Below are 72,089 nucleotides of genomic sequence, written 5' to 3'. Positions count from 1 at the left end.
CATTCCCCATATTCTATGTCAGAAATATTGTTGCAGGATTCACTTTAGAAACTGTTAGAGTTTGTGCGGTAAAAAGTCTGTTAACAAAGAACATTCCTTGGTGGATTTTAAGAGGGAGGGAGAGACTCTGCGTGTGGGAGGGGGTCTGGTGGATGTTTATACATTGCAAACCTGATCTGCTCATTTGGATCACACCAGGACAGTCAAGACAACCATCAAGCCATAAGACTTTTAAACAAGATTGCAAAATGGCTACATTGACATCCTGCATTGACACCTTTTTGCACTAACTCTCTTGCACTTCCACACACTCACACATACTTACACTAACACTCCAACACACACACACTATACACGCCCATACACACACATACAGTTGAAGTCGGACGTTTACATACACTAAGTTTGGAGTCATTAAAACTTGTTTTTCAACCACTCCACAAATGTCTTGTTAACAAACTATTGTTTTGGCAAGGCGGTTAGGACATCTACTTTGTGCATGACACAAGTCATTTTTCTAACAATTGTTTACAGACAAATTATTTAACTTATAATTCACTGTATCACAATTCCAGTGGGTCAGAAGTTAACATACACTAGGTTGACTGCGCCTTTAAACAGCTTGGAAAATTCCAGAAAATGATGTCATGGCTTTAGAAGCTTCTGATAGGCTAATTGACATCATGAGAGTCAATTGGAGGTGTACCTGTGGATGTATTTCAAGGCCAACCTTCAAACTCAGTGCCTCTTTGCTTGACATCGTGGGAAAATCCAAATAAACTCGCCAAGACCATTGAAAAAAATATTGTAGACGTCCACAAGTCTGGTTATCATTGGGAGTCATTTCCAAATGCCTGAAGGTACCACGTTCATCTGTATAAACAATAGTACGCAAGTATAAACACTGTGCGACCACACAGCTGTCATACCACTCAGGAAGGAGACGCGTTCTGTCTCCTAGAGATTAACGTACTTTGGTGCGAAAAGTGCAAATAAATCCCAGAACACTAAAGTTATTGTGAAGATGCTGGAGGAAACACATATAAAAGTATCTATATCTACAGTAAAACAAGTCCTATATCGACAACCTGAAAGGCCGCTTAGCACGGAAGAAGCCACTGCTCCAAAACCACCATAAAAAAGCACGACTATGGTTTGCAACTGCACATGGGGACAAAGATCATACTTTTTGGAGAAATGTCCTCTGGTCTGATGAAACAAATATAACTGTTTGGTCATAATGACCATCGTTATGTTTGGAGGAAAAAGGGGGAGGCTAGCAAGCCCGAAGAACACCATCCCAACTGTGAAGCTCGTAGGTGGCAGCATCATGTTGTGGGGGTGCTTGCTGCAGGAGGGACTGGTGCACTTCACAAAATAGATGGCATCGTGAGGCAAGACAATTGTGGATATATTGCAGAAACATCTCAAGACAACAGTCAGGAAGTTAAAGCTTGGTCGCAAATGGGTCTTCCAAATGGAAAATGACCCCAATCATACTTCCAAAGTTGTGGCAAAATGGCTTAAGGACAGCAAAGGCAAGGTACTGGAGTGGCCATCACAAAGCCCTGACCTCAAACCTATAGACAATTTGTGGGCAGGACTGAAAAAGCGTGTGCATGCAAGGAGGCCTACAAACCTTACTCAGTTACACCAGTTCTGGTAGAACAGGCGGAATGGGCCAAAATTCACCAAACTTATTGTGGGAACCTTGTGGAAGGCTACTCGAAACGTTTGACCCGAGTTAAACTATTTAAAGGCAATGCTACCAAATACTAATTGAGTGTATGTAAACTTCTGACCCACTGGGAATGTGATGAAAGAAATAAAAGCTCAAATAAATCAATCTCTACTCTTATTGTGACATTTCACATTCTTGGGGGAAATTTCACATTGGGGGGAAAAACAGGGGAAATGCAGCGCGTCAAATAAAAAAATCACATTTAATCACACATGTAAGATACTCAATTAAAGCTTGTTGTGAATCCAGCAAACATGTCAGATTTTAAAAAGGCTTTTTGGCGAAAGCATAAGAAGCTATTATCTGATGATAGCACAATAGTAAACAAAGAGGGTAGCATATTTCAACCCTGCAGGCGCTACACAAAACGCAGAAATAAAATATAAAACATGCATTACCTTTGACGAGCTTCTTTTGTTGGCACTCCAATATGTCCCATAAACATCACAATTGGTCCTTTTGTTCGATTAATTCCGTCCATATATATCCAAATGTCAATTTATAAAGTGCGTTTGATCCAGAAAAAAACAGCTTCCAAAAAACGCAACGTCACTACAAAATATTTCAAAAGTTGCCTATAAACTTTGCCAAAATATTTCAAACTACTTTTGTAATACAACTTTAGGTATTTTTAAACGTTAATAATCGATCAAATTGTAGGCGGGTCTATCTGTGTTCAATAAAGGAAGACAACAAACCATGCTACCTTTCATGTCTTGTGCACTCTCAACGGTGTTACCCAGTTCCTAGATGGCCTACTTCTTCATTGCACAAATGAATAATCTCAACCAAATTCCAAAGACTCATGACATCCAGTTGAAGCGGTAGTTGCAGTTTGCCAAAAGGCACCTAAAGGACTCTCAGACCATGAGAAGCAAGATTCTCTGTTCTGATGAAACCAAGATTGAACTCTGCAGGTGTCACGTCTGGAGGAAACAAGGCACCGCTCATCACCTGGCCAATACCATCCCTACGGTGAAGCATGGTGGTGGCAGCATCATGATGTGAGGTTGTTTTTCAGTGGCAGGGACTGGGAGACTAGTCCGGATCGAGGGAAAGATGGACGAAGGAAAGTACAGAGAGATCCTTGATGAAAACCTGCTCAAGTGCACTCACGACCTCAGACTGGGGCGAAGGTTCACTTTTCAACAGGACAATGACCCTAAGCACATAGCAAAGACAATGTAGGAGTGGCTTTGGGACAAGTCTCTGAATGTCCTTTAGTGGCCCAGCCAGAGCCTGGACTTGAACATCTCTGGAGAGACCTGAAAATACCTTTGCAGCAACGCTCTCCATCCAACCTGACAGTGCTTGAGAGGATCTGCAGAGAAGAATGGGAGAAACTCCCCAAATACAGGTGTGCCACGTTTGTAGCATCATACCCAATAAGACTTGAGGCTGTGTTCTCTGCTAAAGGTGCTTCAACAAAGTACTGAGCAAAGGGTCCGAATACTTATGTAAATGTGATATTTCCCGTTTTTTATATATACATTAACAAAAAAACAAAAAAAACTGTTTTTGCTTTGTGATTTTGGGGTATTGTGTATAGATGGATGAGAAAAACAACAACAATTTAATACATTTTAGAATAAATCTAACGTAACAAAATGTGGAAAAAGGGAAGGGGTCTGAATGTTATTTTCTACTCCCTATACTGTATGTAGCCATGTTATTTTTACTTGGTATCCTTATTCATTATTCACTCTGTATGTATTCCTTGTGTCACTATTTCTAAGTAAGCATTTCACTGTTAGTCTGCACCTGTTGTCTGCAACGTGTTTGACAAATAATATTTGATTGAAACAAAGCAGAATCATTTTTAGGCGGCTGAGGTGTGATCGGAGGAGTGCAGTAATACGGTACAGTAGGGGTCGGCAACATTTTTTAAACATTTTTTTTTAACGGATATTTATTATTGGTCTAAAAAGACTGTAAAATCACCAGGAATTCTGCTAAAAAAAGGAAATCTGTTCCCAAATATTCCCATGAATAAAAAAAAGAAAAAAGAGACGTGATGGTGTCTCAATGTAATCAAGGTATGAAATGACTGTCTTTTTCAAATAAGATCTCTTTTTGTGGTCAATTTGTAGTGTACAAATTATAATTATGTTCCACCCCCCCGACCATCCACTTTGACAGAAATCGTCACTCACCTGAATATGGTGGTTGCCTCCCCCTGCTTTACACAATGCCAGTACCTTCTCAAGTAGATACACATGGATTTGGATTATAATTTGCATCTTTTTTCCCCCCCATCTGTATTGACTCGTCGTTCAGTCATGAAGGAATGGTATTGTAGTTCAATGAATCAGATAATCACTCCAGTTATCTATCAATGAGGCAAACGAATACAACTCATCCAATTTGTCGCTACTCAAACACAGGTTCAATCCCCTTAACTGTCATGTGGAGTTCACCATGTGCGTTTCAAATCAAATAGAATCCAATTTCTTTTCCAGAGCTTTGGTTTCATGAAATAATACGACACTCAACTTGAAGGACTAATGACTGTACAACAGTGATGTGGGCCTATGCTGACCCTGTTCATCAACAGTGACTGGAGTCAGGAACAGTTGTCCGCGTCATTGATTTGAGTGGATTTGAATGGATGGATGGGTAGTAAGGCATGCATACCCTGGCACCTTTCCTGAGGTTTTGATGCAGTTTTTGCAAATGAAGAGATTTTTTTGCCTAAAAACCACTAGAATCATTGATAAAAACACAATATAACAAAAACAATAATATTTTTTTAATATAATTGTACTTTTTATTTAGCTTTCACAACAGTTTTTTAATTAAAAAAACGTTTTAATCACAGGTTAAGCACTGCCTACCCTACCTACTCTGACTGCATGTCACTGCTGTACAGGGAACGCAATTTCCTTGACCATCTTTGAGTGTGTTGTCCGTTTTATTTTTGATGAAGGGAAGAACATGTGGGTACACTTGCATAGGGGACTTTAGGAAACAAACATTTCATTTCAGCCAATGACAAGATGGTCCTCAGGCCTTTCAGAGCAGTAACTGAAAGATACTAAAGATCATCCATTCCCTACATATTCAGCGATCAATTGATTTAACTTGGACATGGAAGTTGGCTTGTTGATAAGTTTACTCGAGATAATTTCACTTAACATGGAACTGGTATTCAGAGTTTGATTGTTTTCTCCCATGTTAATAACTTACTTGAACTTCAACAAAAGATAGAAGGATCTTTTATTTTCTGATGAAAATACACTTTACTTTCACAAAGATGTAATTGTATTTTTATTTGCATCAAACCTTGGTCATTTATGTTGCTAGGAAGATGGCTTATTACTGTATGTTTCATAGTGTATCTATAGATTCTGTACTTAATTCCCTCTCTATGAGCATGCATTTGAAACCACACATTAAAAACCCTAGGGAGAATAATAATGACACATTTCCTTTCACTAATTAATGCTATATGTCAAAAAACTGAAATAGCTATCATCATACAGAATATGTAGCCTATGTAGACAGATGGAGACTCTTATTGCATTATGAATTTAAAAACAACACTTTGCTTCCATTTGAGCTTCACTTGATGAAAAAAAAGAAGCAGCATTTACATGATATTCTCTATTAAAGACACACCTCTTGTGAAACACTTCACATCGAGAGTGGTCCTGATGCAATATTTATTTGGGGACTTTGTTTGGCATTCATTTTGATCTTGAAAGACAAATAATAAATAAATATATGTTCCGGAACAGTGCATAATGCATGACAACAAGAGCAGATCAGAGATGGTGGAGGGGCTCAGGCAGTTGCAACTGAAGTGCAATAAAAATACTATATCTCAGCTAAGGCTGCATGGCCTAGTGGGATTCACACAGTGTCTTTAATGCTGCAATGCTTGTACTGGTCTAGTCTTTTGATATAAAGATCAGGTTCTGGCCAATGGATATTACAAAATTGATTATTAAACAAGTCTGCTTTGTGGTCAAGGATGAAAGATTTGGCCTGCACCTGTATTGATATGTATTACCAGTGACATATCAATTGCTATATTCGAGAGTGAAACCCTGATTTTAAATTACATAACTGTAACTCCATTCTGTCGGGTGGTGTCAGCCGTTTGAATTTGTGTTTGTGTCGTGTGTGTGTGTGTGTGTGCCTGTGCCAACGTGAGTATGTGTGTGTCAATACTAGTCAATTTCAGGTATACAAAAAAGTGCAGAGATTGTGACGTTTATGGTGATACTTTACCAAAGATGGTTTCAAATGAAGATTTCGCATGGAAGCCATATTTCATAAAATAAAATGGTTAGAGTTCCGGTCTGTATAAAGGGTAGTTACTAAGCCCCCTCCCCCCATCCCTCCTGACTAGCAACCAGGCAGAAGTGTCCTACGCTAGCACAGAACTTACACAAAATATTTTTCTCCTAATCTCCTCAAATGTCAATTTGGGCTCAAAATTCTCAGAACACTTTGGGTTTGCCATAAAATCACCAAAAAAAGTACTCCAGTTACTGTGTGGGGGGAAATCTGTAATAGTCGGTCAAATCCTATGGCTCTCCCATACGCACCAATGCAATAACACCTGGATCTGGTCACCTTAATTCCCTCCTCCCTCTTGCCCTGACCTGAAATCCCCACCTTGCCCGCCCGCCACCAACCAGAATAAACAAGCCTATGAGATGTTTCGCTTTCTATAAGTGTCTGACTTTACCAGGCCCCCAGTGTCCGGTCGAGAGCATGAAGTCACAAGCTCTGCTGGTCGGCTACTGCGAAGCAACCTAGCGTTGCCAAATCAAATCAAATTTATTTATATAGCCCTTCTTACATCAGCTGATAAGCCCTGGTCTGCACTAGAAAGCCTATGTAAATTACGATCGCCACAACGGCCGAACAAAATAAAATGTGACTGCTGTTAATTAGTCACTGACAGAAGCAATATTGCTTGATCAGTTGAATGGTAGATTGATTTGGTGAATGAAGATTGTGTGCGCAGGCTAGTGTGAGGTAGAATCCAGGTACTCTGTAGCTATATTGTAGAATATACCGATTATAGTTCATTGACAGCGAAGTATATACATTTTTTCGTTTGTTTGTTTTTGTATCCCATTTGCTTCCCAATTTCGTGTATCCAGTTGGTAGTTACAGTCTTGTTCCATCGCTGCATTTCCCGTACGGACTCGGGAGAGGCGAAGGTTGAGAGCCGTGCGTCCTCCGAAACACAACCCAGCCAAGCCGCACTGATTCCTGACACAATGCCTGCTTAACCCAGAAGCCAGCCGCACCAATGTGTCAGAGGAAACACCGTACACCTGGCGACCGTGTCAGCGTGCATTGCGCAAGGCCCGCCACAGAAGTCGCTAGTGCATGATGGGACAAGAACATCCCTGCCGGCCAAACCCTCCCCTAACCCGGACAATGCTAGGCCAATTGTGCACCGCACCATAGGTCTCCCGGTCGCGGTCTCGAACCAGGGTCTGTAGTGGCACAGCTAGCACTGCCTTAGACCACAAAGCCAATCGGAAGGCAGGATCTTTACTTATTAACCAACATTGTAACGTAGACGCAGGGAGTCAGAAAGCAGGTGCAGTTGGTGAGTTTAATAATAATGAACATGGAGAGTTACAAAAACAAGAGAAGCGTTTGGACATGAAAACTGAACCAATACTGCCTGAAGTGTGATGCTAGATAAAGGGGGAGTAATCAGGGTAGCGATGGAGTCTACGTGTGCCTCATGAAGGGTAATGTGTGCATAATGAGGGTTGCCAGGACCGGTGGTTAGTAGACTGGCGACGTCGAGTGCCGGAGAGGGGGAGCGGGAGTAGACAGTACATCCCAAATCGGGCCAGGAGGGTGAGGAAAGGGTCGTCCGGATGGTGAAGGTGGAATTCTCAGATGATGTTGGGATCTAGAATGTCGTCCACCAGAACCCAGCACCGCTCCTCTGGACCGTGCCCCTCCCAGTCCACCTGGTACTGGTGCCGACCCCCCCCATGTCGTGGGGGATGGCATCAGCCAGGGGACCAGGAACCACCAGCCTGAGGGAAAGATAAAAAGATGTTGTAGTCTGTAAATTACCTCGTTGACCCTCCGGGGGACCTTGAATGCCTCCACAAACCTGGGACTCAGCTTCTTACAGGGCAGGGAGAGCGGGAGGTTCCTGGTAGAGAGCCAGACGCGGTCACCAGATTGGAAAACGGGAGCCTCACTGGGGTGGAGATCTTTGACGGCGTACAGTGCGCTGGAGTCTCACGTGGGCATCGTTCCATACCTCTTCTGCATGCCTAAACCACTTGTCCACTGCAGGAGCTGCGGTCTGGCTTGGAGTCCATGGCGCAACGGCCAGGTGATAACCCAAAACACACTGGAAGGGAGTCAGCCCGGTGGAGGGGTGTTGCAATGAATTCTGGGCGTATTCAGTCCAAGGAAGGAGTCAGGCTCACTCCGCCTGCCAGTTCTGGCAGTGACTCCTCAGAAACCCCCCCAACTCCTGTTTCATCCCCTCCACCTGCCCGTTAGATCGAGGTCGGTACCCGGAAGTGAGGCTGACCGTGACCCCGAGCTTCTCCATGATAGCCTTCCATACATGTGATGTGAATTGGGGGCCACGATCAGAGACGATATCCTCCAGAAGGCCATAGTGCTGGAAGACCTGCTGGAACAGTGCCTCAGCGACCTGGAGAGCAGTAGGGAGACCAGAGAAAGGGATGAAACAGCATTATTTTTAGAATCCGTCCACAACCACTAAAATGGCGGTGAAACCATCAGAGGAGGGGAGATAAGTGACAAAATCAAAGGACAGGTGAGAGAACCAGCGACGCTGAGGCATGGAAAGGGGAAAGAGTTTAACTGCTGGAGCGTGCCAGGGAGATTTCAATTGAGTGCATACTGAACATGAGTTGACATAGTGTGCTACATCCTGCGCCAAAGTGAACCACCAGTATTTCTCAGAAAGGGATTGAGTGGTGCGGGTGATACCTGGTTATCCAGCCACGAGGGATGTGTGCCCCCAGGTCAGCAATTGATCTCTGATCACCTTGGGGATGCAGATGCGCTCCGGAGGGCAGATGGCAGGAGCGTTTCTATCTCCATAGCCTGGCGGATGTCCACATCTACGTCCCAAATCACGGGGCAAATGATTCGGGAGGCCCAATTGATGGGCTTGCGGACACTCACAAGACCCTCCACCAACGTGGAACCACAGGGTGCAGGACATCAAATCAAATTGTATTTGTCACATGCGCAGAATACAACAGGTTTAGACCTTACAGTAAAATGCTTACTTACAAGCCCTTAACCAACAATGCTTTAAGGAATTAAGAAAAAAATAAAATCAGTGTTAAATAAAAAATAAATCAAATAAAAGTAACAAATAATTAAACGGCAGCAGTAAAATAACAAGCAAGGCTATATACAGGGGTACCGGTACAGAGTCAATGTGGAGGCTATATACAGGGGGTACCGGTACAGAGTCAATGTGGAGGCTATATACAGGGGGTACCGGCAGAGTCAATGTGGAGGCTATATACAGGGGGTACCGGCAGAGTCAATGTGGAGGCTATATACAGGAATTAAGAAAAAAATAAAATCAGTGTTAAATAAAAAATAAATCAAATAAAAGTAACAAATAATTAAACGGCAGCAGTAAAATAACAAGCAAGGCTATTTACAGGGGGTACCGGTACAGAGTCAATGTGGAGGCTATATACAGGGGGTACCGGTACAGAGTCAATGTGGAGGCTATATACAGGGGTACCGGTACAGAGTCAATGTGGAGGCTATATACAGGGGGTACCGGTACAGAGTCAATGTGGAGGCTATATACAGGGGGTACCGGCACAGAGACAATGTGGAGGCTATATACAGGGGGTACCGGTACAGAGTCAATGTGGAGGCTATATACAGGGGGTACCGGTACAGAGTCAATGTGGAGGCTATATACAGGGGGTACCGGTACAGAGTCAATGTGCGGGGGCACCGGTTAGTCGACGTAATTGAGGTAATATGTACATGGAGTTAGAGTTAAAGTGACTATGCATAGATTAAAAACAGAGCGTAGCAGCAGCGTAAAAGAGGGGTCTAGGTACCCATTTGATAAGCTGTTCAGCAGTTTTAGCAGCACTCTGGTACAGCTTGCCGTGCGGTAGCAGAGTAACCAGTCTATGACTAGATTGGCTGGAGTCTTTGATTATTTTTATGGCCTTCCTCTGACATCCCCTGATAAAGGTCCTGGATGGCAGGAAGCTTGGCCCCAGTGATGTACTGGGCCGTACGCACGACCCTCTGTAGTGCCTTGTAGTTGGAGACCGAGCAGTTGCCATACCAGGCAGTGATGCAACCAGTCAGGATGCTCTCGATGGTGCTGCTGAAGAACCTTTTGAGGATCTGATGACCCATGCCAAATCTTTTCAGTTTCTTGAGGGGGAATAGGCTTTGTCGACACCAAGGAACATGAAGCTCAACCTGTTCAGCTATAGCCCCGTCGATGAGAATGGGGGCGTGCTCGGTCCTCCTTTTCCTGTAGTCCATAATCATCTCCTTTGTCTTGATCATGTTGAGGGAGAAGTTGTTGTCCTGGCACCACATGACCAGGTCTCTGACCTCCTCCCTATAGGCTGTCTCATTGTTGTCTGTGATCAGGCCTACCACTGTTGTGTCATCGGCAAACTTGATGATGATGTTGGAGTCGTACCTGGCCGTGCAGTCATGAGTGAACAGGGAGTGCAGGAGGGGACTGCGCACGCAACCCCTGAGGGGCCAGCCTTTCAAAGCACTTCGTGGCTATAGATGTGAGTGCAGTGGGTTGATAGTCATTTAGGCAGGTTACCTTAGGTTACCTTACTGTTCTTGGGCACAGGGACTATGATGGTCTGCTTGAAAAATGTTGGTATTAGTCAGGGACAGGTTGAAAATGTCAGTGAAGACACTTGCCAGTTGGTCAGCGCATGCTCGGAGTACACGTCCTGGTAATCTGTCTGGCCCTGCGGCCTTGTGAATGTTGACCTGTTTAAAGGTCTTACTCACATCGGCTACGGAGAGCGTGATCACACAGTCGTGTGGAACAGCTGGTGCTCTCATGCATGTTTCATTGTTACTTGCCTCGAAAGGAGCATAGAAGTAATTTAGCTCGTCTGGTAGGTTCGTGTCACTGGGTAGCTCATGGTGGTGCTTCCCTTTGTAGTCTGTAATAGTTTGTGAGCCCTGCCACATCCGACGAGCATCAGAGCCGGTGTAGTACGATTCAATCTTAGTCCAGTATTGACGCTTTGCCTGTTTGATGGTTCGTCGGAGGGCATAGCGTGATTTCTTATAAGCTTCCGGGTTAGAGTCCCACACCTTGAAAGCGGCTACTCTACCCTTTAGTTCAGTGAGGAAGTTGCCTGTAATCCATGGCTTCTGGTTAGGGTATGTACTGTACTTAAGGTCACTACGGGGACGACGTCATCGATGCACTTATTGATGAAGCCAGTGACTGATGTGGTGTAGTCCTCAATGCCATCGGATGAATCCCGTAACATATTCCAGTCTGTGCTAGAAAAACATTCCTGTAGCTTAGCATTTTCTTCATCTGACCACTTTCTTTTTGACTGAGTCACTGGTGTTTCCTGATTTCGTTTTTGCTTGTAAGCAGGAATCAGTGAGATAGAATTATGGTCAGATTTGCCAAATGGAGGGCGAGGGAGAGCTTTGTACGCGTCTCTGTGTGTGGAGTAAAGGTGGTCTAGAGTTGTTTTCCCTCTGGTTGCACATTTAACATGCTGATAGAAATTAGGTAAAACTGATTTCAGTTTTCCTGCATTAAAGTACCCGGCCTCTAGGAGCGCCGCCTCTGGATGAGCGGTTTCCTGTTTGTTTATGGCCTGGTCCCCAGACAGTAATCCTCCTCTTTGACCAGGAGATGGTGGGATTATGGAGTTGTAGCCACGAAGGCCGAGGATGACTTTGTGTATGGATGCGGTGATGAAGAAGGGAAGGCTTTCCTGGTGCTTAGGTACCACGGTGAGGGTAAGTGGAGCTGTGACGTGAGTAATTGTCGCAACGGTCGCATATCCAGAGCTTGGACAGGAAAATGAGAGGAGAGCGGGTATGAAGTTATGTTTAGGGAGGAGGAGAGGGCCTGGTCCATGAAGTTCCCAGTGGCACTGGAGTCCACTAGAGCTGTAGAGACAACAGAGGATGGACAGCCAGGACAGCCAGCCTACCCTGGGAGACGGAAGGTCACGGGCCGCCCCTTGGCTCTAGTGGACCCCCGAAGAGGTGCGTGGCCCCCACCTCCATGGGTTCAGGCTCTGCCTCAGGACAGCCAAAGGAGGGAGGCGAGTGGTGAGGTGGAGACCGACGATCCCGAAGTGCAGAACTCTCCCATTTCAGATGAATATATATATATATTTTTCCCACTGATGTGGACTTTCAAGTCTGTTTCCTATGCTTATCTACACATTTCCTTTCAGACCAGAGCCAAGTTTTTCAAATCCACACTTTAGTCCCGCATCTGCATATTATTGTGTTACCTTGCCAGGCATTTTGCTTTTAGACGTGCCGGAATTGAATTTAAACGTAAAGCAAAGCCTTAATCTGCAATGTTTGAAGCTGTGACAAATGGTTGGGCTTTACGAGTGTCTCACCAGGGGTAATTATCAGCCACAGCATAACAATCAGATAGGAGCCGGGGAGCGAATCTGGAGCCAGGAATTAGATATCTGTAAACATATGAGGAATACAAGTAGAGCTTTCACAGACATTATTTGTAATAACCTGTAATTCCTATGATCAATCACAGCCTTCACTGTCATAATGATGACATCACCAAAGTCATAAACAGTTATACTCGCTCATTGCTGACTACCTGATCGCTGACTCTTAAGGTGCAAATACATTTTTTATTCAGTGTCCATATGAGCGCAGTCACTTCAGTTACTATGCATGTCACTTTGAAAGAGAAGATCTTACTGTACAACAGCATCATTATGGTCTGTATGTCACGGATCCCCCCGGTACTGCTGCTCATTCGGTTCACCAGCTCCGGAAGTCTGGATCCCCCCAGTACTGCTGCTCATTCGGTTCACCAGCTCCGGAAGTCTGGATCCCCCCAGTACTGCTGCTCAATTCGGTTCACTAGCTCCGGAAGTCTGGATCCCCCCAGTACTGCTGCTCATTCGGTTCACCAGCTCCGGAAGTCTGGATCCCCCCAGTACTGCTGCTCATTCGGTTCACCAGCTCCGGAAGTCTGGATCCCCCCAGTACTGCTGCTCATCCGGTTCACCAGCTCCGGAAGTCTGGATCCCCCCAGTACTGCTGCTCATCTGGTTCTCCAGCTCCGGAAGTCTGGATCCCCCCAGTACTGCTGCTCATCCAGTTCACCAGCTCCGGAAGTCTATGTCACCGGCCTTCTAGGAGTCAGTGACCTGGATTCATTACCACCAACCCCGGACTGTCTTGTCTCATTAAGCACACCTGGTTCCTATTCCCCCTAATTACTATGTGTATATATGTGCCCTCTGTTCCCCTTTGTCCTTGTCAGTTATTGTTCCATGTCAGGTGGTCTTGTACCTGTGCTCTATTCTATTTGCTTTCATGTTACTGTGTATAGGTCCTGTCCCGTGTAATTATTAGAGGTTTATGCCCCGCTCTTTCTTTGGGTTGCATCCCGTTGTTATATACTGTATTATGTGTTTGTTTTGGGCTTTGTCCCTGTCATGTTCAATTAAAAAACTATTTCGTATTCGTGCGCCTGTCTCCTATCCTTATACAACGTGACACTGTATGTATGGCGATACAGCATCATGAGGTCTATTCAGTTTTGTAAGCTGGTGGATAGTGTGACAATATTACCTCTAATCAGTTTCCCCATCACTACAGAGAACACTGTTTGCAAAACACTGGACTTCAAAATACAAGTCACTCGGCCTCAAAATAGCAGCTCTGTCCTTGCGGTAAGCTGGGTTAATCACACAGGTGAAATGGCCATTCTTGTTCATATAAAGAGTCACAATGTCATGGCCTCTACATAGCCGCCCCCTCAGTCACAAAGCAAGCAATACTAAGTTAGCTTAATTTAAGCTAATTATGTTGATTTAAGAGGAGACATTTGATTTAATTATGTCTTATCAGGCATTCTATTTTCCAAAAAGTCTATTTAATTCAGTTTTAATCACACGGCCCGCGCCTAGGGTTTTCATCACTGCATTTATCTGTGTGCAAATCTATTTTTCTCCTCTAGCCACAACATGGTGGGCTAATCCCTATTGTAAATCAGGTAATTACCATTAATTAGCCATTTATGCAATCATTTCCATTTTGACATTAATTACTGCATCACTCAAGCCACAAGTGAGTAAAACAACGCATAAAGGCATCCCTTAACTTTATGGCGCCCATTTACTCATCACATCATGCTTTAATGATACCAGGGGCTGCTCTTTCATATAATTTACAACTGGACCTCTTCAGGGATAATAAAAAACAACCAATGATCCTCTTGCACTCTGTTGTGTTGTGAATGATGTGCATGCATTGTGTTTTACAGGTTCTGTTACCATTGGGATGATGGTAGTGTAGTTAGGCCTACTCTCCTGTACTAACACTAACGGTTAGCATAGAAAAAAGCACATTGAACAATGCAGAGAAAGAAAGATCATCAGGGGCTCTCTAATCATGTCTGAAATGTTGAACTACAGAGTGGAACACCGTCTTTAATTGTATTCTATAGACATACCCTAATGTATTTGCCAGAGGTAGCATTAGCCTTTCAGTTCTCTCTTAGCATTTGGAAATGTTCTCCCTCTATCCAGGTGATGGAACCATGCCGTATACAGGATACCAGTGAACTCTCCCTCTATATACTCATACTAATTTTACAGGGCCCCCTAATGAGGATTTATATCCAAATAAAAATATTTATTCTTGGCGTTGCTCTTGACACAACCTCCTAGGTAATGATATATAGGGAAAAACAGATTATATCTTTCCTTATTGTTGTCTCTTAGGAAAAATATATATATATATTCAATTGAGACTACCTAGCAACCCAAATGGTTCTTCGTATGTTCCCAGAACATTTGTTAGGTCGCAGTGCATGTTCCCATAATCAAAAACTGTCCCATCGTGGTGATGGTTATAGAATGTTTGTGTAAAACATTTGCCCGATGTTGCAAGGACATTCCTAGAACACATGAAATCTATTCTTTAAAGGTTACCAGAATGTTTCATTAGGTTGTGGGAACAGTCTGGTGAGAACATTGTGGGGACAATTACAAAAGATATGTTACCAAAAGACAAAAGATGTCCAGTTGTGTGGATGATTCTACGTTTCTTTTAGGGTGCAGAGAATATTCACCTGATGTTGCATGAACGTTCCTAGAACACATTTAATCTGTTCTTTAAAGGTTTACAGAATCCTTCATTAGGTATTTTAAGCCTGCTCTTTTATCCTCTGCTCTTTTATCCTCTGCGTCACCATGGAAGATCTCTTAAATCGTATTTTTTCAGTATATAGCCATGGCAGTATGGTCAATCAGGAATTCCATGCTTTCTTTTTAGCCTTCTTAGACATAACCAACCCAGGGAAATACTGGTAACTGAGTTATTCACCGTCACCTCACCCATCCTCTTTATATGCTGCTTACTTCTGGGTCCATATTTACAAAGTATCCAAGACTATGAGCGCTGATCTATGATCATGAAAAATAAGACAGGCGGGACCATTTGAAGCATCTCAAAGAGGGAATAATATTGGGTGCGTTTTTTATATTTGAGGTTACAATACCTGGCTTGGGAACCAAACATTGCTGGTTCAAATCCCACATATTCAGGTTGTCAACATATGAAGTGTAAAAAATACGATTTGTTTTTGTATGCTCAAATGCTGCATGTTCAAACGTCCTATTAAAGAAATTGAAATGCCATGTGTATCATTGTTATTTGATTTAACTAGGCAAGTCGGTTAAGATCAAACTCTTATTTACAAAGACGGCCTACACCAGCCAAACCCGGACAACGCTGGGCCAATTGTGCGCCGCCCTATGGGACTCCCAATCACAGCCGGTTGTGATACAGCCTGGATTCGAACTAAGATGTCTGTAGTGACGCCTCTAGCACTGAGACGCAGTGGCGCAGCAGTCTATATCACCTTGTAGTGGGCCTACAATACAGTCCTTAAATGCCAATTGCCATCCCCATAATACCCCGTAATGGGGATGTATTCCAAAAAGATTTCTTACGATTTAAGGAGCACCTTAAATGCAACTTGCCATTACATAACGAGGATGTATCCCAATAGGCTTTCTTATGATTTAAGGAGCTACAAATGTTGTGGTAATATTAGGTCAAAGTTAAAATGTTCTTAATGTTCTGAGGACCTCCAAGACAAGGTATAATTTATATTGCATGAACATCAATGGAAAATGATGTTAAATCTAAAACAAATGTGCTATGAACGTCATAACTGACTTATTTGGAAACTGGAACATTTTGCAATATTGTAGGAATGGTCTGTGCAACATATGTGAATATCACAATACTATTCTTACAACACCCCAGACAACTTCCATAATTGAATGAAATGCTCTGGGAAGCTTTAACACTAGAACAGCCAAGACAGTCAACCTGACCATTTTGTCATTTCAATAACTGTATTTAAATAAGAACCTTGAACCCATCTGCCCTGACTTTTCCTATATATGCTTATTTTACACTAGCAGTACTTTCAGATATACTGTATTTCATAAAATACAAAAAAGCTATGACAAATTAAAATACCCAAACCGCAAGACACGTGGTCAATGATGTAAATATCAGAAGCCTAAACATCAGCATAAGCACCACATGTGCTTGTTAATAGTGAAAATCAGCACAAAAGCAATAATGGCATTATAATGAACATACGTGTCGATATGACAGTAGTCAAAAATAGTATATTACTGTCAGTTATTGGACACATTATTTGTGACCTCGCTTGTGCTTACAGTAAGTTGTGCATCTATACGCAACAGTTGGATCTCATTTAGCTGTTATCCCTTGTCCTAACAGTCACCACTGTCCCTTTCACTTGTTTGCAACACTTCATACAAACAAGTGGCTTGCACCTGAAACGGATGGCATGGATTCTGTTCCGAATGCATCTGCTCACCTTGCAGTTTCTCCTCCCTGGGATCTATGCTCAATTTGGCTCGCACAATCGGAATCTTTGCAGCAACCTTGGCCCTCATACAGTATGTCTCTCATGTAGCCTGTGCCAGACTCATGGTGAAGTCTCTCCTGCTTATGATGTTGTTCGTGCAACAACACGTGTGCATTGATAGAAGCCAAGTCAAGCATGTTGTAGAACACAGCAACAGGCCATCTGCGAGCTCCTCGTTCCACCTAATACAGCCATTCCATCTGATCCGAAAACACTATCAGACACTCATCAGACACTCGGTCAATTGCTGCCCGATATGGATCCTTTCCCAGACATGGAAAGCTGTTCAGCATAAATCAGAACAATAATCATCAGCGATGTCATGATCCATTTCTTCCCTGCTATCTGAGTCATTTTTATTCCGATCTTGTAGCCTGATCCATTTGTCTGAGTCTTGCCATTGTACATTACGCACACTCTCACTGTGTATCCTACTCCAAGTAGTCCTAGAGTAGACTAATAATGCTGCTTGGATTCGGTGGACTGATATAGGGTACACCGTTTTGAGATCATAATTAGAATAGATAAATAGAATAGAATGGCCCGTGCTGTTCTTCATTCACAATTGGGGATCACATAATTATGCATCTTTCTTTTCCCCTCGCTCATCAATTCACCCATTCTTCCCCTTTCCTCCCTATCATACTATACTTCATTTATTTCATCTGTTATATGTGTGAAATTAGTTTCAGTATAGTTTAGGTTTAGTTTCGAGGCAATTATCGGGGTGATTATCAACTGGGCACGGCACATTTAGCTATCAGGAGTAGGAGTTCGGGAGAAGGAGTGGAGTAGGCCGGGGAAAAGCATTAAAGAAATGACATGCCCTCTGTCGTGACTTACATTAATCTGATGACTGTTATTTATTTAATCCACTAACTATGTTTAATTGTTACCTGATTCAATTAACCAGGTAACAATTAACTCATTAGGAATTTGGGGCACCACGGTAGAAGTTGTTTAACGAGTTACCATCTCCCGAATTAAACTCTAGAATATATATGTTATATATCGATAACAGTCACTTGTTAATCATGACCTCATATCAGTCTCATTCTGAACAGTCGTAACCTTCTGGATCTGCAAGAACCCCAGCGTTGCTGATTATTCAGTACTACACAAATGTATTTAATTATTTATTTATTTACTAACTAACTAAATAATAAAACAGAATACACATACACACTTACATGAGACGAAAGTCCCTAGTGGACTGACAAGATATGATGGCTTATTACACAGAGATGGAGAAGGGGGTGGGGAAATAGAGAGAGAGAGAGAAAAAGGGACATTTATTGTGAATACATTCTAGGACTGTCTTCACATTAATCATATACCGTGCACACGAACCACCGCCAGGTTTTGGAATAAGAATTAATGACTGTATTTATGTGTTGAATGCCTTCATTCGTCATCTATCTCTGTTGAAACCAAACCTTCTTGAAAGAGGGTTTTGTTGGCATTTCCGTGGCCCACTTTTACATGGTCTGATTGTCCACCAGAGGTCACAATGTCCTTCTTCTTAGTTGTCCGGTCTCCAATGAGATTTGTTCAGAACTTGGATAGTGAGAGTTTGAAGCACTTTTACACAGACAGCTGCAGCATGTTCATGTTTGGTTATAGTCTGGTGAGTTTATCTTCTTCACCCTGTGTTGTTTCAACCATTTCCCATATGTAGCTAATGCTCCACATGTCCTGGTCTAGTAGCTGAGGTTATCTTCTCATCTAGTGTTGAGGTTGAGAGTTTCTGAGTTTCTAACAATTTCAACGTGTGGACCACAGTCTCACGTCTTCTGGTATGATATGTTCATTCTTACCCATATCCTTTTAAGCACTATGGTCGAAAAGGGCGGTTCCAAAATGCTGACAAGCCCTCTGACCTCATTTGGGGCGTGGCTACTGAATGGAAAAAGTATCATCAAAACTATGATCTTGTTAGAAAACTAAAACCACAATCTATCTTATTGACAAAAACGTATCTTCGTCCTTGATATTTCCTACACAACATAAAATATGTAAAGCTGACATACACAATGTGAAAGCTCTTCAAGTTACAATAATTTCGTGGTAACATTTTTATACCATTTTTAATGACATCACAAAATAGACATTCATGTTCCATAGACCATCTGACATCATTCTCCACATCCGGATGTTTATAAATATTGTCCCAGTGTTCACTTTTGGACGTCAGAGTTTTTGGGCTGCAAAATGTCTCTGTATCAAAGGTACATCCCAATCACCACTCCTGAAGACCAAAAAGAGTTCCCTGCTGCATACAATTTACGATTGGCGTGATGTGTCATAAAATCCCACATCAATCCCTACTCCCCTCTCTGAGTGAGAGGGGTCTGGTGGACGTTGATCCATTGTAACCTGATCTTTGGATCCTCACAGGAGAGTCATGACACCTCCTAAAACTGGTTATAACTCCAGTTCTGTTTGTGATAGTAAGATTCTAACAACAGTCTGTTATATTGACACATGTAGGAAAAGTTAAGGATGAGGGGGACATGACTTTAAAAATGGCAGAGTAATTCATTAATTTTCATCATTCAACAACTGGACAGTTTTGTGTTTTGGAGACATACAGTATCTTTTGTGATGTACCCTAATGTTCCCACCAGACTGTTCCCACAACCTAAAGAAATATTCTGGGATCCTTTAAAGAACAGACAAAAAGTGTTCTGGGAACATTCTTTTTTTTTCTCTCTCCCCAAATGGTAGCTACAGCCTTTCCCCATCACTGCAACTCCTGTACGGACTCAGGAGAGGCGAAGGTCGATAGCCATGCGTCTTCCAAAACACGACCCCACCAAGCCACACCTTTTCTTGACACATTGCTCACTTAACGCAGAAGCCAGCCACACCAATATGTCTGAGAAAACACTGTACAGCTGCGACCAGTCAGTATGCATGCGCCCGACCCACCACAAGGAGTCACTAGATTGCAATAGGACAAGGACATCGCTGGGCCAATTGTGCGCCTCCTCTTTGGATCTGTAGTGCCTTAGACCGCTGAGCCACTCGGGAGGCCATGGGAACATTCCTCTAACATCAGGTGAATGTTTTTTGCATCCTAAAAGAAACATTGTAGAATCGTTCACACAACTGAATAGTTTTTGTTTTGTTTTGAGTACATACGGTATCTATTGTAATGTTCCAACCAGACTGTTCCCACAACCTAATGAAACATTATGGGAACCTTTACATTACAGACAAAATGCATTCTGGGAATGTACTTGAAATCTCATGTACGACTGGCGACAGGTACAGTTGAAGTCGGACGTTTACATACACCTTAACCAAATACATTTAAACTCAGTTTTTCACAATTCCTGACATTTAATCCTAGTAAAAATGCCCTGTTTTAGATCAGTTAGGATCACCACTTTATTTTAATAACGTGAATTGTCAGAATAATAGTGGAGGGAATTATTTATTTCAGCTTTTATTTCGTTCATCACATTCCCAGTGGGTCAGAACTTTACATACACTCAATTAGCATTTGGTAGCATTGTCTTTAAATAGTTTATTAATAGTTTATTAATAGTTAAACGTTTCGGGTAGCCTTCCACAAGCTTCCCACAATAAGTTGGGTGAACTTTGGCCCATTCCTCCTGACAGAGCTGGTGGAATTGAGTCAGGTTTGTAGGCCTTCTTGCTCGCACACACTTTTCAGTTTTGCCCACAAATTTTCTATAGGATTGAGGTCAGGGCTTTGTGATGGCCACTCCAATACCTTGACTTTGTTGTCCTTAAGACATTTTGCCACAACTTTGTCCATTTGGAAGACCCATTTGCAACCAAGCTTTAACTTTCTGACTGATGTCTTGAGATGTTGCTTCAATATATCCACATAATTTTTCTTCCTCGTGATACCATCTATTTTGTGAAGTGCACCAGTCCCTCCTGCAGCAAAGCACCCACTCAACATGATGCTGCCACCCCTGTGCTTCATGGTTGGGATGGTGTTCTTTGGCTTGCAAGCATCCCCCTTTTTCCTCCAAACATAACGATGGTCATTATGGCCAAACAGTTCTATTTTTGTTTCATCAGACCAGAGGACATTTCTCCAAAAAGTACGATCTTTGTCCCCATGTGCAGTTGCAAACCGCAGTCTGGCTTTTTTATGGCGGTTTTGGAGCAGTGGCTTCTTCCTTGCTGAGCGGACATTCAGGTTATGTCGATATAGAACTCGTTTTAATGTGGATATAAATACTTTTGTACTTGCTTCCTCCAGCATCTTCACAAGGTTCGTTGCTGTCATTCTGGGATTGATTTGCACTTTTCGCACCAAAGTACGTTCATCTCTAGGAGACAGAACGTGTCTCCTTCCTGAGCGGTATGTTGACTGCATGGTCCCATGGTGTTAATACTTGCATACTATTGTTTGTACAGATGAACGTGGTACCTTCAGGCGTTTGGAAATTCCTCCCAAGGATGAACCAGACTTGTGGAGATCTACAATGTTTTTTCTGAGGTCTTTGCTGATTTCTTTTGATTTTCCCATGATGTCAAGCAAAGAGGCACTGAGTTTGAAGGTAGGCCTTGAAATACATCCACAGGTACACCTCCAATTGACTCAAATGATGTCAATTAGCCTATCAGAAGCTTCTAAAGAATTTTCCAAGCTGTTTAAAGGCACAGTTAACTTAGTGTATGTAAACTTCTGACCCACTGGAATTGTGATGCAGTGAATTATAAGTGAAATAATCTGTCTGTAAACAATTGTTGAAAAAATGACTTGTGTCATGCACAGTAGATGTCCTACCCAACTTGCCAAAACTATAGTTTGTTAACAAGAAATGTGTGGTTTTAATGACTCCAACCTATCTGTATGTAGACTTCTGACTTCAACTGTAGCCTAGTGGTTAAGAGTGTTGTGCCAGTAACCAAACAGCAGCGGGGTCAAATCCCTGAGTTGGAAAGGTGGAAAAATCCACTGTTCTCACCTTGAGCAAGGCATGTAACCCCCAACAACTGCTCCCCGGGTGCTGTTGATTAAGGCAGCCCCCTGCACCCCTCTGATTCAGAGTTGTTGGGTTAAATGTAGAAGACACATTTTGGTAGAATGCATTAAGTTGTGCAACTGACTAGGTATTCTCTTTAGAGTTTTTGTATTATGAGAACATTTGCCACAACCTAAGGAATGTTATGGGAGCTTTCACAGAACCAATTTTGGTTTGCTGGGAAACCATTACTGGTACATTGTGTTATTACATTAGCTATAAACCTAATATGAACTTTTGGGGAATGTTCTGTGGTGGTTGTTGCAGATGCTGTGCCCCAAATTATTGTGAATGTTAGGATAACATTCCATATTTTTTAGTGTTTTCTTATCAAAAACATTTTTGTTTATGTTTTGGGGTTGTTATCATCCTAATGTTAGATTAAAAACCTAACTAGAACTTCATGGGAATCTTAGCTAATGTTCTGGAAATGTTCCCGGTTTGCTGGGTAGGAACATGCTATTTCAGTATGACAAACCATGTCTAAGGAGCCTATTAATATTTCATGGTGGATAGAGGTGTCCTTTGTGTGCAGACACAGTGCTCAGGGCAGACTGTCTGTTTCCCTTGATAATGATGGTGACCTAGCCAACCCTTTGTCATTGACTCCCACCAGCATTACCAGTGTATGGCGCTCAAGGCCTTGTAGGCCTCTACATGCTATCAGCATGTTCTGCATGACCAGCTGTCATTAACATGATGACTTCTGGGAAGAGAGAGCTAGATAGAGAGAGCGACAGAGAGAGAAGGTATTATTGTCGAATGCACACTAATGAACGTGGTTGGATGTGAATGTAATTAATTATTGCTAACATCATCACCTTAGAAAAGTGTTTAATTATTTCTGGATGCACTCTCAAAGGAGCTCGTGAAGAATGCTCAGGTTGAGAAAATGGATACTGGCAAGGAGCCAGAGCTGGATGAGCCCCTTTGTGTAGCGTTGCCTGCCCCCCACTGACTATTGCTAAAGAGAGTGCTGATCATCAACAACAGCAACCATAGAGTATATAACTGGATCTAGGTTTCTATTCAATCTGTATCGGTGAAGCATAATAGATTGTGTGATAGAAATGTAAAGGTCATTTGAAATTGAGCCGACATCTGCGGTGTCTAACATGAATGCAGTCTCTGCTAATGCGGGAACGTTGCCTTTTAAATTCAATCACACTGTCAGGCAGAACTTCCACGATATGGTTTGAATAGAGCCCTAAGTCTGATTTCATATAAAATACTGCAGTTTATTGTTGCAATAAAGCCAGAATGGGCTGAGCAGGACTTCAACCAGTGACCTGGTGGTGACAAGGAAAGCTCCACTCCAACTGTTCCCCCTCTTTCACTACACTGGTGACAGCAATGGGATTATCTCTCAAGTCTGCATTGCAAGTGTACACTTGTCTGAGCTGAGGTTTCGCGCTGGCCAGAAACACATCCTGGGATGTAAGAGAACTACAGCCTCTGGCAAGAGGTCCGGGTCTTGTATGCTTGACCGATACTTGCAGAGTTGCTGGTCCAAGCCCTGTCTGAGCTGTCTCCCCTCAATGGCAACAATATTGTTTTATAGCCTCTGTACCAGTGGGTCTGATCTGTGCCTGCTTGAGTCTCCTCTGACTGCAAACAGTAGCTATTAAACGTGAGATGGACACACCCACACTCCATACGCAAATGTTTCATGCCGCATACCACTTCAGAATCAGATACTGTTATGATGTTGCTTTGAGTGACAGCTCTCTCAGTCTCTTCGATGATTTGGCATTTTTTGGTTGCTGAGAAAAGTGTGGAGCTATTTTGTTCTCCTCACACAAATCTGGGCTTAAATGCTAAAATTATTACTGGGTTTAAAAGTCGCCACTCCTGCTGCTGTACTTGATAATAATTTTCAATATATAATGTTTAATATCTTTACGTGTATTTACATTTGAAAGGAATGTGAACAACGGGGTTTACAGAGGTGTAAAGAGGTGTGTAGACTTACGAACATATCCGTTGAGTCTAGCTCTACTTGTCGCTAGAGCACCAGGCACGCAATCAGCACGCAATAGGGGAGCTGGACACTGACGTTGCATCAACAGCCACGTACCGAGAGCTGGGAACAGAGGCTATTCTTTTACATACTTCACAACACCTTGTGCAGAGCGCGCAGTCGTCAGTCTCTATCCGCAAAGCCCGTGGCAGCGCACATAAAGAACTTCAGAAGCCTTGCTATAGTTCCAGCATGTTACATATTCGGCATTTTGTATCCAAGCATATCCGCATGGCAACAGTTTAATTTGCTGAGCAGTTTTGGAAGATCGTTTTTTCCTCGGCTGATGTGACATTATCCCTTTGGAATGATGTGGACCTCTCATGACTCTATTGGATTTGTTTTCCTGTCCAGTTTATGTATCCAATTTGGATTCTCCTTTGAAGGTAAATTGAAACATATCGTCATAAAACAAGTATATAAATTCTTACCTATCCGGGCTTGTTCTAGGTAAAAACAACCTATAGGTCACATTTGAGTGCGTATAACTTCAGCATTAAAGCTGCAGAGTGCAGACATGAAATAATGGTTATTACGATTGAAACAAGTAACGAATGCAACATCCATTATGCTTGGCTATAAAATAAATGCAGAACAAGTAGCTTACCTAGCATTCACCTAACGTTGCCTAAATGAACAAAACGCAACTGTTGATTGCTTATAAAATGGCATCTAGGTATGATTTAGTATTTATTGTAGTTAATGTCTTTGTATAACTTTGTAGAGTCACAGAGCGCGACGTGCATTTAAAGTAACGGATATGCAGAAACAGGGTTGGAAAGCAGAGAGCACCATTGACAGTTACTCTGTTGACATACCAGTGAGATTCTTGATCTGTCCCTCAGTGGTTTCTGTCTACCTTTGAATCTCATCAAACGAAATATGATACATTTGCACGTCTGCCACTGTCTCGGTAAAGATAGTCTGTATCCCTTGCAAATACTTTTTAAGCGCAGTGAGTCTTGCAGGGGGAAACTGTAAGCTACAGTGAGAGTTATTGTGATGTTCAGAGTGTTTTCATGGATTAAACCAGCGTAACATTTGTCAACACTTACATATATATTCAACATATATGCACCATATGCTATATTATATAACGTTACTGGTCTTATTTTCATTACACTGTGCGCATGAATTTGGATTATAGTTATTGGAGAGTGAATCTGGCAAATATCTGTTCATGTTTAGTCACTTATTTTTTTATATGTCAATGTTTGAGAATGCTATTTATATGTTAGGAGGCATCCCTTTATTATAATGATGTGATACCTATCGCAGTGACATTTTAAGACGCATAGTGGAGCCCCGCCATTTCCGAGGATTTCGTTCACTATTACGATCACCCACAATTGAATTATACTGTCATTTGTTGAAAGAATAAGACACACGCATGCCATACACTATCACCATTTTTTTTTAACGTTTTCATATCATAAGTTTGTTAGAAATAGGCTATAGTTGCGGAGGGAAAGGCCTCCATTTCAATAGCCCTACGACCATGGACGCACAGTAATTATACTGACTGTTTCACTCTCTTTCAGGAAAGTTTACGGATATCCCCTCCAATCTAACAGTTAAAGAAGGTCAAAACATTGAAATGGCGTGCGCCTTCCAGAGTGGAACCGCATCAGTTTACTTGGAGATTCAGTGGTGGTTCATTAGAGCGCCAGAAGAACCGAGCAATAGCGAGGAGGAGGATGATGACGAAGAAGTACGTATGGATTTCACTTGCTTCAAATACCTGTTTAAATGTTGAGGACTTTCTTTACAATATGACGCCATGCCCCTTCACATTGTAATCACATGCCTGCATAGTTGCGCAGTTTCGCCGAAGCCCATTAGGCACAGACAACGCCGTGAATTCTAGCATGATTGGCTTATCATTACCAAGAATAGCATAGTTCCCATAGCCTACATGAAATGTATTATCTGTGATTCTGTCTACCTGTATTTGACTTAGAACTGATTTGGTGTTTTTATCAAATTTTTAAATCCCTATATTATCCTGTAAGACTTACTGTAATAACCTTTGACAACAGATTTACATAAAATGCAGTGGGAAAATAATACTGGTCTGTATCATCTCAGCCTTCTTTACCAAGTGTATTTAACATTAAGTCAACATGTACATTTCCCAGGAACCCAGGGCTAATTTAAGTGACTTGGAAATGTAATATGGAGTATGTATACGGCCATACAACCACAGTTAAGTGCATTTATGGTCATTTATGATTGTAGGACCCTCAGAGTCAGCATAAAGCTTCACTGACACGTTCTTGCAAATTGACTCATTATATACAGTAAGCCTGAACAGTGTACTTTCTGAGACCCTACACGACTGGCATTTGTAATGTATTGCTACATTGGACAGCTACCTATGACAGCTTCTCCTTGTGGATAAGGATCGGTTACTTTGTGTCTGCATCTTCTTATGCTCCCTCTATTCAGATGGCTGGTACATTTTAGGGGAGTTTGGCAGTTTGTCATCGCTGACATCAAACAGGGGAATGTTTCCTTTGATAAATGCTCATCTTCCTCGCAGTGAAACCACAATGCATAGAGAGAGCCCGTTCTTGGGTATCCACATGGCTTTAAAACAGTTATTACTGCTCCTTTGTTGTCACCCATCATGCCCGCATTGCCAAGGCTTTGATCCATTTGGTTCATCACTCTTAGATGTTGGCTGAAGGAGCTATCGACGCACACCACGGCTTTGTAGCTCATATTATCCAATTCTTTTCATGGCATCTGTTTGAAATGACAAGCAGTGGTTTTCTCTTGCAGGGAATGAGGTTCAACAAAAACACGCTAAGGAGTCATAAAGGGGAACTATAAAAGATGCCATAGAAAACAGTAGAGCTGAGAAAATTAATGAATGTGGAATATGATTTGAAGTCGAACAGACATGCACATATAGACTACAGCGTCCAAGTTTAGGACAAAAACATAACAATTGAAACACACTTCATGGGTGGGCACATTGACTATATCAAAGTGGCATCACAATGTCTGTTCTCTAGCTCTGTGAGCTATAGTCCCAATGACACTATCATGTGCAGTGGTTGATGGTGCTCTGAGCTCTCTGCTTTGCCTTGTTTGACGGGGCTAAGATGGTGGTCTGTCCCGCTACTCTGATGTTGAAGAGGGGATTCATCTCCTCAAGTCTGGATATATTGCTATCTGCTTAATCCACAGGTCCACTGTTTGCTATCAAATCAATTTATGGAGAAAATCTTTACAATCCTGTTCGCCGGTAATTCTATTTGGTGTGGGATTAAGGGTAGCTATAAGCACACGCAAATGGGATTTCCCTTCAAGGTAACAGTTGTGTCTTCCTAGGTTGTTGAAAAGCCTAAAACCATTGATTGACATTGTGTGCCACAGCCTCTCTCAACGAGATAAGATAAGTCTCTCTTTTCTTCTCTGTTAAAGAGGAAGTGTGGTCCAAAGCCTGTGGTCTTGTGGTAACACACCCGCTGCAACCACATATGCCTCCCTACTGGAGACCAGGGTTTAATCCCTGTGTCTCTACTTCTAACCTGTCTCAATAAAACATGAGTCTGAAAGTTGAAGTGTGAAGGTCACAGATGTACAGAACCTCTGTCTTGGATCAAGGTATAGCAGGTCTTTGTATTCCAAGAATTGTAATATGAATAATTCTGGAATTGGCATGATACTGAGAGAATGAGTTTAGACCATTGCAATGTTTAATGAGAGCACATATTTCCTGTTTCAGAAGGAAGCATAAAATCCATAGCTGTACTCAAGCCTCTGGACCTTAGGCTACTATCTCCTTCACCGGCCCTCGCAACTACTGCCCCGAGAGCCTTGTGCCCTGTCTGGCCAAGATAATAACATTCAGAGTCAATACAATGCAGAGGCTCCCATCGACCCCGGTCTCATTAAGAGACCGACACACCACTTTAATGGATGGAAGGTTTTCGGGATCACATGATCAAGATGTGGGTGGTGGGGAACAGGTAGTACAGTAGATTAGGTCCTGCTTACCATCTATTTGTCTTTTTCCCTGCTACTTCACCCTTATTACAGTGTGTCAATAACATTACTGATTTCTCATTTGGAATGGCTCAATTATTGACCATTAGTGACTTTAGTTGGAGTCAATTCATTTGAAGGGAAGGGTGATGAAGAGATGGGTGAGAAAAAAACATACAGAACACGTGAGACAATAAGGATGCAAAGGCTCCTGGGAAATAACAAACGCCACATGTAATTTGAAGGGTCTGGCTGAGTATTATAATTATTGGAACAATCAGACAATGATGGGAGGCCATTGCAGGTCGTCATAGCAAAATGGCTTCTAGAAGATGAATAAAAACAGAGGCACACATTACAAAATGGCTATCAGCACCGAGTTCTATTAGATACTTATCCTCATGGCTAGCGTGGTCCCAATGGGTGTTAGAAAGTTAGTAGTAATTTGAACAGAGCCATCTGTATGCATCCCATCTGCCGTATCGAGTCCATTGTCACCGACAGCAGCTGAACCAACACAAGGTTCTTCTGTGCTAGTTAATTGATGATTTTAATTTAATAATTTTAACTAATTCCTTTGTTAAATATGTTTAATAATACAGGTCCCCGTTTTGCTTTACAAGTTTTCTCATTTTTGTCGTGTGTAATTCTTCACTTTAATCCTTTGATGATACTAGCTACCTGAAACACAAATATGGCCTGGAGAATCTCCGGAGTAATCTCCTTTCTCTGCAAGCTTTAAGAACAAAAACTTGTTATAAATCATTATGACAAGGACCAGCACTAACGAAGGGACATCCCTTTCAAATACTTTGCTGCAAATCTTGTACTATAATAATTATCTCTCAGTGCTTTTTGTCAACATCACACATTTACAGCTTTCACTAGGGGCCCCTCGGGAGGGCCTTGGGGGCCACTGTGGTGGCCACAGTAACTAACTAGTGTGATACAGTCAAAGAGTGTGAGGATGTCTCCGGTGTAAAACTGCCATGTGTTAGGCCAGATTAGTTAGACCACCTGGAGGGGAAATTCACACAGGAGATGGATCGGAGCCACTGGGCAAGTTAGAGGATGTAACAGCAATCTTGTCTTCAACATCCTTCAGAGAATTCCCTGCAGGAACTCAGTGGTGATATCAGTGGATAGGGTTATTGAGTGCAATATCCAGTGGTTGCATGACCCTGACCAGTGTCCAATTTTTTGTTGTTATTTTTTGTTGTTGTCAAAAGACACCAAACAGAAGTGAATTGTAGGAAGGAATATGACTAACAGGCTTGCAGAGCAGCACAGAGTGGGATGTCTCTTGGCTTTATGACCATATTTGGTGAGAAAAGAGAAAGACAATTCTCCATGCATGAGGTACATCTGACTAAACATAAGCTTGAGAAGAGGCTTTGTCTGGCATGCACTGCCAGCAGCTTCCTCCAATTCAATTTACTGGATCAGAACAGAACCAGTCTTCTTTGAAGACATCAGGCATAGTGGCTGGACTCACAATTAGAGAATGACCAGCATTTGATCTTGTCCACCAAGTCAATGGGAGACGAAAGAAAGGTGAAAGTTCGGCTGAAGGTCTATTCATGTGTGTGCATGCTGTGTTTGCGCGTGCGTTTGTGTGTGTGTGCGCACTCATAGGTGATCGACTGATGTTGTTGAGTCAAGGTATGAATAGTTGGAGCTGACATGACAAGTGTCCCAACATGGCAAACATCACTAGAACAAACATAGTTCAAGGACAACACAAAAAAACTCCTTTCTTTAGAGTTCCAGATGTGTTTTCTATGAAAAAGGACAGAAACCCTGCAGTATGTGGCATTCTGCTTGTGACCGCTATGACCGTTAGAAACAGCAGCGACACTCAAGCGACATTTCTACCCAGATCCATATTGTCCGCAGTGATAGAATGCACAGGGAGGAAAGGGCTTATATGTATTGCGGAGGGACAGGAAATGAAACATGGACTTGGATGATTGGAGGCCCGGGACGCTCAGTTCCAGGGAAGGATTACAGGGAGAAGGCAGAGATGGAGGTGTGAACGTTATGTAGGATCCAGAACTGCAGTGCGACAGTATCACAATGAGAATCAGCTCATATGCTTTCGAAGGGGCTGTTGATTGTTGAGAAGCGAGGAGATGTGTTTGTGTCCACTGCATAGATCAATGTTAAGGCATGTATCATACTTGAAGATGCTTCTGATATTATGTACTGTATGTTATTTAATACTTTGATATGGATGTGAGATGTCAATCAGAAGTCTCCTTCAATAGGACAAATACATTTGGATATGTTCTATCCCCAAGGGCAAACGCTTGATAAATAGTTTTGTCACATTTTCAACTGCTGGTCTATGAAACTTTTGCTTATTATTGTTCTGATGGCATGATATGTGTGCATAGGCCTTAACATTGTTAACCATACATTATACCTAATAACTTGTGCATTAAACACACACCAAACTAAGTTAGGACATACAAATATTTCTGGTGTTATATATTTAAAGTATTTTGGAGCACTTCTAAGAATGATATTGAATTGAATTATTTAGATTACACACTGTGCACTATATTACAACTGTTTCCTCATATCCACTTGAGGAAAGTGATGTTGGCACATTACCTAAATGTATTTGTTACTTCATGCCGAGTGGAAAATCATAATGGATTAGCCCATTATTCTAATTACATTCAGGTATTCATCATGAGCCTGTCTTGGAGATCTAAAATAACGTTAATAGGGTTTGGTCTGAGGCTGGAGTGAAGAGTTAAGTATGGGTATGGGCCCCTCAGAGTGCTGATCTAGGATCAGTTTGGCCTTTTAGATCACAATGAGTCTGATTACATGGACAGGGGGGGACCTGATTCTAGATCAGCACTTCTACTTTGAGATGCTTCATGAATATGGGCCCAGCATGTCTCCCTATTAAGAGACTGTAGTGTAGTGGCATCTCCACTTCAAGGTGTGACCCACTGTGGTCCGGTGTTATCAACCTGACTGCTCCCCTACTGTAATAGGATAAATTAAGAGCCCATTGTGGAGCTTTCGCGGATGAATCTCATGGACGTCTGGTGCGAGTGTCAAATAGATGAGTGTCCGCACATAAAAGTGGCTGATTAGATTAAACGTGGCCAATCCCCTTGATGTGTAGGATGACATTGACCATGGCACTGTGCTATAGCCTCCCTCTGCAACACTCCCAGATCCCTCTCTCTCTACTCTCTCTCTCTCTCTACTCTCTCTGTCTCGACCCGCCCGATCAGCTTCAAATGAACCCAGAGGGAGGGCGGGAGGTGAGGGGGGGGGAGAGAGAGAGAGAGAGATAGGGGAGCAAGGGAGAGAGAGAGAGGCTCTTATATTCTGGGATAATGGAGCTGTCACACTGTTTTGATTCAGGGCATTGATTCCGTCTTTAATTGCTTATGGCTTCCACTGGATAGTGGTTTTGGGGATATCACAGTAATGTATGGTCGTGCAGAACAGTTATGGCACTGATCACACCGGGATATGTAGTCATATGTGCCAATAATCCTCATATCAGTTGTGCCCTTGATTGTCTGAGCAAACGCCCATTTCCTGACATGATAGACTTTGTTGAATGAAAAAGAGAATTGTCTGTGCCTTGTTATTGTTTATGAGTCACACCTGTACAGCCATAACTCTAAATGGACAGGGCACAAGGCAAAAGCTGAAAATAACAGCCATTATCGACTGGATCATTGTGTCCTTTGTGATGAATGGGAAATGTCCAAGAGTATAGGCACTTAGCTGGACTTGGACTGGAAGGTTACACAGGTCATAGCTCAACCCACATCCCCTCTGACACGCCAAAGTCCCTGCACTTTGACTGACTCACACCATACTGTACTGTACTGTGCTGCTACGCACCTGTAACCACGCTGACAACCAGTCTCTGATGGTAAATGGAGTCAGAAACCACCTGGACGAAACAGCAGTTAGCCGAGCTGAGATTCTTGCTTAACAATTTGAGTGAGCAACAAGAGTTTCGAATTAAGCCCCTAATTAGGACTCCCAGTGAAGGTTTATATACTGACAGATTATAAAAATGTCCACTTCTACGACCAAGACACCCCGCCACTTTTGATATTAAGCATTTCAAGTTGGGATACACGATATATCGGTGAACATATTGGATGTCTAGTTTAACGCCGATGTCCAAAACCGATGTCAAAGCTGACATGCATACCTATATAACGTAGGTACATGACGCAATGATGCCACGTAAAATATTGCACTACACGTGCAACACAGAATTCCTAACTTATCCCGCAATGTCTGCTATGTGGATCGAGCAGTCATTTGCAAGAGTAAGAACATTTCAGCGAGACAATTCGAAGGGAAAATCCATTAAAGCCAAGATAATGGAATTCATTGCTTTTGACAATCAACCATTCTCTGTCATGGGCGATGTTGGCTTTCACCAACTGGCCGAGCACCGATGCACACTACCAAGTGCGCAACTTTTCAGATGTTGCCCGGCTGGAGTTACACAGTAATAGCGTCACTGCTATTAGCTTCATGACATACATATTACAGAACGCCGTTTGGGTCTTTGCGTGTCAAAAAAGATACAGTGCACTGTCAAAGCTGTACAAAAAAGTCTGCAAGTATGCACAAATCAGCCACGAACAATGTGTTTTCAACACCGCGTTCGCATCATTTGTTCAACCACAACTTCTGGGGTAGCTAGCTTTAGCTTAGTACCTAGCTAGCGCCAACACAACCAGCCTGAAAACAATGACCAGTAGAAACTGCAGTCATTTTCATTATTCTTAGCAATGATTTAGGAATCATTGTGAGTAAGTAGTAGCTAGGTTGCCACTTGTTGTTCACCTATTTAAATTGAACTTCAGTTCATGAAAATAAATAGCTGGCCAACTACTTAATCCTTTTGCCCAAAGCTAAAGTTATAAGCAGCCAGCTAGCTTTATCTGGCTAGTGAAGCTCGACCGGACCGGGTTATGTGCTGTGAATCTAGCCACAATAAAGATTAGGGACAATAGTGGAATTTGCGGTTTGCCTTAAAAATTAAAGTATGTCATTGACAGTTGTGCAAATGAATACAAATAGTAGAATTATGCCATACTTTTATTTTGAAGGCTAACCGCAAAGTCCACTGTTGTGGCTAGCTTCACATAGATGGGTCCGACCACCATTAATCAAATAAGAACTGTCTTATAAATTATAGTTGTTTTAGATGATGATAGCTAGCTAACTATAGCTACTGAAACAGACTGTCGCTTTGCTATGTTTTTGGGGAAGAACATTGTTTGCATCCATGAGCTAGCTAGCTTTTTTTTATGACCAGCACTGTAGGTGTGCGAGACAACTTTACCAGCATCATAGCATGCATATTGATAAATCGTTGTGACATGAAATACGAGTGATAGTGTAATGAATGTGTAATAACTATGTAAAAATGTATGAATGCGTTAAATTATTATGTGATGTGCAGTCACATTCAGGTCCTGATTGGTCAACAAGCTTAATTGACATGTCAAATAGTGTTATTTGACACGTCAAATAGTGTTAAATAGTATATTTTTTGACACGCAAAGACCAAAACGGCGTTCCATATAAATCCTGGTTGAGAATGAAACGACTGAATAAATTAACAACGAAACAGCAAGTAAGTGAAAGAAATAGGTTTTGATTTATGTTTTACTGGTAATGGGGAATGCGTAAATGCCAACAAAATAACTTTTTTGTCAGTGTGTGTGTGTGTGTGTAACCTTTATTTAACTAGGCAAGTCAGTTAAGAACAAATTCTTATTTACAATGACGGCCTACCCCGGCAAAACCTGGACGACGCTGGGCCAATGGTGGGCCCCCCTATCTAACTCCTAATCACGTCCGGATGTGACGCAGCCTGGATTCAAACCAGGGACTGTAGTGATGCCTCTTGCACTGAGATGCAGTGCCTTAGACCGCTGCATCCATGTGTATGCTAACTATTTAACTGGAGTAGAATGGTTAAAAGGCTGCTTAAATTTTAAGTATCGGTTATCGGTATCAGGTTTTTTTTGGCAAGGAAAATATCGGATTTCGGTGCATTACTCATTTCAATGTTACGCCGCCTTGTTTTGTGACACACATTTTAAGTCTGAAAGAGAAAAAGGCAAAGCAATCATTCAGCAGAAGTGAGAAGTTTCTTCTATACCACAATTTGTATCAGTATTGGAAAGATGTTTTGTTTTTCTTCGCTCCACAGACCTACACTGTAAAAATAAAAAAAATATACACTACCAGTCAAAAGTTTGGACACACCTACTCATTCCAGGGTTCTTCTTTATTTTAACTATTTTCAACATTGTAGAATAATAGTGAAGACACCAAAACTATGAAATAACACATATGGAATCATGTAGTAACCAAAAAAAGTGTTAAACAAATCAAAATATGTGTTATATTTAGGATTCTTCAAATTAGCCACCCTTTGTCTTGACGACAGCTTTGCAAACTCTTGGCATTCTCTCAACCAGCTTCATGAGGTAGTCATCTGGAATACATTTAAATTAACAGGTGTGCCTTGTTAAAGATAAATTGTGGAATTTCTTTCCATCTTAATGCGTCAGTTGTGTTGTGACAAGGTAGGGGTGGGATACAGAAGATAGCCCTATTTGGTAAAAGACCAAGTCCATATTATGGCAAGAACAGCTCAAATAAAAGAGAAACCGACAGTCCATCATTACCTTAAGACATGAAGGTCAGTCAATACGGAATATTTCAAGAACTTTGAAAGTTTCTTCAAGTGCAGTCGCAAAAAACTATGATAAGTCTTATTATAAAACTGGCTCTCATGAGGACCACCACAGGAAAGGAAGACCCAGAGTTAACTCTGCTGCAGAGGATAAGTTCATCAGAGATACCAGCCTCAGAAATTGCAGCCCAAATAAATGCTTCACAGAGTTCAAGTTAAACGAGACATCTCAACATCAACTGTTCAGAGGAGACTGCATGAATCAGGCCTTCATGGACGAATTGCTGCAAAGAAACAACAACAAAAGGACACCAATAAGAATAAAAGACTTGCTTGGGCCAAGACCTTTGGTCTGATGAGTCCAAATTTTAGATTTTTGGTTCCAACCGCCGTGTCTTTGTGAGATGCAGAGTAGGTGAGCGAATGTTCTCCACAAGTGTGGTTCCCAAGCATGTGTGGTTCCCAAGCATGGAGGAGGAGGTGTGATGTTGTGGGAGGGCTTTGCTGGTGGGACTGTCAGTGATTTATTTAGAATTCAAGGCACACTTAACCAGCATTGCTACCACAGCATTCTTCAGCAATACCCCATCCCATCTGGTCTGCGCTTAGTGAGACTCATTTGTTTTTCAACAGGACTATGACCAAACACACTTCCAGGCTGTCTAAGGGCTATTTGACCAAGAAGGAGAGTGATGGAGTGCTACGTCACATGATTTGGGATGAGTTGGACCGCAGGGTGAAGGAAAAGCAGCTAACAAGTGCTCAGCATATGTGAGAACTCCTTCAAGACTGTTGGAAAAGCTTTCCAGGTGAAGCTGGTTGAGAGAATGCCAAGTGTGTGCAAAGCTGTCAAATATATTTTGATTTGTTTAACACTTGTTTGGTTACTACATGGTTCCATATGTATTATTTCATAGTTTTGATGTCTTCACTATTTATCTACAATGTAGAAAATTGTAAAAATAAAGAAAAACTCTTGAATGAGTAGGTGTGTTGATTCAACATACTGTACAATTGTAAAGCATGCAGCTGCGATAGGATTGTGAGTTTGCGCAACACAATGTTCCACACAGAAACTTTTGACTGTGTGTGCCCAACAACTTTTTTTCTTTGCAATCTCACAAACATATTGTAGCTGGTGTACACAGAAACCAATACTGTATCTGTACACAGTTTGGGTTTCCTTAGCTGTTTGAAATTCAAGGTCAATGTCTACTTTGGATAAATAATCTTGGGATTCCATGCTCTCAGGTGGGAGAAAAGAGAAACCATTTTCAGTGAGTGAAATAAGTCATTTCAATCGATGTGTCAATCATAGAGCAGACCAGATATCTCTTTGAGGGGGAGAGGTATCAATCACCCATGCGTGCCAGCTACCAGGAGTGTTATGTGTTACTGCTCTGTGGTGCCTCAACACCCTCATGTTGACCTATGGTGACAGGTTATATCATGTGGTTGTGTAACGCATGTTAACACATTCTATATGTGGATATACCCCACTGTTAGGTTGGCTTTACATAAAACAAAGCAGTGGAAGTGGTATGATACAATATGTGGTATTGGCATCATTGAGGGAAATATGTGTATTTGTTTCCAGCTGGAATCTCTTTCATTCTATTCCGTATGATTGTATCAATCCCCTCAAAGGGAGTTTGATAATAATTCATCAAAATGACTGATATCAGTCCAGGTACTGTATTTTAGTAATTAGTGCACATTTATTATATTCGATTGCTTGTTTCTCATCATTGTTAAGGCTCTGATATTTTTGAGGCAACATTTAACCTAAGCCTGCATTTTAGTCTCAATGTTATTGTATTTTTTTGTTTTGTTTTTAGTGGTATGTGATGCCCATTTATATGTTGCATCATGTGAGGCCTACTGTTTTAACTTCAAAGCATGTATGGATTCCCCCCAAAACTTCTAGACGGGCACCCATATTCTCTCTCTCTCTCTCTCAACTTTCTGTTGCCTAAAAGGGGTCTTTTGCATTTAGAATAAACAAATCCAGTGAAGCACAGCTTTTCAATAATGCAGTACATACAGTACCTTCCCTTGGTATGCCAATTGCAAGGAAAACATGCTTTACTTTTAAACCCTTAAGCAAGTGTAAAATAATATTGATTTGAGGTATTCAGGTATTATTGCGGTTGAGGAATTTCATCTGTGCCAATGCCACATAAATACGACTTTTGCTCAGTTTCCACAGACTTAAGTAATTTCTGAAGGTCATGGGTCAATACTTTGCTAAATACTTTGATTGGTCAATGAACAGGTCGTGTGTACAGTACTTGGATTGTTATGCTACTGTACAACCCGTCACAGTGTATGATGTACACAACTGTACAAGTTAAGAATAGACCGGTAGTTATAAAAAGCTGTAGATATTATGCTATCTCAAGATCTGTAATCCGTCGGTGATTTTGACTTAAATACCACAAGATGTTTTTAATAGTTGATTGATGTGCCAATTAACTTCCACCAAATTGGATAATAGCTTATAGTGTTATTAGACTGTGCATATTAATGTTAGCTTCATAATTACAGTGATTATTCAACATGAATGTGAATCATGTATTTGAAAACTTTTTTTGTTATAAAAGAATACTAAGGGTCTTTCCATACGTAGCCACTTCTTGCCCAGACGTATTAACAACATCAATGCCAGTGAAGATATCTATATAGAAAGTGTAGCAGCAGTCTTCCTTCAACATCTATCCATAGAAATCCAGAGGTAGTCTAGAAGTTATTTTTGTAAGATGTTGTTCTTCCTTGAACTATGTATGTTTGAGATCCCAAAGGCTCAGTTTCATCTCCTGTCTTTTTCTCCACTGTGAGTCACAACACACGCCTCTGCCAATTTTGAAAAGCCAATGCTTTACTTTAACATATTTCTTGAAACTTAATCTTGTGTCCTGTTTCTAGACTGGGAGCATCTCAAGGGCTGAGTAGGAGTGTTGTTTCGTCCACACGACTCAGCTTTTTCCTTTTACGGAATGTTTATTTAATTGAATGCAGCACTGAAATGCAGACATTATTACTTTACACTATTTGCAGAGTGATTTATCTCAAACCCTTTTTACAATTCCTCTGAGAAGATGATAAATTATGCAGATTTAATGCAAACAGCACAACAATATATGCAATGCAATCATGAGCTACATGTACAGTATTCCCAGTGTTGGGGGAAAAAAGTACCCAAATGACATACTTGAGTAAAGATACCTTAAAAGAAAATGACTTAAGTAAAAAGTCACCCAGTCAATATTACTTGAGTAAAAGTCTAAAAGTATTTGGTTTTAAATATACTTAAGTATATAAAGTAAATATAATCGCTAAAATATACTAAAGTATCAAAATTAAAAGTATAAATAATTTCAAATTCCTTATATGAGGCAAACCATACAGCACGATTTCCTTGTTTTTATTTATTTACTTACATAATTTACAAACGAAGCAATTGTGTTAAGTGAGTCAGCCAGATCAGAGGCAGTAGGGATGACCAGGGGTGTTCTCTTGATAAGTGTGTGAATTAGACAATTGTCCTGTCTTGCTAAGCATTAAAAAATGTAACGAGTAAGAGTGGAGTAAAAGTTGTCAAAAAAATAAATAGGTAAGTAAAGTACAGATAGCCCCCAAAAAGACTTAAGTAGTACTTTAAAGTATTTTTACTTAAGTACTTTGCACCACTGAGTATTCCAAACTTGATTTGTCCCGTCTATTTAATATTTGCTATTTTTAACACCTTTGCACATTTGGAAGGCTGTTTAGATGGCTGAATCTGAGTCCTACACTCTCTCTCATATCGGAAGATACTGCGGTGTAACTATTTTACATGTAATTGCCATTGCAGCACCTGACACTTGACCAATTGCACTGGAGCCTTTGCTGCTCTTTTCCATGTGAGAAGAACTCAAGAACATGATTTCAGTGACTATAATTAACATTAACAACAGATCTTGGGCCATAACGTCTTGAGCGCCTACTCAAGAGTTAGTGAGGTTTGTAATTAGCGAGCACTTACAAGGCTGCATGGTGTTTTATGTACTCCAACTTAACACACTCTAACGTTATTATCGGCCACTTGATGTTATCACAGAGGACTTGTTTAAAGGTTCAGAGATTTTGTAAATGAAGTTCACTTGTAGTTCCTAAAACACATGTTAAAAACAGCACACTTGAAAATGGTGTCCATATCAGGACAGCCTCAGACAATTAATTTTTTTTTTTTTTTTTTACATGTGTTTTGGACTCTAATTTGTTACTAACCAGCAACTTAAAGAAAACACATTGCTGTACACAGGGCTTCTACTTTTTGAATCAAATCAAAGTTTATTCATCACGTGCACATGAAACAGTGAAATGCTTACTTGCAAGCTTACTTCAGTCATGGTATGCCTTAGTGCCAATTTTTAAACTGATTGAAAATAGCTGCTAATAAACCTTTGCCTGTTGGCTGTGGTCAAATGACCAAATCCCCCTCTAGTAGCCTTATGGGTGGAACATTATTAAACATTTTAATAATTTAATAATTAATCAACTCTTTTTTTTTTCTAAATTCGGTGTTTCTATGTCAAACAGTTTAGTTATATTTCAGTCTTCTGTGATGTATATAAAGTAATAGTGGGATGCACACTAAAAATAATTGAATACATTTCAACTCCTTATCTAACATTGTACAGGTGTCTTACTTTATTTTAGCCCATAACCATGTGTGTGATGTGTATGCTTTTGTTTCAAAGTTGTTTAAGACTACCAATAAACACTGTGTGACCCTGATTTAGCTCACTGCAGTAAAAGGTTTTAAAGATCGACTCCACATTTGGGGAAACAACACCATTTTCACCCGGCGCATTTGTTATCGTCTCTGATTTGTTGATGTAATGGAGGAGAAATGGAGGAGAGGAGCACAGTAGTCCACACATTGTGACGAATTTCATTACGCCGTACGGCATCTTCATCTCGTCCCGCTACTGGACGGAGAGCATAGGGTTTCACAATACAAAATGGAGGAGCATAGTATCCTGTCAGAAATCACATTTATTTTGGAAGATTGAAAAACATGACCTTTATTTAAGACAGGAGAAACATTGTTTCAGGTGATAATAAAACATGTTTTGTTTAGTTACTTTTCCCTAAACTTTCCTCAAGTCAAGCTAGTTTACAGAGCAACTAGGTTGAAGATACTGTAGCTAGCGACCTCCACCCAATAATGATCATTAAAAAAGTGTCATTACCATCACAATGAAATATAACAGGAGGCAACAGACAAAATATAATTGGCTTAATGTGTATTATTGAACATTAGGCTACTAAAATAGTACTCACTTATAGTAATGTGTAATTGTCCCATAAGGCCATTGCCGAAAACCACATATTATTTTCTTGCTCTGTGGTTTGGTAACTTCCTGTTCTATTGACGGACTCTGGCTCAGTTGTTTCACAACTGAGCCTTCAACCGCAAGGGGGCGCTGCGATACCATGCCGTTGTGGACAGTCCCCATTGAAATGAATGACATCAGGCGTAACGCAACGGACTGCTTAGATGTAATGTGAATGGGGCTTAAGTGTTGTAAAAGAAAACGCAGTACACATTCTGCTATTCTGTGTTAGTTGTTTGTAGTAACTAGTTTGTTGTAATATCCAAAACTGACGTGGCAGTTCCACCAATTAAAGACTCAAGTGTTACCGAAAGTGAATCTACATCCAAGTTGATCATCTTTCGTTTGGTTGTTGGCTTGGACAGGCTCTAGAAACGCTATTGTGAATAGCTTGTTGAGCTCAAGGGGCTTAGGTGAGCTTTTAAAGGATGAGAGGGCGAGTCTAGTTGTTTATTAATGTGTAGTACAATGTGCAACAAGCATTTATCAAAAGTGAGAAGTGGTGCGTTGCAACAGATTTAGCTAACAGCTTGTTTACATCTGTAGTCCCCGTGCAGGTGAACATAAAAACACGAAAACATTATATACCAAAGGGACAACATACATACTGTACATCAGACATTTCAAAGCATGAAGGACATAGAGACACGTTTCAGCACGTTGTTGCTGCTGATTTTACGACCTGATTTGTTTTGAAATCAAGGCTGCCAGTGATCAAATGTAACACAAAGGCCTTATTGACAATAACAAAAGGATCATAACAGAAATAATGAAAAAAGCCAGACAATCGTAATGATGAGTGGAAGTGCATTAGGTCTATACAGTATTTCAATGTAGATATTACCATTTGGTTGCAGGGAAATGGGCGGCCCCTTGCTTTTTACACAGTAATTGTGGGACTCATTTTTACATGAAGTCAATTTCAGTTTGCATGAGAAACAGCAGTGTGTCACAGTGGAGGGTTTTTGTAATAAAGAGACAAGAGATTGAAATTGAGATACTCCAAACGGCTGAGAGTGTGTCGAGCTCAGAAGGCAGCCAGGCGTCGAAAATGAAATACAAATGAGAAAGCAATGGCTCTTTTGTTTCTTATTGTCACTTTCAACTTTTGCATCAATGTCAAAAGACATTCAGTCAATCTAAAGAAGGCTTGTAAATTATACAGAACACATTCGGAGGCGAAGGGGCATCTTTATTGATGAAAACGGCCATTCTAAGACTACAAGTCTATTTCCCATTTGAAAAACCAAGCTATTCAGTTCCGCTGAAGCTACAGATAGGCTTACACTTGTGTACATTTGTATAGATTTTTCTCATTATGAAATCAGCACATTTCCGTGACAGTTAAGTGTCTGACACACAACGGCAGTATGCAAGTGGCCTATAAATGTCTATTACACTTCAAGATAAATGTCTGGATTCTGAAATAATATCTGAAATTCATTATTTCACAATTAAGTAAATTGCATTTGTTTGTACAAGGCTAAATGACTAATGGAGTTCGACAGTTAAATGCCCAGCATTTTTATGGTTCGCAAAGCCAATGGAAATTCACCAGACCCAATTGGGATAAAGCACCCCATAAAGCTGTGATCCAGAACTGAACTGGAGAGACAGGCTAGGCATACTCCAATCTCTTTCTGCTGGGCCTATTCTCTGGTCATTGAAGGGTAGATGAATGTCAGAGTATTTAACATTCTATGTCCACTTTAAGAAATACATGATGTCTGAACACAGAGGGAAACCAGTCTTTATTTTAAGAAGATGATCTACCCCAGGTGACATATATTGTTTAATCAGGGGGCAGTTTGTCAAAAAAAAGATTGAGATAGAAGACTTTGGTGAAATCCATGCAGAAGCCCCACCAATTACCTTCACATCATCACAGTGTTAATTTCATCACCAAAAATATTGGCTAAAATATTCACCAAGCACCTATTTTTCAGTGACAATTGACAAGACTATAACTGACTAAATAGACCCAGAAAAAAAACTATAACTAAACAAAAAATATTTTTCAGTTCCCTAAAACAAGTCGAGACTAAATTGTCTCTGTGACTAAAATCAGACTACTAAGTGGACTGGACAAGAGTTTTTGGAGAGATTGAGAGCTTTTCATTTATGAGCACAATTAATATTAGCAGCGCAGATGTTCTGTGTAGGAGTGGGAAGGATGTGCCACACTCGGCACACACAGTCTATGCTACATCAGCTCATGAGCGGCGGGGGGAGCAAGCGATGAGTGTGTGCAGACAGGCTCCACTCTGGCTCCGCCTCTGATCATACACATTGCACAGGGGACTCTCTTGCTTCCCCGTAGCTAACCAGTCAGCATCAGCCTTCTAGTTAGATTCCCTTTTCCTGGTTAAGAAACACAAGCTGTTTTAAGAAATTAAAAACAATAGCAGAATTAAGTTTAACAGTAATACAACGATCTAGCTATGTTTGTCGCTACCTTGAGCATAGAAACATTTTGTAATTTGTAGTCTCGCTCATCCCTAATGAATTTTATAGCCAGGTTCTGTAGCGAACGTACTAGCCAAGTCTCCCTCTTTTCCTCAGAGGAAACAGCTTGATTCTGGCTATTACCATTCAAAATAGATGTTTTTTCTCTGTTTTTTTTCTTTCTATCGTGCATTGCATTCATTAAGCATATCGCGGGCTGTTCTAAAAGTATGCTACTTGCGGACCAGATTTTTCTGCAATCTAAAGATACAATCCTTAATGCTTAATTCTATGTCAAAAATATGTTACTTTTCCCGTATATCTAAGCATACATCTTGAACTGCCTGTATCCTGACAGGTGTTTTTTTTTTTTAAGAAACTAAATATGCTTCTCAGCATCTTTGCTAAAATCTAGGTAAACTATTGAAAGGAATGTGAGTCTTATTCGATACATTTAGTAATTGCTTGCTTTTCTAAAGTCTTTATCCTACTCTGTTGATCTTATACCCTATTGCCTAGTCACCTTACCCATATACATACAGTACCTTCCCTCCATCACTCCAGTATCCCTGCACATTGTAAATATGGTATTGAAACTGACCCTGTATATACAGTAGTATGCTTACTTACTTACTTATTGTGTTCTTCATATTTCTTCTTATTTCTTGTGTGTTTTTTTCTAGTATTACAATGTTATTGATTATTGCATTGTTGAGTTTTTAGTTTGCAAGAAAGGCAATTCACTGTACATTCAAACTTGAAACTTGAAACTAACAACCTTGCCAGCAGGCATGCCAGCTAAGATAGTTAGACAAGCTAGCTACTCTAACTTGATTGATAGCCTGAAATGGCTTCTTGGTAAATAGTTATGACATAGGTTGCCAATCTGGACTAGCTAAAGCCAACTTCAACTTTATTATTTTTAACAGGACAAATCTGATGGGGAACATGCCCCTGTGCCCCCTATGGGCAACACGCCTCTGTCTTTAAGCTACACCTTGTTCAGTCATGTTACCTCATTAGCTGGTTATAGCTAACAACCTGGGGCACGTTCAGCAGGACACAACATTTTGGAACGTTCAGATAGATGTAGAACAAACATGCCTCTCTGGCAAATAGAATAAAAAAATAACGTAGGTTCTATTCATGGAATTTCTATCAGCAACGTTTTCTAACTAAACGTTGCCCTGGTAACATTACCAGTAGTCTATGGATAGAAAAATCTTTATTGACTAAATCCCTCTTGCCACTACACCTTATCTGACTGGGTAACTTTATATTTTGTTAATGTGGACCCTAGTGACTTAGACTTGAGCACTTGGGCCATAGGGACTAGTAACTCGTCTTGTGACTCAACCATTGGTAACTCGGACTAGACGATTTGGGACTTGGGACTTGATTTGGACTCGAGGTTTAGTGACTCGACTACATCACTGGGCAAAACAGTCATCGGCCCCCGTTCTACTTTTGGACATAAATGTGGCTGGGGTTGTCTGTGGAACTGTGATAACAATGGCAATGACGGGACCGAGTGATGGAGGTGCAACCCATACTACTTTGCGGCACCATCTGGGGATTGTGATGGCCTCTTCAACCTCAGGAGACTGAAGAAATTTGGCTTGTCACCAAAAGCACTCACAAACTTCTACAGATGCACAATCGAGAGCATCCTGTCGGGCTGTATCACCGCCTGGTACGGCAACTGCTCCGCCCACAACTGTAAGGCTCTCCAGAGTAGAGGTTGACCGATTAATCTGAATGGCCGATTAATTAGGGCCGATTTCAAGTTTTCATAACAATCGGAAATCAATATTTTTGGGCGAGGTTTAGTGACTCGACTACATCACTGGGCAAAACAGTCATCAGCCCCCGTTCTACTTTTGGACATAAATGTGGCTGGGGTGTCTGTGGAACGGTGATCGGCCGATTTGCCGATTTTAATATATATATTTTTTATACCTTTATTTAACTAGGCAAGTCAGTTAAGAACACATTCTTATTTTCAATGACGGCCTAGGAACAGTAGGTTAACTCCCTCGTCCAGGGGCAGAACGGCATATTTTCACCTTGTCAGCTCGGGGGATTCAATCTTGCCATCTTACAGTTAACTAGTCTAGCGCAATAAGGACCTGCCTCTCTCTCGTTGGACTCCACAAGGAGACTGCCTGTTACGCGAATGCAGTAAGCCAAGGTAAGTTGCTAGCTAGCATTAAATGTATCTTATAAAAAACAATCAATCATTATCACTAGTTAACTACACATGGTTGATGATATTTCTAGATATTATCTAGCGTGTCCTGCGTTGCATATAATCGGACTTAGCATACAAGTATCTAAGTATCTGACTGAGCGGTGGTAGGCAGAAGCGGGCGAGTAAACATTCATTCAAATAGCACTTTTGTGCGTTTTGCCAGCAGCTCTTCGTTGTGCTTCAAGCATTGCGCTGTTTATGACTCCAAGCCCATCAACTCTCGAGATGAGGCTGGTATAACCGAAGTGAAATGGCTAGCTAGTTAGCGTGCGCTAATAGCGTTTCAAACGTCACTCACTCTGAGCCTTCTAGTAGTTGTTCCCCTTGCTCTGCATCGGTAACGCTGCTTCGATGGTGGCTGTTGTCGTTGTGTTGCTGGTTCGAGCCCAGGAGATGCAGGGAGAGGGACGGAAGCTATACTGTTACACTGGCAATACTGAAGTGCCTATAAGAACATCAAATAGTTAAAGGTTAATGAAATACAAATGGTATAGAGGGCAATAGTCCTATAATTCCTATAATAACTACAACCTAAAACTTCTTACCTGGGAATATTGAAGGCTCATGTTAAAAGGAACCACCAGCTTTCATATGTTCTCATGTTCTGGACGCGGCCACCCTAATCTGGTGGTCCCAGCGCGCACGACCCACGTGGAGTTCCAGGTCTCCGGTAGCCTCTGGAACTGCCGATCTGCGGCCAACAAGGCAGAGTTCATCTCAGCCTATGCCTCCCTCCAGTCCCTCGACTTCTTGGCACTGACGGAAACATGGATCACCACAGACAACACCGCTACTCCTACTGCTCTCTCTTCGTCCGCCCACGTGTTCTCGCACACCCCGAGAGCTTCTGGTCAGCGGGGTGGTGGCACCGGGATCCTCATCTCTCCCAAGTGGTCATTCTCTCTTTCTCCCCTTACCCATCTGTCTATCGCCTCCTTTGAATTCCATGCTGTCACAGTTACCAGCCCTTTCAAGCTTAACATCCTTATCATTTATCGCCCTCCAGGTTCCCTCGGAGAGTTCATCAATGAGCTTGATGCCTTGATAAGCTCCTTTCCTGAGGACGGCTCACCTCTCACAGTTCTGGGCGACTTTAACCTCCCCACGTCTACCTTTGACTCATTCCTCTCTGCCTCCTTCTTTCCACTCCTCTCCTCTTTTGACCTCACCCTCTCACCTTCCCCCTACTCACAAGGCAGGCAATACGCTCGACCTCATCTTTACTAGATGCTGTTCTTCCACTAACCTCATTGCAACTCCCCTCCAAGTCTCCGACCACTACCTTGTATCCTTTTCCCTCTCGCTCTCATCCAACACTTCCCACACTGCCCCTACTCGGATGGTATCGCGCCGTCCCAACCTTCGCTCTCTCTCCCCCGCTACTCTCTCCTCTTCCATCCTATCATCTCTTCCCTCTGCTCAAACCTTCTCCAACCTATCTCCTGATTCTGCCTCCTCAACCCTCCTCTCCTCCCTTTCTGCATCCTTTGACTCTCTATGTCCCCTATCCTCCAGGCCGGCTCGGTCCTCCCCTCCCGCTCCGTGGCTCGACGACTCATTGCGAGCTCACAGAACAGGGCTCCGGGCAGCCGAGCGGAAATGGAGGAAAACTCGCCTCCCTGCGGACCTGGCATCCTTTCACTCCCTCCTCTCTACATTTTCCTCCTCTGTCTCTGCTGCTAAAGCCACTTTCTACCACTCTAAATTCCAAGCATCTGCCTCTAACCCTAGGAAGCTCTTTGCCACCTTCTCCTCCCTCCTGAATCCTCCTCCCCCTCCCCCCCTCCTCCCTCTCTGCAGATGACTTCGTCAACCATTTTGAAAAGAAGGTCGACGACATCCGATCCTCGTTTGCTAAGTCAAACGACACCGCTGGTTCTGCTCACACTGCCCTACCCTGTGCTCTGACCTCTTTCTCCCCTCTCTCTCCAGATGACATCTCGCGTCTTGTGACGGCCGGCCGCCCAACAACCTGCCCGCTTGACCCTATCCCCTCCTCTCTTCTCCAGACCATTTCCGGTGACCTTCTCCCTTACCTCACCTCGCTCATCAACTCATCCCTGACCGCTGGCTACGTCCCTCCCGTCTTCAAGAGAGTGAGAGTTGCACCCCTTCTGAAAAAACCTACACTCGATCCCTCCGATGTCAACAACTACAGACCAGTATCCCTTCTTTCTTTTCTCTCCAAAACTCTTGAACGTGCCGTCCTTGGCCAGCTCTCCCGCTATCTCTCTCAGAATGACCTTCTTGATCCAAATCAGTCAGGTTTCAAGACTAGTCATTCAACTGAGACTGCTCTTCTCTGTATCACGGAGGCACTCCGCACTGCTAAAGCTAACTCTCTCTCCTCTGCTCTCATCCTTCTAGACCTATCGGCTGCCTTCGATACTGTGAACCATCAGATCCTCCTCTCCACCCTCTCCGAGTTGGGCATCTCCGGCGCGGCCCATGCTTGGATTGCGTCCTACCTGACAGGTCGCTCCTACCAGGTGGCGTGGCGAGAATCTGTCTCCTCACCACGCGCTCTCACCACTGGTGTCCCCCAGGGCTCTGTCATAACCTCACATGGTCTCTCCTATCATTGCTATGCAGACGACACACAATTAATCTTCTCCTTTCCCCCCTCTGATGACCAGGTGGCGAATCGCATCTCTGCATGTCTGGCAGACATATCAGTGTGGATGACGGATCACCACCTCAAGCTGAACCTCGGCAAGACGGAGCTGCTCTTCCTCCCGGGGAAGGACTGCCCGTTCCATGATCTCGCCATCACGGTTGACAACTCCATCGTGTCCTCCTCCCAGAGCGCTAAGAACCTTGGCGTGATCCTGGACAACACCCTGTCGTTCTCAACTAACATCAAGGCGGTGGCCCGTTCCTGTAGGTTCATGCTCTACAACATCCGCAGAGTACGACCCTGCCTCACACAGGAAGCGGCGCAGGTCCTAATCCAGGCACTTGTCATCTCCCGTCTGGATTACTGCAACTCGCTGTTGGCTGGGCTCCCTGCCTGTGCCATTAAACCCTACAACTCATCCAGAATGCCGCAGCCCGTCTGGTGTTCAACCTTCCCAAGTTCTCTCACGTCACCCCGCTCCTCCGCTCTCTCCACTGGCTTCCAGTTGAAGCTCGCATCCGCTACAAGACCATGGTGCTTGCCTACGGAGCTGTGAGGGGAACGGCACCTCAGTACCTCCAGGCTCTGATCAGGCCCTACACCCAAACAAGGGCACTGCGTTCATCCACCTCTGGCCTGCTCGCCTCCCTACCACTGAGGAAGTACAGTTCCCGCTCAGCCCAGTCAAAACTGTTCGCTGCTCTGGCCCCCCAATGGTGGAACAAACTCCCTCACGACGCCAGGACAGCGGAGTCAATCACCACCTTCCGGAGACACCTGAAACCCCACCTCTTTAAGGAATACCTAGGATAGGATAAAGTAATCCTTCTCACCCCCCTTAAAAGACTTAGATGCACTATTGTAAAGTGGCTGTTCCACTGGATGTCATAAGGTGAAAGCACCAATTTGTAAGTCGCTCTGGATAAGAGCGTCTGCTAAATGACTTAAATGTAAATGTAAATGATGTTCTGAGCAAGGAACTGAAACGTTAGCTTTCTTACATAGCACATATTGCGCTTTTACTTTCTTCTCCAACACTTTGTTTTTGCATTATTTAAACCAAATGGAACATGTTTCATTATTTACTTGAGGCTAAATACATTTTATTGATGTATTATATTAAGTTAAAATAAGTGTTCATTCAGTATTGTTGTAATTGTCATTATTACAAATAAATAAAATACAAATCAGCCGATTAATCGGTATCGGCTTTTTTGGTCCTCCAATAATCGGTATCGGTGTTGAAAAATCATAATCGGTCGACCTCTACTCCAGAGGGTAGTGAGGTCTGCACAACTCATCACCGGGGGCAAACTACCTGCCCTCCAGGACACCTACACCACCCGATGTCACAGGAAGGCCATAAAGATCATCAAGGACAACAACCACCCGAGCCACTGCCTGTTCACTCCGCTATCATCCAGAAGGCGAGGTCAGTACAAGTGCATCAAAGCAGGGACAGAGAGACTGAAAACCAGCTTCTATCTCAAGGCCATCAGACTGTTTAACAGCCACCACTAACATTGAGTGGCTGCTGCCAACATACTGACTCAACTCCAGCCACTTTAAAAATGTATCTCTAGCCACTTTAAACAATGCCACTTAATATAATGTTTACATACCCTACATTACTCATCTCATATGTATATACTGTACTCTATATAATCTACTGCATCGTTATGTAATACATGTGTCACTAGCCACTTTAAACTATGCCACTTTGTTTACATACCCTACATTACTCATCTCATATGTATATACTGTACTCGATACCATCTACTGCATCTTGCCTATGCCGTTCTGTACCATCACTCATTCATATATCTTTATGTACATATTCTTTATCCCTTTACACTTGTGTGTATAAGGTAGTAGTTGTGGAATTGTTAGGTTAGATTACTCGTTGGTTATTACTGCATTGTCAGAACTAGAAGCACAAGCATTTTGCTACACTTGCTACACTTTCGCTCTCTCTCGCGCTCTCTCTCTCGCACTCTCTCTCGTGCTCTCTCTCGCTCGCTCTCTCGCTCTCTCTGATTAGAATTACATCTAAAAAGAGTGGCAAAATGACCACTGCATCACCATCAACTTTGTCTTGGCAATTCAAAAGAGAATGGTCTGTCTGAGACGGTGAGGGTAAAATGTTAACTTTTGTGTCTGACATCTGTGAAGATTGATGACGGCAGAAAAATAACAAACAGTCAATCTGTCTGTTATTAGCATTGATCAGAATTGGAAATATGTATTATATTGCAAGTATTGGCATCTCTGAAGTAATTATATACTTGACACAAAACACTCTCGTTCCGGTTTTCTTAAGTAGCTCCTGTACTTTTCCAGCCTTATTTTAAGTCTCCCGTGGAGCCGACAGCGTTTATCCCCTCTGTTGCTGTTTCTTTCATGGACTGGTTTAAAAGAGGCTCTGCATTTAACAGACTTTCCCAGGAATAAGTCCATTTGAAATGCAATGCCAATTCCATGATATAGGCTTTGGACTGAGTGTTTGCTATAGTGCCAGAGTACTGCCACCAGAGCAAGAACGTGGGCATGTTTTACATTTTTAGCAGACACTCTTATCCAGAGCAATTGGGATCAAGTGCCTTGCTCAAGGGAACACCAACAAATTGTTAATCTAGTCAGATTGGGGATTCAAAACAGTATCCTTTCGGCTACTGGCCCAGCACTCTTAACCTCTAGACTACCTGCTGCTCAACCTAAAGCTGGGTCACTTTTTGATGGCTTTGTGTTTTAACTTCTTTGAGAGTCTCTTATTTGAATGTTGGTTTTGGGTAAAGCCTCCTGGCAGTTAATTATGTTTCATATGCCTATAGAGAGAACATTTTTTAAGATGATTATGATTTATAATTATTGCTTGTTCAGTCTAATTTATGAGGAAACATTTGTCAATTTGTCAAAGAGTATAATCATTCTGTTTTCGAACTGCCTCCTTTTACTGACTATCAAAATCCCATTATTTTATTGATTCTTTTCACAAAGCTTTTCATTCATTCTAAATGTACAGATGGGGAAGAATATGGGATTTCATTTTCTTTCATTTTAGTCGATCTTTCGTTCAATTGGTATGTTTTTGCTTCTTCCATCTGGGATAAACTGTTTATTGATGTAGCTATCAAACATTTATAGCCATCGATGAATGATGCCGCATTTACACCTGAAATGTACTTTTGAGGAATGCCAGAGGCTTTTTGACCATTTTTGCTTCAGTGACTGTGAAGACTAGACTGTTTTAAAAATATATCTATTTTATAAATTTTTTAGAGTGCCACACCTTTACATGTTGACCAGACCGCCATCGCGTGCATGTTGATTTTGTCCACCCACATCAGACACGATCAGGACACGCAGGTTGAAATATCAAAACAAACTTTGAACCAACTATATTATTTTGGGGACATAAACATTTATGGCAATTTAGCTAGCTAGCTTATTGTTGCTAGCTAATTTGTCCTGGGATATCAACATTGGATTGTTATTTTACCTGAAATGCACAAGGTTATCTACTCCGACAATTAATCCACAAATAAAATGGTAAACCGGGTTTGTTTCTAGTAATCTCCCCTCCTTCAGGCGTCATCTTCTTTGGACTTTATATTGAGGTTGGAAACCAACTTTAAGGTGCATTACCACCACCGACTGGAGTGTGGACCTCAGTTCATCTTCCAATCACCCACATGGGTATATGCTCCTAAAAACCAATGAGGAGATGGCACGTGGGTATATCCTCCAAGACTTACAGTGCGTCAAGCGTCACCAATAGAACCAAGTTCTATTTTAGCGCCTGGCTTCACAGACGCTCATTGGCGCGCGCAAGCAGTGTGGGTGCAATGATTGAATACCATGTATGTATTTATTTTGCCACACTCACGCACACAACGCGAGCAGTGTGGTCAGCATGTTAGAGTCTCGTAATGCATTGATGTCTCCCTTTCAAACGTATCTTCATCTTTTTTAAGTGTATTTTTATTTTCTCTGTTTTCTTAGATGGAAATGATACCAGAGCCTGATCCAGATGACGAAGGGACTAAAATAAGTGTAAGTTATTGTATGTACAGAGCTTTTACAGTGTCCATACTAGGGCAACATCACATTTCCTAATATGGACACCATAAGTATGGACACATAAAACCATCACCATTACAACTATTTTGCTACACCTGCATTAACATCTGCTAAACAGGTATATGTGACCAAAAACATTTGTTTGATGTATCTGTTGTGTCATTACATGGTTCTTTGTACTAAACAACCAGTCATGTGGATGGGATGTAGTTGCTCCTGCATCGTTCATTGAACATCTCTTTATCTTTATCTCTACAGACGGTGAAGGTACAGGGAAACGACATCTCCCACAAACTGCAGATCTCCCGGGTGGGGAAGAGTGACGAGGGCCTGTATGAGTGCAGAGTCACCAACGCCAACTACGGAGAGCTGCTGGAGTACAAGGTCCAGGCCTACCTGAATGTGAACAGCACCAGGCCCCGCATCAGACCGGTCAAGAAGACGTCCCCCCTGTCCCACCTGACAGCAGATAAGAAGCCCCGCAAGACAGGCTCCACAGCAGCACAAGACGGCATGAGCGCCGACCAGAGGGTCCGCTCTACCTCCAGCTCTCAGACTTCATCAGCCAAGACAGTCAAACACAGTTCAGGTGAGATAACGGCGCCAGAGATTCTGCTTTGGTTTTTCATATAAGTTTTCTTCCCTTCAGCAGGGTAAATCGTCAGCCAATCCATCTAACTATTTGTAAAAATGAAAAAAAATATGTCTTTTATTCTGCCTGTATGTCAGTCTGCTTGTCCATCTGCATGTTTCTTGTCTGTCTTCCTTCAGTCTGCTGTCCGCTTGTCAGTTTGTTCCACTTTAAAGCAATTCACCCATGTAGTTAATCAAAAAGACACTGAAGGACACTGTAGTGAGTGAACATTACAATTGAATGTGGAAATACAGCAGAAATAAAAGCCCAGACTGCAGTTTGTGATTATGAGGCAGAGGCGCCCCAAATTATGCTGACAACTGTGTGGCGCTGAATGCTCTGTGCAGTGTATGACACTGATAAATGTTCCTCTATTGCTCCCCCTGCGGTCTTACCTTTACTGGGCACTGTTATGACTGGAGGACAGTTACATTGCTGCAAATGCAGGTTTTTTGGTCGATGAACAACAATTGTCAAACAATTGGATGAAATTAGACCTGTGAGAGTAAAACGATTTTCCACGTTGCCTTACCTGTAAACGATGGCAACTTTTAGCCGAGTCGGAATTAAGTGCATGGTGGTTTGCCTGCGTTACTTGCCTGTGCAGAGAAGACCAATGTGTCAGGTCTAGTTACCTCACAAGTCTGCATATATTGGTTTTGGCACTATTGGTTTTTCAACGCTTTGGGTCACTGAAATGAAATACAACAAATGTCCCAGAATTGATATGTACTGTACCAAAAGGCCTTCAACTTTGTTTAAACCATGTGGCAAGTCGCCAACCAGTTCTGGAAAATAACTGCTTTCATACCATCTTCCCAATGTGCTCATACAAAAGAAGAAGGAATACCCCTGTCCAATCAGACATGGCTGAGTGGTGAATGACACTGAGAACAGGGAGAATTTGTGAAACACGGGTGTATGACATCGAACCTAGCTTCTGTACATTCTGATATCACTAAATCCCAGCTGGGATTTGCTACACAAGTCAGACTGTGTTATCACATTTTTTTCAGTAGCCCACCACTAGTTCCATCATGTAGGCAGATAGATGGCGCCAGGCCAGCTCTCTCCCTATGGCAGCGGCATATGCCTGGGTGACGCACCCACCCTCAGCAGGGAGGTCACTCTACCCTATATTTCAAATCTGTATTCCATTAGACAAAATAAGGAGTAAACTGGAGACTCGGGCTGTATACTATTGGTGGTGGATCAGGTGACTTTACTCTGTGCAATGTGAAGCGATTTGAGTCAGTACTTGTACAGCAACAGTATTTGGTTTGGTATTTAGTAGTGTAGTACTCATGTTGTAACCTAATTATTTAGTTTGGTTGTGGCAAATTATAGGTTTTTTAAAAAGCGTTTCCTGCGACATTACTTTTTCAGTATTTATCTAAGAATTGCATTTAAGCTATATTCAGGGGTTTGAGTGTGTTTTAAGGTGGGGCTCTCATGGATGGTGTGAGAGATTCACTGCAAGTCATCAGAGCTGTGTCTATCGGCATGTAAACCTAGTCCAGCCTATCAGGCTGCGAGCTGATTCATTATTCTCCATGTAGAGGATGTTTTGGCCTAGCGTGATTGCTGCTCCTCTGTGGCAATACTGTTCACTTGATCACCCCGGGCCAAATGAAATCTGGCAGGGAGGAACAGCGGGTTACAGGCCTCCGTCTTTTTCCTCCTCCCGATATTGAGCTTGGCCGAACCATAGTGTCCCCAGACAATTCTCCTCTTAGAACATTGCTGTGCTTGGTCTGACAGAAAAATCCAGTAAATGTCACCATGATTTAGGGAATATTTCATTTTCCATTTCCTTAATGCTGCCTTTGTTTCGTAGGATTACTTTTTTTTGTGCCTCTTTTTCAGTCCCAGGCAGGTACCAGAAAAAGTTCATTAGGGAATCTGGTTTCTTTAGATTATTTTGGACCTTGAATTCTATTTTAGCTTGTGTGTTACAGGGAGACTAAACAGAAGAAAATCTTGCGTCGATATACAGTAGAGCATTGCCATTCAGAATATCTCCCTATCTCTCCCTACTGTACTATAAGTTCTGTATCATTATCCTTTGGACAGAAATGTATCGATGCCTTTTTGCTGTAGTTTTGATCTTATCAATTCAAGGACAATGTCCCAAGAGAAGCAAATGAACCAAATGCGCATAAGACTGCCAGGCTTTTCAGTATCAAACAGTTGTCAGATGGTGATGCACAAACATATATAATGTTTTTTTGTATTCCATATTCATATTTCATTTAAGAATAAGATCATTCCATATGTGCACAATGTCAAATGTTTCAGACTAGTGCCATGAAAGCTTTTGCATACATTTCTCCGCAACAGTACGTGTCAAAGATAAGAACTGTGCACATATTTTGTGTGAAGATGAGCACTGTGTATGTCCTGACTGTATGCCTTCATTCACAGGTACTAGGATAGCTACAAGCTACGGACTTGCCATCCTGATTCTTGGCTGTGGCTTTATGAGGGATACCTTGCTATAGTTTCAAGAACGGACTTTTCCTCCCAGTATCACTATGTATGGCCTATTATTACCACCAAGCAGACAGCACAGTTGGCCCCTTTTTTCCCCCCACCACTACTCTGCACCCAATGAATTCTTATTACCCATTGTACACAAGAGGCACCTTCTCAAAGGCCAGCTGCGGGATTACCTGTTGTGCCAATGTTTCTTCAGCACTCCCAACAATTGAAATGGAAACCGACAGTGTCTACTTGGAATATCTTTCACAAATACTTTTATTTTGGTTTCCTGCAATACGTTTATTGTGTCAAAGTAGAAAAGAAAAGGGATCTATATTTGTGTAATATATGAGTATATAATTGTTTTATTTCAAACTCCTTGAACTGTTTATAGCTTACATTCACTTTGTTGATCATGTAACTACATTGTACAAGGGTATTCATGCCCCACCCAAAACAAAAGAACTACTAAAATACAACAAAATGATGTATAGGCCTAGTTGGATTGCTAAATTAGGGCAACTCGACATTGTATTCTTTTAAAATCTGCATATGTATAATCTGCAACTACAATTCTTGAACTTTGTTATTATGGATCTGTTCTTATTCATTCTCACATTCTTTACTTTTGTACGGTATTTCCTTTGGTATACAAAAACAATACTTCCATCTCTTGTAATTTCCTGATGTGCAACAGCTTCACATGTTATGAAGCATAATAATGTCAATGTTTATATGTGACTGTGCCAGCAGACCATTCGTTTAAAATTTGGCTGCACTAATATTGTAAAAAGCCATTAAGAAATGGAATGCTTCACTTAGAGCACAGCTCTAATATTCAAATCTGCTCCATTACTGAAAAGAAGAATCTAGGTACTGCTGTAGCCTAATGCTCAGGGGCATTGTCTTTGTGTAAAGAATCTCACATTAGCCAAGAAGAGTTCTTATGCCATTTGATGGTGCAATGATGCCCCAACGGTATCTATAGGATACGTTCCCTATCTGTAACACACAGATCAGGACGAGGAAACAGTTTAAAGGTCTTGTGATTAAGAAAATGGTTTTAAATTGTTCTCGCTCTTGTCCATTCTCAATGTTCATCGACACAACGCTTTGACAATCTGACCTCTTGTTTCAGAACCCGTTAGCAGAAGTCATGGATTCTACTGTTATACTAAACTGTTCATATATATAGAATCTTTCTAAATGTCTATCTGCAATGTTCCATAGACATTCACCACTTGGAATCATTTCGATTCACTATATGGGTGCACCTATTTTATGTAGAGTCATTGTTAAGTGCAATGACCACTGGACATATTATGCCACCATAGCTACTGTATGAATAGGTGGTATTGGTAATCGTGCGGCAACAGTGCTTCAGATCTGCCTTTCAGTTGAGTTGAAGAGGGTATCCATAGATTGAAGAGAGTCTCCATTTTAAAATGTATCATGTGACCAAAGACCGTGGCTATGGCCATACAATATTGACGTTCACCAACATCGATCTCTTTGCACATTGCTTATACTGTAGCCTAGTGTTCTCACATATTGTGCCCCTTTAGTCCCTATCTTTTTACAATCTCAGAACGAGGCGGACAATCTGCCCAGATTCACAAAGCACCATCTGTCCATTTTTTCAAATCGTATTTAAAATAACAGCACTTTGGATGGAATAATTATATGTATTGGCAGTGCAAAAAAAATCCTGGGGCCACTAAGAAGCAGGATTTTGCTTAAGGTTCCCACCGTAAACAGTCTTCTGTAGACAGCGCTGCTGAACTCAGTGAGGGATCTTAACCTGTTGATACAGCAGTTGGAGTTAGCTGACAGAGCAAATAATACAGAGGAATCCAGCTAGAGACATATCCTGATCAGTAAGTCTGGTCAGGGTACAAAATGTGTGGGCTATATACAGTATTTAATCTGCGCTGGTTCCCTGGATGAGAACAGTTAATCTAGCAGAGCTGTGTCATGCTGCTTAACCTCAAATCAATATTAGGCTATTGTCCATTGAGTAAAAGTTATTTTATGACTATTATCACAAATCCTAACTGTTCAGTTTTGAGGAAGAAGATTTTGAGAAGTTGGACATCTGCTAGTAGAATGTTTATCACATACTTCTCCAAGCAGGTAAAATGGATAGCATATCTGTGTGCACAGTAAAAGAATGCCTTCAGTTTATCAAATCCCTGTATAAAATTTTAAAAATAAAATAAAAAATCTGTAAAACTTGTAAAGTAATCAGCATGTAACCTTTTTTATCCAAATGTTTAAAAGCAGAGACAAGTTATGTTCTGTATTTGTAACAATGTTGTCATATATTCGTTTTGAAGCACTAACAACAGGAAATGGAATTTAAAAACAACTGTATTGACAGTCTGTTAAGAAGGACCACTTGCCATTGCAGTGCACACCTGTTGCAAGGCCTACTACTTCAACACGAAATGGAAGCACTACAGAGTACAAGGTCAAGCAAAGTGGATATATAATTTAAAGGATCGACAACAGTCGTCTGATAAGGGAATTGCAACGTCTGACAATTGTGGTGGCTAACAAGCAACGAAGTCTCAGTCCATCAAACAAGATACTATATTATCACATTTGAGCAACTCAAATCCATGGATATTGTTTCAAAAACAACAACACAGCAGTTATGTTTTGTTTATGACGCCGATGTCCATTGTTTCAACTCCACATAGATGAATTGTTTCCTTATTACTCTTCATCTCAATGCAGTCTTATCTGTTTGTTGAGCTGTCAAAAATGTTATGACCTGTAATTTTCATTTTATTTGGTACTGTGTGAAGCTTCTGTACTGGAACGTTGCAGCAGTTTGTATTATAATGATGATATCAGAAAAATATTTAAATAAATCATTTTCACAGATGGGATTCAAACACCGCTTCCTCTGCTGGATTCCATCTGTTAAATCGGTAACACATTATGACTTGACTTAGTGAGTACATTGGATGTAGTTCACTGGGCGATCATAGTGTGGCACATAATGGGGCACGTACAGCGCATTCAACCATTCCGAGTGGATATCAGGACAAAGCTTAACGCTGTCTGGTCAAAACACCACTGAAGGTTTTAGAGAGGTCCAAACCACAAAAAGTATCTTTACCCTGGTTGCAATTATAACAACTAAAATGTTTTATCTAATAAGATAGCAAGGATGCCAACTGGATATTCGTATTTTCAATTAGTTGTGTCTATTGGCTCACAACACCATCTGTGGCATTGCTATCATTAAAGTCTGCTGTAGGAGAAACTGTTTTCTGCACAGGTTGCGATGTTACAACTATACCGTGTACATAATATGGACACACAAGTACGCATGTCCTACTATATACACTGTACAGCTATAAAAACATCATTTTTGATAGAAGAGATCTATCTGGAGTTACTGTATGCAAGATTGTGTTCACCCTTGTATCATAGAAATGTAATTTAGTAAATAGTTATCAGAGTTATGAGGGGGTGATCAAACAGATTCCCGGTTCCTGCTAAAGATACCCACAAATTCTCTACAACGACGTTGGAGGCAGCTTATGGTAGAGAAATGAACATTAACATTCTCTGGCAACAGCTCTGGTGGACATTCCTGCAGTCAGCATGCCAATTGCACGCTCCCTTAGAACTTGTGACATCTGTGGCATTCTGTTGTGTGACAAAACTGCACACTTTGTGGCAGTTGTTTGTGGCCTTTTAATGTCCCCAGCACCTGTGTAATGATCATGCTGTTTAATCAGCTTCTTGATATGCCACAAAATCTGAGAGAAATAAGCCTTTCGTGCATGTGGAACATTTCTGGGATCTTTCATTTCAGCTCATGAAACATGGGACCAAACACATATAAACATGTTGCGTTTATATTTTTGTTCAGTGGTAGTTTGAAAATAAAGACGATAAATGTACTTTGGTGCTAACTTTTTACTCCAACTTATTGAATTTGACAATGGCGCATGCATGTCACCTACTCAGAGAAGACACAGGTATTTGTGTACATTGTCGTTGATTGCAGAACTGGGCAAGCAGAGACGCAGTGTAACAGCTTGGTATTACTGGAGGGCTGTAATCGTACATGTTGGTTTGAATTCAGTCTAAGTACACTGTGGTCTAACCGCAACTTTACTGCCCTGAAAAAAATGCTCTCACATGTCATCCTTTTGAAGCATGTGAAAAAAATATATAAATACATTTATATTCAAATTTGAAATTTGCTACTGTGGATACAATCAGGTTTGTTTAATCATTCGATTCGGAATGGGAAAATAAGAACATTTAGCAAGGACGGTGCCAGCCATTGGGCCCATGGGTGGAAACGCTAGATGAACATCAATGAAAAATGATGCCTGACTTGTGTTTGTTAATTTGGTCAGCACCAAGTCCGTTATTTATGCGGAAATGATTGCAACCCAGCCTCCAGCACTTTAATCGTGGTTCGGGCTCACTATAGCTCCATAGGGAAGCATGGCTGGGGAAATGATTATATGAATAAATCTGGGGATGGCAGCACATTCACATTCAGCCACTGGATTCCAAAGTGTATTAATCTGATAACAAATATACTATATTACAGCAACGTGATCATTCCCTATGTAGTCTGAGAGTGTAGGATGAGGCGTAGATTAAAATAGTGATAAAGAAATGCCTGGGAGAGTATAGTATATCATTTATTTAGTTTGAAAATAAAGATAAATGTACTTTGGTGCTAATGTTTTACTCTAACTTACTGAATTTGACAATGGCGCATGCATGTCACCTACTCAGAGAAGACACAGGTATTTGTGTACATTGTCGTTGATTGCAGAACTGGGCAAGCAGAGACGCAGTGTAACAGCTTGGTATTACTGGAGGGCTGTAATCGTACACGTTGATTTTTAATTCAGTCTCTGCCTAAGTATACTGTGGTTACAGGAAAATGATCTAATCGCAACTTCACTGCCCAGAAAAATTTGCTCTCACATTTCATCCAATCATCATCCTTTTGAGGAGCGAGATAAAAAAAAAAATACAACATTTGAAATTCTAATTTAAAATTTGCAACTGCGGATGCAATCAGGTTTGTTTAATCAGAAGATTTGGGATGGGAAAAGAAGGACATTTAGCAAGGATGATACCAACCATTGGCCCCACGGGTGGAAACGCTAGATGAACAACAATGCAAAATTATGCCTGGCTGTAACGGCTTTCTAATGGTGAAGGAGAGTCGGACCAAACTGCAGCGTGTCTATTGTGATTCATCTTTAATAAACCAACGTAACACACAACAAAACACTACAAAACGAAAACCGAAAACAGCCTATACAAGTGTCTACTAACCTCTAACCAGGACAACAAGACACACAGGACAATCACCCACAATACAACCAAAGAATATGGCTGCCTAAATATGGTTCCCAATCAGAGACAACGGTAAACACCTGCCTCTGATTGAGAACCACTTCAGACAGCCATAGACTCTCCTAGAACACCCCACTAAGCTACAATCCCACTATACACACATTCCAAAATCCCAAGACAAAACACACCACAATACAAAAACTCTATGCCACACCCTGGCCTGACCCAATACATGAAGAAAACACAAAATACTAGACCAGGGCGTGACAGAACCCCCCCCCTAAGGTGCGGACTCCCGAACGCACCTCAAAACAAATAGGGAGGGTCCGGGTGGGCGTCTGTCCATGGTGGCGGTTCCGGCGCGGGACGTGGACCCCACTCAATTAATGTCTTAGTCCCCTCTCCTCGCGTCCCTGGATAGTCCACCCTCGCCGCCGACCATGGCCTAGTAGTCCTCACCCAGAAACCCACTGGATTGAGGAGCAGATCGGGACTGAGGGGCAGCTCGGGACTGAGGCAGCTCGGGACTGAGGGGAAGCTCAGGAGTGAGAGGAAGGTCGGGAGTGAGAGAAAGCTCGGGAGTGAGAGAAAGCTCGGGAGTGAGAGGAAGCTCAGGAGTGAGAGGAAGCTCAGGAGTGAGAGGAATCTCAGGCAGGTTAATGGATCTACCAGATCCTGGCTGGCTGGTGGTTCCGACAGATCCTGGCTGACTGGCAGATCCTGGCTGACTGGCGGATCCTGGCTGACTGGCGGATCCTGGCTGACTGGCGGATCCTGGCTGACTAGCGGATCTGGCAGATCCTGGCTGACTGGCGGATCTGGCAGATCCTGGCTGACTGGCGGATCCTGGCTGACTGGCGGATCCTGGCTGACTAGCGGATCTGGCAGATCCTGGCTGACTGGCAGATCCTGGCTGACTGACGTATCCTGGCTGACAAGCGGATCTGGCAGATCCTGGCTGACTGGCGGATCCTGGCTGACTAGCGGTTCTGGCAGATCCTGGCCGACTGGCGGATCCTGGCTGACTAGCGGATCTGGCAGATCCTGGCTGACTGGCGGATCCTGGCTGACTAGCGGATCTGGCAGATCCTGGCTGACTGGCACTTCTGGCGGATCCTGGCAGACTGGCGGATCCTTGCTGACTGGCGGATCCTGGCACACTGGCGGATCCTGGCTGAATGGCGGATCTAACTGATCCTGGCAGACTGGCGGCACTGGTGGCGCTGGGCAGACTGGTAGCTCAGGCGGCGCTGGGCAGACTGGCGGCACTGGCGGCGCTGGGCAGACGGGTGGCTCAGACGGCGCTGGGCAGACTGGCGGCGCTGGGCAGACTGGCGGCGCTGGGCAGACTGGCGGCGCTGGGCAGACTGGGAGCACTGGCGGCGCTGGGCAGACTGGCGATGCTGGGCAGACTGGCGGTGCTGGGCAGACGGGTGGCTCAGACGGCGCTGGGCAGACGGGTAGCTCAGACGGCGCTGGGCAGACGGGTAGCTCAGACGGCGCTGGGCAGACTAACAGCTCTGGATGCTTCATGCAGGCTGACAGCTCTGGCTGCGCTGAACAGAGGAGTACTGGTGCCTCTGGAATGAGGGGCTCTGGCGCCTCTGGCATGAGGGGCGGTAGCTCTGACAGCGCCGGACAGGCGGGAAGCTCCGGCAGCGGCGCCGGACAGGCGGGACGCTCCGGCAGCGGCGCCGGACAGGCGGGACGCTCCGGCAGCGGCGCCGGACAGGCGGGAGGCTCCGGCAGCGGCGCCGGACAGGCGGGACGCTCCGGCAGCGCTGGACAGGCGGGACACACTGTAGGCCTGATGCGTGGTGCTGGCACTGGTGGTAATGAACCGAGGACACGCACAGGAAGCCTGGTGCGGGAGCTGCTACCGGAGGGCTGGGGTGTGGAGGTGGTACTGGATAGACCGGACCGTGCAGGCGCACTGGAGCTCTTGAGCACCGAGCCTGCCCAACCTTACCTGGCTCGATGCCCACTCTAGCCCGGCCGATACGAGGAGCTGGAATATAACGCACCGGGCTATGCACCCGCACTGGGGACACCGTGCGCACCACTGCATAACAAGGTGCCTGCCCGGTCTCTCTAGCCCCCCGGTAACCACAGGAAGTTAGCGTAGGTCTCCTACCTAGCGTAGCCATACTCCCTGTGAGCCCCCCAAGAAATTTTGGGGCTGACTCTCAGGCTTCCATCCGCTCTGCCGTGCTAGCTCCTCATAATGCCGCCTCTCTGCTTTTGCTGCCTCCAGCTCGGCTTTGGGGCGACAATAATCTCCAGGCTGATCCCAGGGTCCTTTACCGTCCAGTACCTCCTCCCATGTCCATTTCTCCAGGTAGTGCAATCTCTCCCACTGTAGCTGCTGCTGCTCCTGCTGCTGCTGCCTCTGTTGCTTCTCCTGTGGCTCCTGCCTGTTGACACGCTGCTTGGTCCTGTGGTGGGTGATTCTGTAACGGCTTTCTACTGGTGAAGGAGAGTCGGACCAAACTGCAGCGTGTAGATTTCGATCCATGTTTAATAAAACAACTTAACACGAATCAACACACAAACTCAACAAAACAATAAACGAAACGAAAACCGAAAACAGCCTGTCCTGTGTGTCTTGATGTCCTTGTTAGAGGTTTGTAGACACATGTATAGGCTGTTTTCGGTTTTCGTTTCGTTTATTGTTTTGTTGAGTTTGTGTGTTGATTCGTGTTAAGTTGTTTTATTAAACATGGATCGAAATCTACACGCTGCAGTTTGGTCCGACTCTCCTTCACCAGTAGAAAGCCGTTACACTGGCTTGTGTTTGTTAATTTGGTCAGCACCAAGTCCGTTATTTATGTGGAAATGATTGCAACCCAGCTTCCAGTACTTTAATTGTGGTTCGGGCTCACTTTAGCTCCACAGGGAAACATGGCTGGGAAAAATATTATATGACTAAATCTGGGGATGGCAGCACATTTATATTCAGCAACTGGATTACAAAGTTTATTAAGTTGATAACAAATATACTATATTACGGCAACATGATCCAGTGGCAGTCGATGGCGTTTAAGATGTGGGAGGACAATAAAACAATTTATGAGCATGGCCTTATTTCTATTACAGCATATTGGATGACTGTCATTCATATTCCATTCACCCAGCTTAATGTAACATCGATAGGTTTAGGCTACTACATGATACAAAAACATTCTCTATACCCATCATGAGGTTGCTACAACCTAGCCTATGAATGTCAGTTTACAACATTTACACAGGTTGAGAGAATAATTTGAATAATCAAGGTGACAGATAGAGAAATATTCATAACTGCCTTGCACACTTGTCTACATCTTTCTGATCTGATCATTAATTCAACAGTTGCAAATGAGAGTTAGTATTGGACACATGTTTATCCATGCTTCGTTCAGTTACCTTCTGTTTAAGAAACTTTTTCAACAGAATCGGCGGAATGAATACACCTCTGATCACACGCAAACACAGTAAACTTTCATAGCAGCCACATACAAACAGCATGAACATTTTGCTTGTATATAATTCCTTCTTGCATCTAAATGCTCTCCTTCTCTCACTTTTTCCCTTTGTTTTTGGACTTCAGTGCACAACACATCAGCTGTCTGTGACCAGGCAAATAAATACTTTCCAAGCCAAACCTTCATATCATAACCACTAACCGCTACACACAGCCCACATGGTTGTCATCATATTAGCTGATGACGTTAGTACTGTCATAGTCAACATAGCTACAAACATGCAGTACAGTGTATAGTCAGAAAGCAGGTTAGCACTGGCAGGCCCCGGTGGCAATACATTTTTAAAACCAAAAATCTTACCTTGACTTTGAAGAGTTCCAGTGTTGGCTAGTCATAGCCAACGAGCTAACATAGCATCCCTCTCTGATTGAGCCAGGTGTTTCAATAGGCTAAACTAGCGAGCTGCATTCGCTAGCTAAGTGTAAGTGAAAGGGGAAAAAAATACAATTAAATATAGCTAGCACTCTCTCTCTCTTGCTTCTCCTTTATTTTTAAAGAAATGTATTTGTTAAAAACTGTTCAACTATTGTCTTTCTCTCTCTTTGAGTCAACTACTCACCACATTTTATGCACTAGCTAACTGTAGCTTCATTACTAGATTAATTTTCTGATCCTTTGATTGGGTGGACAACATATCAGTTGATTGGTCTGATAGGTAGAAAGATGTCCTTCGGAAGTTGTCATAATTACTGTGTAAGTCTATGGAAGGGGGTGAGAACCATGAGCCTCCTAGGATTTGTATTGAAGTCAATGTACCCAGAGGAGGATGGAAACTAGCTGTCCTCTGGCTACACCTTGGTGCTAACCTACAAAGTGCTGTTGAGGCTACAGTAGACCTTCAATGCAAAACAGTGTTTTTAAATCAATTATTTGTTGGCATGTAAATCTATTTAGTATAGTTTTATCTAAAAAGGTTTACTTAAAATAATGATCAAGGGAAACAAAATATGTATGTGAATATTCTAAATTATTATATTTCATTAATCACTTAAATTGTGTCCAATATGGGAAAAATAGTACATTTCCAAGAATGCAATAGAAAAAGAAGCCCAAAAAATAAAATGGTTGTCGAAATATAATTGGCTCATCTAAACACTAAGGTTAAAAGAGTATATGAACATTGTTTCCAGAGAAAAGTTATACAGTGAACAAAAATTTAAAATGCAACAATTTCAAAGATTTTTCTGAGTTGCAGTTGATATGAGGGAATTGGTCAATTGAAATTAATTCATTAAGCCCCAATCTACGGATTTCACATCACTGGGAATACAGATATGCATCTGTTGGCCACAGATATCTTTAAAAAAAAGTTGCGATGTGGATCAGAAGTCCAGTCAGTATCTGGTTTGACAATCATTTTGGCCTGTGTAATGTTGTCCCACTCCTCTTCAATGGCTGTGCGAAGTTGCCGAATATTTTTGTGAACTGGAGCACTCTGTTGTACACGTAGATCCAGAGCATCCCAAACATGCTCAATGGGTGACATGTCTGGTGAGTATGCAGGCAATGGAAGAACTGGGACATTTTCAGCTTCCAGGAATTGTGTAGAGATTCTTGCGACATGGGGCTCTGCATTATCATGCTAAAACATGAGGTGATGGCGGCGGGTGAATGGCACGATAATGGGCCTCGTCACGGTATCTCTGTGCATTCAAATTGACATCGATAAAATGCAATTTTGTTTGTTGTCTGTAGCTTATACCTGCCCATACCATAACGCCACCGCCACCATGGGGCACTCTGGTTGACATTCCTGCAGTCAGCATGCCAATTGCATGTTCTCTCAAAACTTCCGACATCTGTGGCATTATGTTGTGTGAAAAAACCGCACATTTTAGAGTGGCCTTTTATTGTGTACCTGTGTAATGATCATGCTGTTTAATCAGCTTCTTGATGTGCCACACCTGTCAGGTGGATGGATTATCTTGGCAAAAGAGAAATGCTCAATAACAGGGCATTTATGTCAGATTAAATTAAACTCACATTCTATGAATAAGTGGAATTTCTTTGAATTTCAAACTCAATTCAAATTCTACATCCTGTAGGGTGTGGCCAAATTCAATTCAAATTTCAACTCATGAGTTAATTCCATAGTTCTGAGTTGAGCCCAACCCTAGTATGCATGCTTTTCATAGGTTAGGATTTACTACCAAACAGGGTAAGCAATGAGACTAAAACAGATAAGGGTTGTTCGGTAGTGCAAAGCAGTATCCACTAACAATCCCCTTGTGGCATGTTGAGAGAGTAACAAGGCATACAATGTAACTCCCTACTGCCCTGCCCTTTGGCCCCATGACTTGGGGTCATTGAAGAAAAGGAGAGAAATGCAAACAAGACACCTCACTCAAAAACATTGTGAGGTAATGCAACCAATGACATTGTCCTCTTCCAACCCTGTTTTTATCTATCTCTTTTCCGTCTTTCTCGCTCTCTTTCTCACATGCACGGGCATGTCCCGCACTCAGAGATGCCTGCATTATTTATTTGTTTCATTAAATGCAATCAATTGATTGTAGCATTGATGTGTGGCTCTTTAATGGCACTTGCAGAAATGATTATCTTTAATAAAGGTTATTTTACCTTGTGTGATTTTATTTATTCTATAAGAGGCTCGGGGGGAGGAAAATGTGTTCAAATGTATCAGTCGATGCTAAGCAACCCTTGCAGGTTCAGGATGTAAAAACCCTCAGGCTTTAGAGGGAAAGCGTATTGCCATATCTACTGAAAGAACAGTGAGAAGGATTAGCGCAATACAAACCATAGAACACACAGTAACCATGTGAATGATCCGTCTGTACATAATGGGTTAGATAAACAATAAAGGATATCACACTATTTAATATGAGTGTCAGGTGCAAAGGGTAGGTGGGTAGGGAATTATATTGCCTTGAGTGGGTGTATATTATTTAATAGAGCCAAGAAAATAATGTATGACAGTGGATCTGTTGGCCTGCTTTGTTCAACTATGGAACGAGGGGTAACTATTTAACTGCTTTGAGCTAATGTCAATAAACACATTAGTTCCAATTCATTTTTAAGCCGACAAAAACCAGAAGCAAAACTATCATACAGTTCAAAATGTTTAGTACATGACAGCAAAATGACTTGTTCTGTTCGCCTAATGCAGCAAAAGGAACTATCGCACAGTGAAACCAGAGGCAAGTAATATGGAGTTACCTTCGAGCACAACTGCATTCAAATCATCCCAGGCCCCCATGGGGGCATAGTCAAGGAAGAAACACCCACACACCAGAGGATGTGAGAGTGACAGGCTACAGTCAAATTAATTCAAGTTGTTTTTAGGGCATCTTTGTCCCTGGTATGAATCAGTGGCATGAATGCACAATGGTAAAATGTGTAAGCCTGACTGCACATACTGTACAATGACTTGAAAGTCATTATTGTGCTACAGGGCTCTGAAAAGGTTATCTAGAATCTAGATAAGTCTTCGACTTTGCAATGCAATTTTGTGTGATGAGAAAACACAACACCATTTCTTCTTTCCTCTCAATCCCAATCCTCATTAGAGACGGATTCCATGTTAGCATCGATATTTAGTGATTTAATCTGGTAAAATATGTCAAATCTATTGAAGACACAATTATAGGTTACAGTAAATGATCAATGCTGCAAGTGAATTCATTTTGATCCTGTCATAAGGCATGGAGTACCTCACTGTAATTGAATAAAAATGAGTCTGAACGTTGCCTAGACATAATTAGGGGATTATTTATTGGTTATGCAGAACATATATTAATGGCAAAACTGTATGGCCTGGTCTCCTCTTTTGACCATTCATTTATTTTAAAGATATGATAGCGGACGCTAAGGACTTTTCATTGTATTCTGCAGAATCTTCCTAGCCCTGCATTGCAATAGATGTCATGTGCCAAGACAGGGGACAGCCCAAGTAATGTAAGCTGAGAGGGAGAGTAATATATTGTAAGCGGTTCAATCACGTCCTTCTGCAGGGCTAAGTTATAACCTGCATTATGAAGCCATTTAGCCAGGCCTCCTCTTTGGTTAACTTTAAGGATGAGTCAAGCTTTAATATACAGCACATCAAGCTATCGACTGCAGAAAGTGAGCAATGTGCATATCACTAAAAGGAAATGGGTAACCTCTGAGCGTAATTATAGAAGGACAGTTATTGACATTGGCATAGTCACAATGCAATGACTATGTAATGATTGTATGACCCAATTACTTTTGTATTTGCTGGCAAAATACGGCAAGGCAAATTTTACCACAGGTGTATGATTTTAGAAATGCAATCAAATGTTTCTAACACTTAATGAATAGTAATGCTAAGCATGAAAACACATCTATAATTGACAAATGAATTGTAAAAAACACTCTTAAATTAGATTAGCTTAAAATAATAACCCCCCCAAACTATTTGAATCTTCTAAAATGGTGTTGCCACTAAAACACATAAATGAACAGTAACACCATTAACCTAAGATATGGTAAGACTTGTTCCTCGGCATTGGCAGTGTCCAAGGGAAACAAGACTGTGTGACCCAAAAATATGACTGACTCAGAATTTGGCTTCAGGGATATCGTCTAATTAACATTTTAATGAACATAAAATATTGTTAACTCTAGGCCATTTTCAGAACCTCATCTCAGACAGACTCATTACAGCAGTGTTAGCTCGTCTCAATTGGCCTAAAAAGAGCTGCAGTAAAGATGTCATCTTCCTGGTCTGTAATAACTACAGTCCAATTCATTGACATTGCCGTTAAGAGGGCAACAACAATAACATTTTACAATGCTGCTGTCACGATAGTCATGATAACACTCGGACCAAGGCGCAGCGTGGTACGGGTTCCACACCTTTTTATTTGTGAATCGCACAAAAACAATAACAAGCAAACGACATGGGAAGCTATGGAGTGCTCACAGGCATCCATATCAATACTGGCTAAGACCATTCTTGGTGGTGATTCTTGGTGTATTGCTGGAAATCTGGAGACTGACCGGTACTGTAGATATGTGCAATATCCTTTGGCAGGAGGTCAAATCCAGATCAGAGTGCCCAGACAGACTAGTGACAGCTAACCAGAATATTACCAGATCCTCAAAACGCGGACAGCAATCAAGAGGACGCAGAAAACCAGCGCTAATGTATTTGACTGAGTATAGACACAGAATGCAACAGACACCCATTCATATGGTTTAAGGTTACTGACATCATTGTTAGTTATCAAGTCTGGACACTGCTACAGTATATTGAATTCAAGGCTGTTTATATGTAGTATTCACAATAGCATCTGGTAGTTGGAAATGATCCTTTTTAAGATGTAGGTCTTCCTTTTAAATGAATGCCATTGGTGCAATTATTTGTTTTGAGTCCATGGCAGAGAAATCTATAGAGGAAATGCGTACTTGCAAGTGAAAGTCAGTGGTATTGATTTTGAATCTAAAGTACAGTGCTTTACGGCAGACCAGCTCTTCAAGATTCATCAGTGGTCATTGAGGAATGGCCGTGGAGCTCATTTGAGCAAAACAATCGTTTTGCCAGCAACCAACTATACACAAAACTCAATAAGTTGTTTGTATTTGTTGGGCTAGGGAAACTATTCAGAATATCCACAGCAATGGTTTAGAATGCATGTTGCTACACAATGATATTTGCAAGTCACTGGGGGTAGCAGTAGTGTTTGTTTTTACGAGAATAAATAAGTTGCCGGTGACTCAAATCTCACAGTAGAGCATCGTAAATACAGGATTCAAACTCATAAAAGTAACGTTTTGTATGAGGGAGATTCTGAAAGAGGCTAACTTCTGACTTGACTAGAGATCAAACGAATGACAGACTACAATACTGTATGTCACTCCTCCTCCTAAACTCTGTCAGACAAAACAGCTTTCAGTTTACCCTCTTCTAATCTACGTGAAAATCACATGCTTGATGATACATGAGAGCATTCTAGATGAAATGATTGACCTCTGCTTTGCCCAATAGTTAAAGCCACAGTAGTAAAAAAAAAGAGAGAGAAAAAAAAGTGTTTCTTTGCAGCCATTTTGTCTGAAGAAATTTTGGAGAACTGACACCCTATTAGGAGAAGGACAAAGGACAGGGTATGTCCAAAAATGGAGACCGCATAATTGACCCATCATAGATTTTACAGTGTTTCTGTATTAATCCAATGCTCCAACTTGGCAAACATTTTATGACATCTGCACAACATAGACAGCGCAGAGCAGAGCACAACTTTCCTAATGAACATGTGTACTAGGAGAAAGGGAAGTGTGGGGAAAGTTGAGGATAATGTATTATTCTGCATTAATGAAGGACAATGCTCGGCTAATTAGACTCGGAGGCAACCGTTGCTGCTTTGTGTATTTCCGTCTGTTTATGATCGAGTTCATCAGAGCTCGAGCTACTTCTTATGTTCTGATGGTGTTTGAGAAAGTAGAGGAAGGACTCTATGGTAGAATAGCAAATCAGCTGAGGAGAGGGGAAAAAGGAGTACACTCTCGGTTGCAAGATGTTTTTCCGCCTCTTTAAATCAAACCAGGATATGCAGTATTATGTTGGAGAGTGAGAGTGCAGAAATATGCAACTTTGATCAGGATAGGCTCAGACAGGTGTTTAGCAATGTAATTAGGTGGTATATGAACTCATAAATATGCTAAGTTTGTTTTGGTTTTCGCACATTTGATAATTTGATGACTCACCCTTCTACAGTGAATAGCATAGTACAGAACAACACGTTAGTTGGCTGCTCAAGTACCTAATCAATGTACTTTAAATAAATGTTATTCCTATAGCATACTTGATGTCACTGAGCATTAGGGAAACAAATAAAGTCTACCATTCTGTTCCTTGTCTTCTTCTTTTTAAGTGTCAAATCATTAATAACTTTAGGCTCAATGGGCTGTTTAAACAAGTTTACAATATATTACATTAACTTAGATAAATAAAGACAGAAATTAAATTACTTCACAGTTTGAACAAAACAATTTCCATATTGCACGGTTGAAAAATGAGCCATTGACTGAAAGTGTTGCCATTTTCAATGCGAGAACAAACCGCTGTGCAACAGATGAGCTATTTGTTTTAATGCTCTCCTTATTTCTCCCTACTGCTGTGTCTCTTCAGCCATGTGTCGTCGTCTGAGAAATCACACCCCTGAGGATTACAGCCACTAAAAGAGGGCACTTGCACACTAAAATGGGCCCTCTCCTGACCCACAAAAAGAGCTCATCGCCCACTCATACTGTGAAAATGCTATAATCCAGACACTATGATTTGTTTACGAAAATAATGGCAAAATATAATATTTCCCTCATTCCCAAGACATTCGGTATATGCCATGTTCTGAAAATAGTGCAGCCCAAATCCGGGCAAGGTGTCTGCCTAATAATTGTCCCAAGTCATTGATCTTGAGTAGGCACAAGTCAAGTATTGGGGAATGTTGCGTGGCTACCGATTTTGTAGTTTAGCAGATGGTCGGGGGGCCGGAACATAATTACAAATCATTTGTAGACTGCAAATTGACCTCAAGAAGCCTAAACAGATATAATATTTGACTGAAACATAATCATTAGAAACCTTGCTTACATTTGTATACGATCACACACACTACATGACCAAAAGTATATGCTCACCTGCTCGTCGAACATTTCATTCCAAAATCATCCGTATTAATATGGAGTTGGTCCCCCCCACCCCCCTTTGCTGCTATAACAGCCTCTACTCTTCTGGGAAGGCTTTCCACTAGATGTTGTAACATTGCTGCGGGAACTTGCTTCCATTCAGCTACAAGAGCATTAGTGAGGTCGGGCACTGATGTTGGGCGATTAGGCCTGACTCGCAGTCGGTGTTCCAATTCATCCCAAAGGTGTTCGATGGGGTTGAGATCAGGGTTCTGTGCAGGCCAGTCAATTTCTTCTACACCGATCTCAACAAACCATTTCTGTATGGACATCAAATCGTTTTTTTTTGTATTTGTCACATGCCCCGAATACAACAGGTGTAGACCTTACAGTGAAATGCTTACTTACAAGCCCTTAACCAACAATGCTTTAAGAAGTTTAGAAAAAATGTAATAATGTGTGAAGTAAAAAATATAAAATATAAAATAAAAGTAACAAATAATTAAACGGCAGTAGTAAAATAACAAGCAAGGCTATTTACAGGGGGTACCGGTACAGAGACAATGTGGAGGCTATATACAGGGGGTACCGGTACAGAGTCAATGTGGAGGCTATATACAGGGGGTACCGGTACAGAGACAATGTGGAGGCTATATACAGGGGGTACCGGTACAGAGTCAATGTGGAGGCTATATACAGGGGGTACCGGTACAGAGTCAATGTGGAGGCTATATACAGGGGGTACCGGCACAGAGACAATGTGGAGGCTATATACAGGGGGTACCGGTACAGAGACAATGTGGAGGCTATATACAGGGGGTACCGGTACAGAGTCAATGTGGAGGCTGTATACAGGGGGTACCGGTACAGAGACAATGTGGAGGCTATTTACAGGGGGTACCGGTACAGAGACAATGTGGAGGCTATATACAGGGGGTACCGGTACAGAGTCAATGTGGAGGCTATATACAGGGGGTACCGGTACAGAGTCAATGTGGAGGCTATATACAGGGGTACCGGTACAGAGTCAATGTGGAGGCTATATACAGGGTGTACCGGTACAGAGTCAATGTGG

At 42.1% G+C, this 72,089-nt stretch overlaps 1 protein-coding gene across 1 annotated transcript; it reads left to right on the top strand.

Annotated features, from left to right (window-relative positions):
- The first annotated feature begins 23,928 nt into the window (after positions 1-23,928).
- Positions 23,929-58,465, top strand: LOC115130257 (V-set and transmembrane domain-containing protein 2A-like). Its single transcript, XM_029661192.2, has 5 exons — positions 23,929-24,319; positions 25,475-25,644; positions 51,341-51,391; positions 51,677-52,007; positions 54,477-58,465. Exons 1-5 carry the CDS (start codon positions 24,241-24,243, stop codon positions 54,551-54,553), a joined length of 708 nt encoding a protein of 235 aa, XP_029517052.1. The 5' UTR covers positions 23,929-24,240; the 3' UTR covers positions 54,554-58,465.
- The last annotated feature ends 13,624 nt before the right edge of the window (positions 58,466-72,089 follow it).

Source organism: Oncorhynchus nerka, linkage group LG6 (assembly GCF_034236695.1).
Source record: "Oncorhynchus nerka isolate Pitt River linkage group LG6, Oner_Uvic_2.0, whole genome shotgun sequence".
NCBI lineage: Eukaryota > Metazoa > Chordata > Actinopteri > Salmoniformes > Salmonidae > Oncorhynchus > Oncorhynchus nerka.
Note: the sequence above shows the minus strand (reverse complement) of the source record. Positions and strands in the feature narration are given on the sequence as shown.

Coding starts and splice junctions, on each gene's coding strand:
- LOC115130257 (XM_029661192.2), top strand. CDS start 24,241: ATGATGTGGACCTCTCATGACTCTATTGGATTTGTTTTCCTGTCCAGT. Junction 51,392..51,676: donor ACGAAGGGACTAAAATAAGT/GTAAGTTATTGT, acceptor TTATCTCTACAG/ACGGTGAAGGTACAGGGAAA. Junction 52,008..54,476: donor GACAGTCAAACACAGTTCAG/GTGAGATAACGG, acceptor CTTCATTCACAG/GTACTAGGATAGCTACAAGC.